This window comes from Protobothrops mucrosquamatus, unplaced genomic scaffold (genome assembly GCF_001527695.2).
Source record: "Protobothrops mucrosquamatus isolate PMUCROS unplaced genomic scaffold, P.Mucros_1.0 scaffold1151, whole genome shotgun sequence".
Taxonomy (NCBI): domain Eukaryota; kingdom Metazoa; phylum Chordata; class Lepidosauria; order Squamata; family Viperidae; genus Protobothrops; species Protobothrops mucrosquamatus.
Genome location: NW_015387366.1, coordinates 1 through 70,398, shown reverse-complemented (window position 1 = coordinate 70,398; position 70,398 = coordinate 1). Strand labels below are relative to the sequence as shown.

General features: G+C 38.4%; 2 protein-coding genes across 2 annotated transcripts; one reads left to right on the top strand and one right to left on the bottom strand.

The window, feature by feature from the left end:
• The first annotated feature begins 10,240 nt into the window (after positions 1-10,240).
• Positions 10,241-17,368, top strand: MLANA (melan-A). The gene is made up of 4 exons (XM_029284972.1): positions 10,241-10,314; positions 12,338-12,434; positions 14,307-14,411; positions 17,285-17,368. The coding sequence occupies exons 1-4, from the start codon at positions 10,241-10,243 to the stop codon at positions 17,351-17,353; spliced, it is 345 nt and encodes a 114-aa protein (XP_029140805.1). The 3' UTR covers positions 17,354-17,368.
• Positions 17,369-21,104: 3,736 nt separating this feature from the next.
• On the bottom strand, positions 21,105-70,358 carry KIAA2026 (KIAA2026 ortholog). Its single transcript, XM_015820625.2, has 8 exons — positions 69,880-70,358; positions 49,552-49,752; positions 42,147-43,537; positions 35,220-35,296; positions 32,895-32,984; positions 26,399-26,514; positions 26,100-26,278; positions 21,105-25,497 (listed from the first exon to the last, which is right to left on the bottom strand). The coding sequence occupies exons 1-8, from the start codon at positions 70,356-70,358 to the stop codon at positions 21,902-21,904; spliced, it is 6,129 nt and encodes a 2,042-aa protein (XP_015676111.2). The 3' UTR covers positions 21,105-21,901.
• Between the last annotated feature and the right edge of the window lie 40 nt (positions 70,359-70,398).

Genomic DNA, 70,398 nt, shown 5'->3' with positions numbered 1-70,398 from the left:
TAGTTTGGCTAATGAAATGTCTGCAAGAAAACAAAGAAGCTCAGAGAGCACCAAGTACCCCTCATGTCAACCCTGAGCTACAAATACTTTATTGGTATGAGATAAGCAGGGATGAACACCAACCAATCAACCCCAAACAAAGAGTAACCAACAATCTAATCAAGGAACTACCAAGGAGAAAACAATACCTTCACCAACTCTTGACAGGGCAAACTTCTGTCTATAAAAAGAGAGCAAACCCCAGTGCCTTCTAGCAGTGAAGATGGTATCCAGCCATGTAACCTGCAAGAAAACCACCCAGCTTACAGAGTACCAAGGACTCCACAGTCAAGAAACAATTTGGTTCACCAGCCTCCTGGACAGGTGTTTTCTTACTAGTTCCTCAAACTTGCAGAGGTTTAAAATCTTTACCAAATAGTAAATCCATCTATGATGATAGATTACAGGTAGTCCTCATTTTACAACCATTCGTTTAGCTACTGTTCAAAGGTACAATGGCACAAGAAAAAGTGACTTTACAACTGCTATTTGCACTTATAACTCTTACAGTATCCCCATGGTCACATGATCAAAATTCAAGCACTTGGTAATTGCCATATATTTAGGATGGTTGTCCTGTCCTTGGGTCATGTGATCGCCATTTGTGACCTTCCCAGGTACAATAGCTTCTGACAAACAAAGTCAATGGGGAAGCCAGATTTGCATAACAACTGTGTTATTAATAATGGCTTGTGATTCACTTAACCATCATGATAAAAAAGGTCGTAAAATTGGGTATAACTCACTTAATAATTGCTTTGCTTAACAACAGAAATTCTCAATTGTGGTCATAAGTGAAGGACTACCTGTACAGAAAGTTTCTTGACACCCAGAACACGAAAACCTCACTCAATACCCCAGTACACTAATGTAATACTGTAGGGCTACTTCATAAGCTGCGTTAGTTACCAGTGGGTTTCTAGGTGCAATTCAAAGTGTCGGGGGGGAATTTATAATATCCTTCATGGCACAGAGCTTGGATATCTGCAGGACTGCCCTTCCCCAATTAGCTTTGCCCATCTCATAAGATTTAACAAGCTTGGTCAGTATGGGTCAGGTCCCAATAAAGCAATGTCATCTGATGGCAGCTAGGAGGCACTTTTCTTCCATTGCCATGCCTGCTCAGTAGAGTACTGTACATTAATTCCCTCTTCCTAATCCTCTCAGTTCCTTAATGGCCCCAACCTTGTCGGCTTTTAGAAAGGCACTTCAGATCTGGGTTAGGATAGTAGGTATGGACCCTACTAATCACCTTGTCTGGTGAGTGAAACTGACATTTGCTGAATAAATAATATTTGATGTTGTTTTCCCCATCAGTGCAGCTGCCTTTTATTGTTATTGCTTTAATCATTTCAATGTCTGCAGGTCATCCAGACACAGGAAAGTGGGCATCTTAGAAAAAGGCTCTTGAGAATATCCCCTGGCTAGTGCCATGTCCCTATAGTCTTCCATTTTCAATATCTGAAAGCAGGGAATGAGGACAATGGAAAGACTTCTTTCCCACTGCCTATTGATTTTGTTTCTAGATCTAGTTGGCTGATGGCAAGAAACACATGGAGGTTATCTTGTATGGACCGTCTCAAATCACTTGGTTAACTGGTCATGCTAATTCAGAAGGAACATACTATATAAGAAGAACACTGCTGGATACATAATACGTCTTTTTCAGTTATGCTCCCTATTGGTATTTAGAGGGATAATCAAATACTGTCTCTAGCTGACTTTGGCTCATTGAGAAAGCAAATCAACGGGACCTAGGGATGGTCCTTGAGGTATGATCCTGGTGGAGCCTGCCCATTAGAGTCAGAAGTCATAAAATGCACCAGACTCATGTTTATAACATATTAACCTTGCTGATAAATGAATCATATGGGTTATTATGTGAACAAAGATTGGACTTGCTGCTTGCTTCACCTCTGGAGGAACCACTTCCGCCCCCTCATCACTGTTCTGGCAAGATGAGGCAGCCCTTCACCTCCGAACTGCAATGCCTCCAGGCAGGTGCCCAGACTTAAATTGGGGCGGTGTGTGTGTGTGTGTGTGTGTGTGTGTGTGTGAATTTGTAGAGCTCCCCAGTGTGGACCCTCTGGAGGGTACTGCTACCGCCTGCCCATCAGCTGTTCTACAAGCAGTCTACAGTAGTACACACTAATCCTGAAAAGCAAAAGCAAATAAACCTAGTATTGTAGAATGATAAAGAACTTTACAATACCTTTACTTTCTGTATGTTTGCTAGCATTTCTGCAGTAATCCCAAAGTACATGTAAACAAAGATAAACACAGTACTGTAGAATGCAAAGGGATTTTATGAAAACAATTTTGAAATACATGCAAACAAACAGTATAATCGAATGCAAAGGAACTTTACAGTACCAAATATACTTTCTGTAGACGCTGGCTAGTATTTATGCAAGCAAACACAAGCAGACACAGTAATGAAAAAAAGCTTTATCTTTGTAAAGTGCTTATAAACAAATACATACTTCAATGAAAAAGAAAAATGTTAAAGTACTTAATAAGGGCAACTATACCACTCCAGTCCTCAAGACAACAGCAAGGAAAGATGCAACAAGAGCAGCAAGGAGAGATTCACTCTGCCCCTCTCCAGGTGGCATCAATGAGGAGGGAAAAAAAGCATGCCAGCTGCAATATCTCCAGACCTTAATTGGTAACGTGACTAGGGCGGAAAAAACTGTGCATGACCACGTGGATCACGGAAAATGCTTGCCATAACCTCGGACGACTTCTGAGTCCAAAAGGGAAGTCACAGGACTAAAAATGGCTGCCGCTTCAGGAGTGACTAAATCCAGGTCACATGCAGAGCCTCTTGTTGGTTGCAATTTTGAACCCCTGTTGTAAGTCCACTTTTAGGGTGCATTTGTAACAACGAACAATCATCAAACGGCCTGTCATACTTCGAGGACTATCTGTATTTGTATGGGAAGTTATTGAGATATCCCGGGCGGTAGGCTAGACTTGGAATTAAAAATATCCTAGGAGACCTGGCAAATCAAGTAAACTAAATCAAATGAAACTTAAAAGCCTTTATATGTATTCTATTTGATGCTAGGGACAGGTAGTCCTTGTCTTACAACAGTTCATTTAGTGACCATTTGAAGTTATAATAGCACTGAAAAAAGTGACTTATGGCCATTTTTCACACTTATGAGTGTTGCGGCATCCCCATGGTCACATGATTTACATTCAAATGCTAGACAACTGGTTTATATTTACGACGGTCGCAGTGTCCCAGGGTCATGTGATCAGTTTTTGCGACCTTCTGACAAGCAAAGTCAATGGGGAATCCAGATTTACTTAAGAACCGTGTTATTAATTTAACAACTGCAGTGATTCATTTAACAAATGTAGCAAGAAAAGTCATAAAATGGGGCAAAACTCACGTAACAAATTTCTCACTTAGCAGCATAAATTCTGGGCTCAGTTGTCATAAGTCAAGGACTACTGTATTGAAGCCCTTATACAGCATGAAAAAAAGTTTTTTACAAACCCATTAATTTATTTCTCAGTAAATAAGTTATCAGTCTTTTTTTCTAACAGTTTCATGGATGCTGTACACACATCTCCAATACTAGATATAAGTTGGTTGATTCTTCCTGGTATGGTAAAAACTGCCAGACACTAACAGTGATGTATGTTAAATATCAAAAGCATTTCCATTTCCCTTTTTTAGAATTAAAGGGAATATAATTTTTTTAAAAATTAATGAGAGGCTGCAAGGAGATCTTTGCAGGAACACTGGTGCTCTTAGCCATCACAGGAGTATCTCCTTTTGATCTTAGTGTAGCTTACCTTAAAATAGGCATGGACAGAATTGCCTTGTTAAGCCTACCTAAGATCAGGTTCAATAATTCAATATTATGAAATGGTCAACTTGGTTGACTTTGCATTGATAGTGATTTCTCACTGCACACAAGAAAAGCAGACCACTGACATTTAGAATCTTAAATGCTCTGAATGTTAAATCAGCCCCTGGCAAGATATGAACGTATTAGTTATATTGTCACATGGGTTATTTGTGACTATGTGCTGTTAACATTGACAAAGAACTGTTTATGTATATGTAAACCAAATCTGGTCCACATTCTTTTATGAGAGTTATGAAAAAAGGATACAAAAAGCTTTCAACAGTACCACAAACACTCACCAATGAGGAAATTCATTTTTGAACATTAATGCCAACTCCCAGAGCTCGTACTAAAAATTCAGGAAATGAAAATGATACCAATTGGCCACTCAGTTGTTCAAATCTTTTGTGCTTCCATCTTACGTATGATCATCAGTGCAAAAAGACTATATAGCTTCCCAGAGTCACTTCTACAGGAAGTGGCAGCATATAAATTGCATTAATTAATAAAATATAGCTAATTATATATTACAGAGAAATGTCTGTAGTTCAGTTGAATTTATTCCCATGCAGAAATGGACAGAACCATTGTCTTACAAGTTAGATGTATTTGCTTATTTGTTTTATATCCCACCTTTAATTTAGGAGCTACTAGGGCAGAGGTCCCCAACCTTTTGGGCACCAGGGACCAGTTCCGTGGAAAGAGGTTTTTCCGCGGACCGTAGGGTGCATGTTTTGTGTGTTGCCTGCATCCCGTGGATGGGGACCTTGCTTGTTTGTGTGGACTGGTAGCTGGCATGCCGCGGCCCGGTAGTGGTCCACAGACTGAGGGTTGGGGACCCCTATACTAGGGCTCTCTTCATCTATTTTCCCTACAAGAACAGCTCTACAAGGTAGGTTGCTGTATCCACCTGGAATGAAGTCCAATACATTCAGGAAGCCTTAATACAAGATAATGCAAATGATCTATTATCTTCCAGCTTCCTTCTTCCTTGTTGGATGACTGTTGCTTACAACATCCCATATCCATTGTTTTTGTCCAAACTAGGAATCTTGATATTGCTGCTAACTCCTTTTTAGGTTAAAATAGGCTACTATCGGATCATAGTCACAAACACTAGAATTCAGAACAAAGCAAAAACTAGCTCAACAAGAAGAGCCAGACTTCCTTAATACTTACATGGAGGAATCCTAGGGAATGCTGGAGCTGGTGGTTGGAGTTGAACAGCCCCCAAAGAACGAACTTTTTCCTTGCTGTTGCCAAGAAAATGGCATGGCTCTTCCTCAACTCCAAGGTATCTTTATCTTTTTTTTACCTCCTGCAAATTGCCAATTAGGTTTATGATTTTGTTGTCTAAATTAGGAGCATATGATATTTCCAAGCATGAATGGAACTGTCCGCTTGCAGGGAGAAGTAATTTTGTTCTTCATCTTAGACCTAGATCCTCTTCTTTGTGGCTACTAATTATGATCTGCTCAAAAGCAACTGATACAGAGAGAACACTGTCAGATCACAGAACATAATTGTTTCTGTCTATCCATTGGTCAGACCCAGTTGGAGTATGGCATCCAGTTCTGAACACCACACTTCAAAACAGAGAGTGAGAAGCTGGAGCTAGTGGTTATAAAGATTATAAGGGGTCTGGAAATGAAGCCTTGTGAGGATTTAGGTAAGTTCAATTTATAGAAGAGACAACTGAGGGGAGATATAGTAGCAGTCTTCACATATCTGAAAGTTGGGCAAGTGAAAAACCGAGTTGATTCCTCTATACTCTAAAACAGGGGTTCCTATCCTTTTTTTGTTCATAGCCCCTTCATTTACCTCTATGACCATCCTTTTATAATTGCTGCTAGCCAGGAAAAGGTACTTTGCCATTTTCCCTGTTTATGAAGCTAAACTGTATCTCATAAAGACTGTGCCCCCCTAGAAGTATGGCCCACCTTGAGAACCACAATTAATAATTTAAAACAACAAGAATACAAGCTTAGGCTAAAGAGCAGAACTATTAGATTAAAACAAAAAAAACAAGCTTAGGTTACTTGCAGCCAGTAGCAATAGTGGCAACCATATTATAGGGCCAAAACCATCTTCTCCAGATTGTTTTCTCTAGATGTCCCCCAAAATGCCCCGACAGATCATCTGGAAAACATCAGGTTAAGGAAAATGACTTAACATTAAGTTGTTTAAACTAGTGGGGGAAGAAGTTAGACTGAAGAATAAAAGCCATTTTATAGCTAAATCATGCTTATTATAGTGATCAAAAGCTGCATTGCCAGGAATTCACTCGTGATAGTCATGAGAGTTAGCTAATCCTAAGGAAAAATGAGAAAAACTTTCATCGCTCAGCCAGACCCTGGATGTATAGGACCTGGTAAGATTGAGAATGTTTGTTTACTAGGTTTTATATTAAATTTCAGCTTTATAAGATTCCTTATTTGTGAAAAATAAATTTGATGGGTTTTTTTAAAAAAGAAAACTGCAATTGGTGGAGTCACTATTTTACTTCGGTGCATAATTTACTACTTTGCTATTAAACAATACCACACTTTTGTTTTTAGGCTATTTAGGTTTTAGTGTTTTAAAATTTAATATTAAAACTAACATGCTGAGAATACTATGTACCATAAATAGCACATAGCCAAACCATTTTTATGGTGCTTTTGTTTGTTTCTGCTTTTTAATTGTCTGATCTGTGTTTGTGTTTGAAATAAAGTTAAATGAATGAAAGCTGTTTTGTATTCTGATCTTGCAAAATGTTAGCCTCTTTACTGCCTTTAATTGGATTTACATAGCGTAACTGCGGCTAACCCAAGTGTGTATATATTTTTCTAAGGCTGAAGCCATATAAATTAAATTAAACCATTCAGCTTGATTTAGTATGGATGATTAATTTTCTTTGGGTATTCATACAAACAACAGCAAAACAAATCCAGTAAAAAGTTTGAGAGATGATGACATTAGAGAAAACATATCGTAATGAAGCTCATTACTACTCCTTGATTACAGGATATATACAAAATGAAATGAGTGTATTTCTGTTCAAGCTATGGGTTTTTTCTATGTTCCTTCACCACAGTTTCTCCTATGTCCCCATATCTGCTCAAGCCACTTTCTGGATCAGATTTAGAGAGTTACACAGAACATGCAAAAAGAGAGAAATTGGTTCTATTGTAGCATGGGCACTTAATCTTGTCTATATGTATTTTATTTCCCTGTACAGACACAATTGTTCCGTTCCACATTAAATACATTACGAGATATGGTTACAAAAACATCAGTCTGGTGCAGTTGTCCCAGATTTATCAGAAGCTTTATTCATAAGATCTGAAATCCTTTTATCTGTTATATCTGTTATCTATATTTCTTCAGTTTATCAATAAAAGGGGTTTTAAATTCAGATAGCATCAAAAACTGAATAATCTGCTCTTGACAGCAAAACTTAATTGCAAGATCTAATCCGGGGTAGTCAACCTTGGCTCTTTTATGACTCGTGGACTTCAACTCCCAGAATTCCTGAGCCAGCTTAGCTGGCTCAGGAATTCTGGGAGTTGAAGTCCACGAGTCATAAAAGAGCCAAGGTTGACTACCCCTGATCTAACCTATAGTCTTGTATTTGTCTTTCTGATACTGATTAGAAAGCCTTTGTCCACCAAGCTTGAATTGATTGGAAGCTTCTCTCCAGTTTTCTCGGTAAGTAAAGGCCTTTCACATTCTTCTGTGAATTGTTTCATTTTTAATTGAATTGTTGCATTCAGCGTGCAGATCATACGTTCTATGTGTCACCTCTCTGAAATACATGAACAAAATCAATCCTTGTTTGTATGATCAAGCTAATTATCACGTAGCTTTTTTTTTTCTTTTTAAAATGAAAACAGCCTTCTGGGCAGAATCAAATTAGCATTCTCTAAACAAGAGTGGGCAGTATAATACTTTTTCAAAAGCACAAAAGCTGTCTTTATGAGGCGTCTGCACAAGCTCTAACAAGCATTTCGGAAAGCCCCAGGCAGAGATGATGGGAGGAGATGTTTCTGTGGGAGCCGAGTGTCTCATTTCTCCTAAGATCCAAGGCAAAATTACCATGGACCATTCTCGAGCAACTGGAAATGAGGAGGAGCAAAAGCCTGAAGTAGCTGATAGAAATCATAGAATCATAGGGCTGGAAGGGACCTTGGAGGCCTTCTAGTCTAACCAAGGCAGGTGTCCTTATACCAGTGATGGCGAACCTTTTAGAGACCGAGTGCCCAAACTGCAACCCAAAACCCACTTATTTATCGCAAAGTGCCAGGCTGCATCAGCAGTGTGGTGCCCTCAGGGGGGGCGGGAGGCATTGCCCACTGGGTGGGTGTGGCTGCAGTGGTCATGGCAGACTGGGTGGGTGTGGCCACCTCAATGTTGCTCGTGGGGGGGACGCCTGTGGGACCAGGAAGATTTGGAGGAGATCCAGGGAGTCTCTGGCAGGTGGGGCAGTGGGCAGGAGGTTCATCCTGTGGGGTGAGGCGAGGCGAGGTGAGGCAGAGGGCAGGGAGGGGGTGCCATTGCCATGGGGCAAGGCAAGGCGAAGCATGGGCCAGGGTGGCTGCTGCTTGACACAATCGGCCCCCGCACACAGAGGCCAGTGAGCGCATGAGGGCCGATGGTGTCTGTCAGCAGCCACACCCTTTCGGCCCCTTGACTGGCACACTCTGGGGCTCTGCAGCCCACTGCCAGCCCTCCAGCAGCAGGTGGAGTAAGGGAAAGGGGAGCCACGTGATGCAGACTGCCAGACGCACGTAGTCCATCCCATCTGTTTTTGCTTGCAGTTGGAGAGCAGGTCACTGCTGGTCATCTCGGCCCCCTCGCAGATCTTCCCCTTGGCCTGCATGTGGAGCCTGTTCACCTCGAGCACCTGACACACCTTGGCCCCACCTCAGGCTGCCGCCAGCAGCTTGCACAGATCCATTAGGCCGCCGCCACCACCCAGAGCGGCAGCCTCACCCAGCACAAAGGAGTAGAGGTGGTAGAGCACACCCAGCAAGCTAAAGGCCTCCCCGAGTTGGGAAACCAGATCCCCATTGGCACCATGGCCCCCCAGTCCCAGCTAGGATTACATGCCTCCCCCCCATCTCTGCTGGGCCTGGGTGGCCATGACGCCAATGGGGATCTGGCTTTTACCGCTCGGAATGGCCTTTTGCCTGCTGACCCTGGGTGTGCTCTACCACCTCTATGCGGGGCTTCCTAGCCGATTGCTTTGCCTCCTTCGTGCTGGGCGGGCCTGCAGCTCTGGGTGGCAGCCTAATGGACCTGCGTGAGTGGCTGGCGACCGCAGTAGGTACCGAGGTGTGTGAGGGGAATGCACTCCACTGGTGGGCCAAGGGCAAGACTCATGAGGAGGCTGAGGAAATGAGACGGAGTAGGTGTGTTTGGCAGTCCACATCATGTGCTCCCCCAACTTCATGTGCTGCCGGTGCCACCACAGTGCTGCTGCTGGAGGGCTGACCCAGTATTCACAGCAGGCTATACAGCCCCTGTACCGGATGCTGTCGGCCCCCGTGCACTCACCACAGGTGGAACGCATTCCTCTCGTGCACCTCAGTACCTACCGCGGCTGCCAGCTGCTCGCACAGGTCCATTAGGTCACTGCTCAGAGCTGCAGGCCAGCCCAGCACAAAGGAGATGAAGCAGTCAGCTAGGAAGCCCTGCATAGAGGTGGTAGAGCACGCCCAGGGCCAGCAAACAAAAAGCCACTCTGAGCAGGGAAAGCCAGATCCCCATCAGCGTCATGGCCACCCAGACCCAGCAGAGATGGGGGAGAGGCACGCAATCCTAGCTGGGACTGGGGGGGGCATGGCACCAATAGGGATCCAGCTTTCCCTGCTCGGGGTGGCCTTTGGCTTGCATGGGGGTGCTCTACCATCTTTACTTGAGCTTGCTAGCCGGCCGCTTAACCTCCTTTGTGCTGGGCAGGGTTGCTGTTCTGGGCAGCGGCGTTGGCCTAATGGACCTGCTGCTGGTGTTGGTGTGCGTGACCACAGAGAGGGCTCTGAGTGCCATAGGTTCACTACTACTGCCTTATACCATTCCCACTCTTGACCACAGCACCAACCATAACATTGATAAAGCCTGCTAGGTCATAACCCTAATAAAAAGAAGTTGGTGAAAAGGAGGAAAACAATACTTTAAAACAGAAACATCTAAAGAGATTGCCTCAAAAGACTGAGGATGAGAACATGGCATGATGATGCTTGTGCTATAGTTACTGTATTTTTGCATTTCATTTCAAAAACCTTGTGGAAATATATTGTACAGACCAGGCATTGCTCTATCTGTTTTTTTAGGTGGGACCTGAACAAAGCAAGATGCCTAGGGGAGAACATTACCTAGATGGCAACTTTGGTAGAGGGAAGGGGTATACTTCTCTTTCTGCAGAAGAGTAAGCATTTGGGAACAATTTTTTTTAAAAAAAATTCAGTTTGAAATATGTGCTTTTCATTTGGGGAAAGGGCAACAGAAGTGAGTGCTTTTCTTCTTTTTGTCCTATTTTGACTCCCTGGTACTACATATGGTTCACTTGTGGAATTGCAGAGGCATTTAACAATGGCTACCCACTTTGTTGTGGGACTGAAAATATATAACAAAGTTCAGTGCTTTTTTTCTAAAAAAAAAAAAAGGTGCCGGAACTTACACACGTCATACAACCCGCCTTGCCTACCCTATAAGGTTCCATCCAAAAAAGATGCCGGAACTCCGGTCTGGGCGTTCTATGACAAAAAAAGCCCTGACAAAGTTTATGCTAGATCAGTGATGGTGAACCTTTTAGAGATCGAGTGCCCAAAAACTGGCCCTGCCCCCGCTCCACCCCCTGCCCCGCCCCACCCCACCTGCCTCCAGGGCCACTCACTGCCTCCAGGGCCTGCCACAGATCGCCCAGGCAGCCCAGCAGCACCATCGCGGCCATGCCCTCTGCCTGCGCCCTGCAGCATCAACTGTGTGTGATGAGGCATGAGGGCAGAGTCTTGTCTACGCTGCCTGGCTGCCATGTCCTTGGCTGTGCTGCTCCGCGTGGGCCACGCTTGGGGGCGACTCTCCTCCAGGGGGGCTGCTGGTGAGGGGGTCGTGGGGGGAGGCAAAGCTGGGGCAATGGCACGTGTGCCCACAGAGAGGGCTCTGAGTGCCGCCTCTGGCACCAGTGCCATAGGTTCGCCACCACTGTGCTAGATTATACTATGAACTAACTATGGATAAGCCACCTACCCAGCATTTCAGCACCAGGAAATACAACTGTTATCCACATTTGTGCAAGATTACAGGCTATTTTATAGTGGTTAGTTAGTTGTAGAGAATAAGAAAGAAGAGCCTGATAGAGATATGTGAGCTCTGTTATCAAAGCAATGAAGGGAAAAACATGTCTTAAGCCCACAATAGGCTGACAACATTTGTAAGTGGCTGAGACAGCCACTTCCCTAATTCACAAGAATATAAGAAAGGAGAAGGGGTACAGCACAATCAGATTTGCAAGCTTCTCAATTAAAATAGTTTCAGCCTTCCTGTAAGGTTGATTTCTTGGTCTGGCCTATCAAGGCACTGGCACACGTTTCCTGATTTTTTTAATAGTTGATAAATAATTCTATTTAATAAAATAAATAGGTATGTATGTAATTTATATACAGTATCACCTCACTGGCAATTAACAGCATGTACAACAAAAATACAATAACAGAATATACAATATTATAACAGATAATATAATACAGTGCAGTAAACCCACAGACACAGGCTGAGTTTCCCTCCACACCTTGTCACACACCTTTTCACACCTTCCTGTAGAGTTATAGACAGATTAATAGAGATATCACAGCTAGAGGAATTTCAGTCGGGTGTTGCTTCAGCTTCCAGTCTCTATCTTTGAAGGACAGAACATGGAATTAATCACAAATTAACACCCCCTGTGATTGATATATTGGACCAGGAAATAACATAAATAAATCTATGACAGATGATGGTTTGTAATTAAGATTAAATTTGTAATTCTTAACTACAATTTAACCCATGGCTGGTCTCTGAATGTTGCACTAGTCCTAACTACATCATGTCTTACTTAGCATTTTATATGAAACACCAAGAATTTCATATTTATAAAGATACTCGAGCTCCATGCACTAAACCAATTGCAGTAATCAAAACTCCACTTTATTCCTTTGCTCCTAACTGACCACAAGTTTCTGTGTATATTTTTTCCTAGATAAATGAAATTTTTGTGAATTCATTTGAATATTAATACGTTCCTTATAAAACTATGTTGTTATTAATAACAACTGTTATTTTATGTCCAATTAAATGATAAAACTATCTTTTGTAAAGTATGAAGTCACTTTTTCCCTGCATGTACCTTTGAAACGTAGAATAGTTATTCCAGATTCTTAGCAGTAATTAGATCTATTTGTCTTTTTCAACAGGGCTGCAGGTATTGCAATTCTAATAGTTCTTCTTGCAGTTTTGCTGATTGTTGGATGTTGGTGTTGCAAAAGGCACAGTGGTTACACAAGGCTTCTGGTAAGCATAAACTGCCTTCTTATTGTATTATTCATTAGACCCACCTGTTTGAACACTTTTTACTTTCTACAAAATATGCTAAACTCAAGCCTGCTTAGAATCCATACCATCTGATTCAGGTGATGTTTCTATTTTTCCTTGATACATAAAAATATTCTGTAACGGATCATTGCCAAAGGAAATACATTCTGGAGCTGTTTAAGAATCTTTTTGTAATTACATTCACACAATGTGCTTAACTGAGTCAGTCACAATCTTGTTCGCTACATCTGGACAAGATGGGTAGCTCAGTTAGCATGAAACTTGATTGATTTTGTGGAGAACATGTTCAAAGTTACACACACACACACGGTGAATGGTGCATTTGGGAATCCCTTTGTGTTATATATATTTGTGTGATGTATATATATATACACACACACACATGTAAAGGGATATTACCAGGTCTTCAAGGCTTTCTGAAAGAGGAATAGAGTTGGGGCCAGTCAAATCTCATGGCAGTATGATACTCTAGAGCCGTGGTGGCAAACCTATGGCACACGTGCCACAGGTGGCCCGCAGAGCCCTCTCTGTGGGCACGTGCACCGTTGCCCCAGTCCTAGGCCTTCAGCTGGGTTTTATAAAACCTTTTTGCTTTAGGCCTCCGCTGCTGTGTGCAAAAAAAAAAAGGTTCAATCAATCAATTTCAACTTCTCGTGGGGGGAAAAAAGATCTCGCAAAGTTGGAATTTATTGATTGAACTTTTTAGTCCCACCCAGTCTGCCGTTACCACCGCAGCCACGCTCACCCAATGGGTCATGCCCACCCAATTGGCCACACCCACCCAATGGGCCATGCCCACCTGGCACTCGATGATACATAAGTGGGTTTTGGGTTGCAGTTTGGGCACTCGGTCTCTAAAAGGTTCGCCATCACTGCTCTAGAGTGAGGTCCAGCTATTCTTTGGGTCCCATTTTATAACAATCCCAAAAAGATGGATCTGGAGCATGCTCCTCTAGTCAATCTGATGGAATTGATAGGAACTCTGGGAATAAGGCAGTCTCTTAAATGTGCTGGCCCCATCCCATGTAGGAATTTGCAAGTAACAACCAGTACTTTGAATTGTACCTGGAAGCAAATTGGAAGTGTCTGGGATGGTGTAACAAATTAGATTCAGTCACAAATCAAATTTGATTTAATTAAGAATATGTTGAAATAACAATTACTTCAATATATTCAATATTTTCTTGTTGCTGTAATATGAAAAATTATAGTTTGCTGGTAAATTTGGATGGCTGAGAGCTGCACACAAATTTTAAAGCGAATTGAACCACGGGCCTTCAGGTTGGAAACATTTGATCCACAGCCATGATGCTGAGCCTGAGCATAAATGCAGCTATGAGTCGAGTTACTCAATAGCCATGGAAAAGTTAACCATTTTGCATTAACATAATCAGGAATGTATTATCCCTTCTTGCTGAAAAGTGTTTCTAAAAAGTTAGTATATTTAAAGCCCATCTTTCTTCTTACACATGAAATTCCCAAGAATTCATCAGCCACAATTTAAAGTCATTTTAGCAGTTATAGTCTGACAACATTTGACTAGAGAAAGGAGAATCTGCTTTTGTATGTGGCACAAGGACTCTTTAGGTTAATGCAGAATAGACAGTAGAAGAGAAATTGAATGGATGTTCCAACTGGCATTGTAGACAATCTTATATTTGCCTCACATGTAAAACCAGACTTAGCCTAAACTGTTCTCCTTATGTTACAATATGTTTTCCTCCTTGCATTTCAAGAACCCTTTTGCCTCCTTTTCTATTCATTTGTTTTATTAATACCCTGCCTTTCTGTTCTGCTGAACTCTTTCTAATATTTGTCTTTGTGCCAAAGAGTAAGAATTTTGGATTGGCCCCTCTGTCCAACTCAAAAGGCAGAAGCTCCTTCAGTGACTCCAAATTGCCCTTGCGGGACTACACCAGCAGCGATAGTCACGTGGTAAGATATTGCTTATCATTACTTTTGATAAATGCTTCAGGAGGGTACAATTTAGACCAGACATGTCAAACTCGCGACATCATGTGACATCGCGCAACGTATCGGGCCAGTTTTGCCATTGCCGGCAATGGGGTGGGCGCGGCTTCTACGTGACGCATCCGGCCTGCGGGCCGGCAGTTTGACACCCCTGATTTAGACAGTCAGTTTAAAAAGAGAGTTAGGAGAGATACATGTCCTAAAATGAGAAGTTTGGGCTGGATATAGATTGATAAAAATAATAATAATAAAAAAATAAAAATTCTGTCTGTATCCATTGCTCCTAGCATGCAATACACATATATACCGTGTTTCCCTGAAAATAAGACCTATCCCGAAAATAAGCCCTAGCCTGATTTTTACGTATGTGCCTAATATAAGCCCTACCCCCAAAATAAGCCCTAATTAAGAGCCCGCCCATTCTGTCCCACCGTCTGGTTGCTTGCTGCTGCAAAGGGGCAGAAGAGTGCGTGTCACACCGGTGCCACCGCCATGAGTGAGGCCAGGCAGGTAGGAGGGGTGGAGCTGATCCACATGCCCCCACCCCCACACCTCAGGGCCCCTGCAGCCAGAGCCCCCTTGCCCCACTACCTGCCTCACCTCACCTTGTGGTGGGACGGAGTGAGCGGGCAGCCATGTGGGCTCCTGCCCTGCCTCACCTTGTGGCGGCGACAACAGCTCCCCTCTGCGCCACTTTGAAGTTTCCTCCCAGCCGCCCTGAGCAGACCCATCATCAGAAGAGCCCCAGAGATGAAGTGGCTCCACGGACACCTCCGGCTCCCCAATGTGGCATCCCGATTCCTGCAACTTGCATCTCCTGTGCCCCCGCGCCAGGCAGGCACTCACTTTCCTGCGAAGTCCCCAAGGGTCTCCTCTGTGCACCCTCTCCATGGTGCCAGCAGCAGCAATGGTGGCATCCCCTCTCCTCCACCCCCTCCTTTGCAGACTGCCCCCCCAAGCACCATCCATTCCTAGTATGGGCACTGAGGCAGGTTCTACCCAGCAGGCAAGCCAATGAGCTGCAGCCTTCTTGCAATTGCCCAATGCGTTGTCTGGCTGGGCAGCGGGTGAAGGTGGAGCTTGGGAGGCAGTGGCAGGGGGCGGCCCAGCAGCAACAGCAAGAGCAGAATCCCCCCAGAATGGCCCCACCAGCAACAGCTGCGCACTATTTAACCCTAAGCGCCCAGACTGGAGCCTCAATGGGCTTAAAGGAGACAGGCACTGCCTCGCACTTGCAGCTCCAAGGGGGAAGCGGTGGCGACACTGGCAGAGCGCTCCGCTCATCGCCTGGCCTGCCCGGTTGCGGCCGCGATGAGCTTTGTTCCCAAGCACCCCATTTGCAAGCATTCGAAGCTTCCAGTCTCCGTCAGTTCTTTGTTTGCGTGAAAAGTGTTTGGGTGCGTATGGGGCATGTGGAAATGGAGCGATTGTTTGGGGAAGCAGGACCCTCCATGGAGGGTTTTCTTTTCAGAATATTCACACATGGCGATCTTCTATATTCACAGAGGTTTGAGGACAAGAGAAAGAGAAGGGCAGGATGGGAAAAAGAAACAGATTTATCTAAGTAGCCAGAACTAAAAAGTAGTTAGTTAAGTCAGACATCCTTGTATTGTCAGTCAAAATGTATAGAGTTTGTTTAATCTATAAGAAATTGTGTTAAATCTTTGAATTCTAATTCAGCTAGACTGTTCTAATTCAGCTAAGTAGTTACTAAATTCATTTTTGAAATTCCTTTTCTTAAGCTGCCACCTTGAGGTCAGTGACAAGATAGTCTGGGCACTTGAAATATTCTGTTGATTTCTGGGCTTGTCCTTTTGTCGTCAATTGCATCCAATTAATTTATTATTTTCTCTAGTTTATCCAGTTTCTCCAATGGAAAGCTTAGTAGCTTAGGTCCTCTAAATGATAGAGATAGATTTGGACAGGGTCTCTATGATTGTACCACAGTGGCATTCTGTTGTTTGGTAGTTGGTTTAAGTTTATTTTACACAAGCAGAGGTCTATTATCCAAGGCCCATGAAAAGGAAAATCATTGACTGTTAGCTATACTGATGATAAATATGGTTCTATGTGGGACTTGTGGCAACTAGTGACTGTTGGTCTATTCTGTAGAACAGCAGTCCGCAACCTTTCTGGCTTGGCAGCCTGGCAGGTGGGAGGGGATGGTTCTGTGTGAGTGGCAGGTGTGCACGCTCATGCGTGGAGCTCCATTTGTTCAAGCAGCAGGTGCACCCGCCCACCACTCACACAAATGGAACTCATGCGTGAGCATGAGCACCCATCGCTTGTGCAAGTGGAACTGCGTGTGCATCAACATGCTCGTCTGCCGGTAGCACAGCCCAGTTGCAAACAGGCCACAATCTGGTAATGGGCCGTGGCCTGGGAGTTGGGGACTCCTTATGTAGAAGATTATTCCTGGGAATCGTAGGGGTTTTTTTATTTAAAGGTTGATTATTGAACAATGAAATCTTTAACTTAAACTCTTGGTTGTCTCTTAGATGAACAGAGAAGCATAATTTTATATTAGAAACCAACCAATGGTGCGCACATGTGCACACACACACACACACACACACACACACACTTCCAGCTACCAACCGGAACACAAACTATTTCTTACAAGGAATGCTTACAACAATTGATGAATATTAATCATGAAATATATGCAATAATATATAACTTGCATAACTCCTTGACATATTGACTGCTAAAAACTAGCTCAGTTGTGCCTCTGGAAATTGATAATGGTGGAGGATTATTAGCATTGGGAATTTTGAAGCTTTTATTTTCCTTTGCGTATTATTAACTTGTCCCTTACTCAATTTTCATTGACACAGGTGCCAGATGCCCCACCAGCCTATGATAAGAGCTCCAGCAGCCTGTTGCCACCACCATACGCACCGTAGGAGGAATTCATCAAGTGCTTGCTTACTTTAAGTAATTTCTAGGAGCATCTGGGAGAGAAAATGCAAGCCAATATGAATATTTTCAAAAATACTTGCTTAAGAAAATCTGTCCTCTTTTGCATGAAATGCCTAAGACGTTGAAGCTATAGCCTATGTATCTTCATTTTATATATCTTCATTCAATATAAGATTAACAGTAACATATGATTTCATTTTTATATAAGTAATAAAGTTTAAAAAAACAAAAACCAGTCTTCTTGAAATCCATGGCAATGCTAAAAAAAAGGGAATCCTAAAGGTGCTTTTTCAAGAGGCAACCGGACTTTCTTGTTTTTCTTTGAAGACGTTTTGTTTCTCATCTGAGAAGCTTCTTCAGAGCTGAAGAAGAAGCTTCTTGGATGAGAAGCAAAACGTTTTTTTTAAAAAAAACAAGAAAGTCCAGTTGCCTCTTGAAAAAGCACCTTTGGGACAATCATGACCCGGATGACTGAGAATCTCCATAAACAAAAAGGGAAGTTAGCTAACCTTGGCTGATCTAGAAAGTTCCTCAGGTTTGTGGAGACCACTTGGAAAATCCAGAGCTATGAGCTAAACTGGGAAAATGAATAAAAATTTCCTCGGAGAACACAATGAAAAGTCACTTCTGCATTATGCCAAGAAAACTGCAAGAATGTGTCTATATAAGTTACCAGGAGTTAAATTCAATCTGAGGCAATTTTATATTTTAGACATTATATTAAAGGGTGCAGTACAACTTTCTGTGTATTTAAAACTTGTCATCTGATAGTGCCTATATATACTCAATAGCTTTTAATTTTGCTAGTTGTCTGAAGAAAAATAAGATCTGAAATTATGGTCTATCTTCAGTCTTGTTCAGTCTGGTATAAAATGCGCACACCATCACTTTCAGGATATGGAAGTAATCCTTTAGGGTGCAAAAACTTTTAATGATCCTTACATTTTGTTCTCAGAATATGTCTTCCTACTTACCTTTTTCCTTTGGGGCAATATTGAGAGAAAGAATAGCTAGGATAAAAGCTTTGGTGAGGGAATTACGTAATTTACTATCAATAGTTTGCTCTGTTGAAACCCTATTCAGAATAATTCACAACAAAATATTGATATATTCCTAAAAATGAAATGGAAAACAAAGAAATGAAATATTAATATGAAAGAATTAGCACAATTAATCAAGTATTAAAAGTCTCCTGAAACAATCATTTGCATTTTGTTTGTTGAAAGGGTTTTGGAGAAGCTGCTAAAAATAATGCTCTTCATCTTCTAGATCAGGGGTCTTCAAACTTGACTCTTTTATGACTTGTGGACTTCCAACTCCCAGAATTCCTCAGCCAGGCACGCTGGCTGAGGAATTCTGGGAGTTGAAGTCCACAAGTCATAAAAGGGCCAAGTTTTGAAGACCCCTGTTTTAGATTGTTCAGGTTTTTCTGCAGTAAGATTTATTAAAAGGTCTGCTATTATTGTTTTGTTTGTCTTTAAGCAGATTCCCACTAACTCACGCCCTTATGTGAGAGTGGTAGGTGAGGGTATTGGTAGAAATAGTCAGGGACACTTTATGGGTCAGATGACAACATTCAGTCTTTCATATTTCTCAGCATTTTCAGATCAATGAACTTTGTATGCAGATGGCGTTTTCTTGTTCTGTATTCCATGTCATTTTGCACTGGTGTCATATTGCTGTTGCATGACATGTACACCAGTTAGGGGCTTTTTAAAAAGTGGTATATAAATTTAAAAATATCTTTATTAAATATGCATTTAACTTTGCATTAAATCTGGCAATTTTAATTCATATTTAGACACTTTAGTTGTTGTCTGTTATATATTTAGGGGTAACTGAACTGTTTGATGAAGACCTGTTTGATGAAAGATCTAACTGGTTATATTATAGGAGATTCATAACCTTTTCATTATTTTAAAATTACCATAGAGGATTTGAATTGGGAGCATAATACTCCACTGTATTAACTCTCTTCCTGTTATGCTCTCTTAAGTAATCTAAACTGGGTCACTTTCAGCAAATGAGCAACAGGTTACAATGTCCTCTGCAGTAGCAAAAATTTTAGGCAACAAATCTGGAAAATTGCATTAGGAAATAAAGGATTAGTTATTTCCTGGGCACCAGTTTGTTTTTAAGAAAAAGACGCCAGATTTGTCTCACCTGACTCCTAGTTATCTGTAAAGCAACTGTAAAGAAACAGTCACAAAGAATGTTATTATCAATTCAGAATTTATATTAAGTAACCACATCTGCCATACATGCCAAAGAAAAACAGTCTTGTCTTAATCTTTTTAGTGATATGATCATAGGATTACAATATAAATATCATTCCCTCTTTTGGGAGGGGGCATTACTATTTAATTTTCAGAAAGACAGCCTGGGGCATAAGGGGCTATCTCTTTCATACACCAGGATTATGAGAAAGATGATGACTGAAGTACCCCAGGAAACAGGTGGGGCAACTGGAACTCCCAAGATGCTATTCCAAATTAGGATGTAAACCAGGGTGAAGCTCCAAAAGGCTTCTGGAAAGGTTTGAGATCCATATACCCTTCTACCTTATGGAACCAGCCAGATCTACTATATATAAAATCACATATGAATCTGAGATATTATATTCTAAGGTTCACTTAGGAAAATTTAAGTTCCTTGTTTGTAAAAAGTACACTTTTAAGATTTTTTATATATTGTTATGGCACTATGAGAATAAATATATAATCTTAAAGGCAGCATTAAATAATCTTAATGAGTGTTTGACAATTATGTACTACGATAGTTCTGTGTTAACCACAGTGCTCCATTTCTGATCCAAGAGGAAACCCTAATTTTGAAATCTGAAAGTATATTTCAGATTAAGAGTGCTTTATGGCCACCATCCACAGGTGTTTAGCCATGAGTAGATCCAGTGATTCCATCCAAGAGGTACAGCCACTAACCACCAGTTATGAAGCTTGTTTTCAGAAGATACAATCAACAGACAAACCATCGGTTCCTCTCTGATTTGTTCCAGATATAAATACTTAGTATGTTGAATTTGCAATGATGTAATAGAAAACAGAGCAGAATGTGGCTTGAAGTGGCAAAAGCTATTGGTTGTGTTTGAAGAAAAGTGGTTGGTAGCTACTGCATGCTATACTTCTCTTATGAGAACTGTAACTAAACATACATTCACAAAAGGGAGGTGGGGTAGGGGAAAAAAACCTGTGATGCAAACTGTGCCCCTTAACTACTTGTTTGTGAAATCCTAATGAAAGTATGAATAGTGTGGAGCTCACTATGGTGAGGAACAGATGACTAATATTTTCAATTTTGGCAATTCAAAGAAAGTCAACTCTCTTCATTGTCTACCCGTAATGATTGCATTATTGTACATCATAGTGTATTAACTATTTAGGTTTCTTTGCCATTTTAATCCAGACAAACAGAAATGTTTATCTTTTAATAACCCATTTGAAATTGTGAACAAATGTTCATGTCCTATCTATGGTTACTATATTGCAACACTTTAGGAAGTCTATAAAAGATACACAGAAGAGCTGTAAAAGTTGAAGAATAAGAATCATAATTGTGAGCCATTTACTCAAGGGTAAATGCCATGTTATACTGGACCATGTCTGACCATGTGTGCTTATGAGGCAATATTTTGAAACCTTCATTGATTTCCTAATACAAGTACATAGATATCTTACTGGCAAATATCCTGTCTCCACGGAGTATTATGAAGCAGAAATACAGCAACTTTGTTTATTACATACAGATCCTTCTGCATTATTGCTAAACAGTACACTTATCCAAAATTACTAAAATACTTAAAAAACTATACATTATGTAAACAAAACATAAATAAGACAGAGTAATTCTTTTTACACATGGTTTAGTCCATACTGTTAAGGAATTGGGATTATGTACAATTTTACACCATAGATTGCATTTTTGCAACACATCAATATAGAACATGGGAACATTTGAAAACAAAATAGAAAATTTCTAAATTATAAGAACAGATCCCAGTAAATGTGCCAACCAAGAACCAAACATCGCTTTCTATATCTTTGAACAGTTTCCCCCCCCCTTTAATAAAAGCCTTTTAAAAGCTTTGCTCTGAAAGATATTTCAAGTGCTTTCTCACCATTTTTTGAAAAAAGAAAAACTGAAATGATCCTCAATGTAACATGAATTTTAAAAAAAAATCACTGATGGCTTTGTGCACACAAATCCTTGAGACGTGACAGGTGTTTTAACGTGTTAACAGGTAACATTTTGTTGTTAACAGCAAGCTGTGTAGCTGCTATCTATCTCGTCCTGGATCCTTTCCACTCATGAATTCTCAACGATATGCAAAAATATTTTTTTTGCTTCATTGTTCTGTCTGCTCAAAACATGCCATTACATGCCTTGGGTTCATGGACATAAGTCAGATGTTTCAAACAGTGTACTTTAAAAAACAATTATAAATTAATTTTATACACATACACACGCACGCACACATACAAATGCCCCAAAATTTCAACGGCTCATTTACTTGAAATTCAAGATGCAGCTGTGTCTGGGACACCTATGCTGGAGTTCAGAAAACTGGGGAAGACAACAGCAGAATTCTTAGTTGTAGAAATAAGGTCAGCAGAGAAGGATGAAGACAGAGATGAAGTTTCTGATGTTGGAGTCTTTATAGCATTCAAAATGGCTCCTTCAGGGCTGACCATCAGTTTTTTAATAGATGTATCTAGGTGCAATACAGACTTACTGTTTTGTAGCTGTGAGGTACTAGTGTGGGTTGCAGGAACTAAAGTTGTTTTAGCTTGAGTAGAAGATGAGGTGACCACTACCAAAGATGTAGACAGTGTTGTTGCAAAAGATGGAGTGCCTGACTTTGAAGTATTGGCAATTATTTGTGGAGTAGCATGAACAATAGGCACAGGATTTGTAATCCCAAGAGAGTTCACAATTTTGGTAGAGCTTTTTAAAGGCAGTTTTGATGGCTGCCAGCTTAAAGAATTACCCATCACTTGTGTAGTCTTCTGGGGAATGGGAGCAGCAAGGGATACGCCTTGAAATCCATGGCCATTACTAACAGTTAAGAGAGGACCAAGTTTTGGATTTGCAGAAATGAGAAGAACGTGACTACCAGCTCCGAGGCCCTGAGATGGAACAATAAAACGAGTACCACTGATCATTATTTGGGTTCCAGGTGCCAAAGGTGTACAGGTGTTAATTATGATTTTCTGCTGAATATGGGATTCATTTAATTGGCTGCCTACATTATTAACTATTGATGGTGAGGATGGAACAGTCTGAACTGTAGAGGTACCAGGAGCACAGGAGAAAGGTGGCTTTACATTAAGTGGCACTGATGGGCAAGGCAGAGGAACTAAATTAGAAAAATTAATCACTTTACTTGCATTGGGGGATGCTTTTTGAAGTTTCTGAGTACTTCCATTTGTTGGCACTCCAGCTGAAATTCCTGCAGGCTGAAACTGAGCTAGTGTGGATTGTTGACTTTTTGAATGGGGCACACATTGTGAAGCAGGTGGAATTGCTGGCAATTGAGGGACTGTATGCAACATTTTAGGGACACCATTCACCGGTCCGGGCAAGGAAACTGTTACTGGCAACTGAAAAGGAGACGATAAACTTGAATGAGAAATTGTTGGTTGAGCAGTAGAAATCAGTACAGATGAAGCTAGGTGTCCTGTTTTCACAGTCGATTTAGCCACAGTACTTCCAACATTAGAGGAGGACAGCCGTGTAGTCAAAACTGGTATTATTTTTGCTGGGGGTTCCATTCCATCTGCCAAAATAGTAGGCCGTGTTCCAGTAGTAGCTCCACTCAGTGCCACAGAAGTAGCATCTAAACATGAGCTGCTGGTTACTGTAGTGGTATTTACTGCTTTTGCTGCAATGCTTTGACATGTCAAACTCGAACATACAGGAACTAAACTACTACTGGATGATAATGGGAAAATTACATTATGGTTGTTTTTGTCTTCCAAATCTTTTGGTGCTGGAGACTGCATAATGTTAACTGTTGAAACATTCTGAGCATTACCTGTACTATTTATAAAGGCCTGACCAATATTAAGACCTATTTTAACATCTTTTACTTGAGAAACAGTTGGCGATGTATTTACTTTTAATGATGATCCCACAGTAGATGGAAGAAGGACAAGCTGAGGTTGCTCTGTGCTTTTCACATATGTCTTACCAATGGAAGGAGGGAAAGTCTGTTTAAGTGGTTCTGTTGTTACACTTGCATTTGACTGAATACCGGCAAGTGGAGTATTAATGAAAACCAGTTTCTGTGCACTAACACCAGTGGATGTTGGAGTAGGAATTAAGTTGACTCCTGTAGCTCCACACACAGGAAGAAGCGAAGGATTTGTGACTAACATAAGTTTTTGAACTTGAGTACTACCCAGACCTCTGCTGGTAATGGAAGTGACTTCAGGCTGTGCAACAGAATATTTTGCATTATTTACATTGACTTGTTGTTTAATAAAAGAAGCCTGGGTAGTGCATGTAGAATTCTGCCCAACATTTTCTGTAGATAAGCTCACCGCATTACCAGAACTGTTTGGTGGAGCTGTCATGACAATGTTTGACGATATGGAAGGTAAGAATGGAGAGGAGGATCCATGTAGAGTTTTTGATACTCCTTGATTCACCACACCACTATTATGAGAGTGCCCAAATGTAACTGTTGTGTTTTTCCCCTTTTTTGGATTTGCACAAGAAGAAATAGTTGGAATAGAAGTTGTTGCTGGAGACATTTGAGCAAGCGTTGGCAAGCTAGGTATCGCTTTTGTCACAGCTGAAACAGTAGAAGTTGACAACTGTGTGGATTTGGGCATTAAAAATGCTTGAAGCTGAGGTGCATATGTAAAAACAGATGGAGAGAAGTTACTAGCAGAAATTGGCTCTGAATTTGTTTGCACTTTCACGATTCCTGTGTTCCCACCACGTGTCCTAACAAGGATAGACTGTGAATCTCTTATGCAAATTGTTTTTAGCTCTTGTTTTGTTTCATTAATGTCAGCAGTATTTTGTGGGGACGAACTGATGTAAGAAGTCTGTGATACTGTTGTCAAAGTCTGAATGGCTGAAGAAACAATAGGTGAAGCAACAGGGCAGGAGGCAGCCGAAACAACAGTCTTGGTAATTTTTACAGTCTCGCTTTGGTTCATTTTCACTACTGATGGTAATGTGTTACTAGTGGAGGTGACAGAAGGCAGCAGCGAAATTCTATTCATCGAATCAGTCCCTTGTGGCAACTGGGTAATATTTTTTTTAACATTTGTATTAGGCAGAAGTGTAGTAGCAGCATTTATTGAAGAAGTTGGAATAGGAGGGGCTAAAGTAGTGTTGGTATCTGTTGATAGTGGAAGAGAAATGCAGTGTTGTTCAATCGTATTTTGCTGTAGGGGTTGGTTTTCTTTTGCTCCACTTTTACTTTCTCTGTGCTGGATAAGAAAATTTTTAGGCAAAATAAGGACTTGCTGCATGATTTTCTCTCCTGTGTTTTTTTCTCCTGACTTACCATCAATTAAAGGCTGCATCTGAATCTTCACTGAATTACTGTGCAGGTCTACTGGCATGCAATGGCCAGCTGGCATTTTGTATAACACTTGCAAAGAACTCTTTGAACTGGTCTGGCAGGGCAATTCTGGTTTAACTGGAGCAGAACTCACTGTTGATATAATCAGTTTTTCAGAGGTAAAAGTGCTTCTACCTACTGTAGATGGCAACTGACTTGTTAAGGCCACTTTGTTCCCAATATTCTTAGCAAGCAAGGCCTGGATAGGTTTGGTCCCTTTTATTAAATGTCGTATGTATGCTGTAGAGTCTGTCATGTCCAATGATTCTGAAGCTGAAGATTCTATCTGCTTATTCAAGCAACTCTCGGTTGACAGATCATTTTCAATACTATGGATGGTAGCATCATTTGTGCTTAATTTTAGCTTTTTCCTTGGTAAAAATTCATTTGTGCTATCATCTAGGTAATAGTTTTGCTTGGATTGGCGTTTAACAGATTTAGGCACTATCTTCTGCATTTCTCTACAAGTCAAATCTTTTTTAAATGGTCTGGATTTTCCTGAACCAAGGTCCATTTCTGGTGATTTCATGTCTTCTAGGAGAAAAAGAAGAACCAAAAAGGGAAGCATTTTTAGAAAAGCAAACAATCCTTCTTAATTGATCAGATTACACTATTGTTCCAATCAACAAAAGAAGTTTTGGCAGTACAATTTATGATGTGCTCAAAAACTTAATTATTTTAGTTTTGTAAACCTTCATTTATTTTATACTCAATTTAATATTTAAGCATTTTCTGAAATTATTTAACTCAACAGAGATAATATCCCATTGTTTATCCCACGGAATGAAAGAAAGAAAGAAAGAAAGAAAGGAAGGAAGGAAGGAAGGAAGGAAGGAAGGAAGGAAGGAAGGAAGGAAGGAAGGAAAGAAAGAAAGAAAGAAAGAAAGAAAGAAAGAAAGAAAGAAAGAAAGAAAGAAAGAAAGAAAGAAAGAACTGGGAAAACAACATAAGTTGATTTGTCAAAATTACCAGCAGGCTATGCTGTAGTTAATTTTGCTTCAATTTTCACAATACTCTAAAACAAAAGAAATGGTTATTAAAAAAGATAACTATTTTGTTATGAAACTTCATCTTGTTAAGACAGCTGAAGTCTATCATACTCCACCAATCAATCACAGGGTAACAAATGTACTTACCAGTATCCATATAGTCTCTTTTCAAAAATTCTGTGTGCTCCAAAGATTCACTGGTAAATGTACTGGAAACTTCTTTGACAATATTTATTTCACTATCCTCATTAGTCCACTGTTCTCTAGTAAATTTATCATGATCCGGCTGCCGTCTGAAGTCATCGTAGTCTTTTTTTAAGCGAGACCTTTGACAGAATATTGTAGATAGTTAAGAATTTTGTTCTTTTCATATTAATATTTAAAAACAAGTAAAGGATTGGTGAATTCTTACATTTTACATTTACCAAAAAGATTCAGTCAATTACCTGTTTCTATGAAATGCCTTCATTAATTTTGGTTCCCATGGTAACAACTCATTTAGCAGTCGTATCAAAGTACAGTGGAGTTCCTTTACAGCTTGCTTTCGATGATACCATCTTCCCTGTAAATATGAAAACGCTTATTACAGAGTAAATTTTAATCAATAAGGATAAAATGTGCAACTTCAGGAAGAACAACACTATGGATCTATTTTGCAGTAGTCAGTTGCTCATTAATTATTGCAGGAGATGTCTAGTGTTCTACCGAAAATTCAAGTAGAAAAAGAATACAGAACTAAATTACTACAACATGATTAATCTTTTCTTTTTCTCTCTCTTTTAACTGTAAGATGTCACTTTATTTACCATTGTATGTGCCAATTAATAATTACATAGAACACAGATCAGAATTAAAACTATATAGCATAATGAATGTCTATTTCAATAAAAATGCCCAAGTATCATAAATCATAAATCCAGCTGCTGCTACGGAATGCCAGATTGGTCTATAAAAAGACCTCCTCATCCATGATTTGATGATAGAGCCAACCTGAAATGTATTACTGAGACCTGCCTGGGTCCGGAAGGGGGTTTGCCCTTTCTGAAATTTGCCTGGCTGAGTTTCAAGTGTGACATCAGCTGAGATTCAGGGGCAGGGGTATGGTGATTGTTATAAGAGAACCTTGAGATGTGTTTGAATATTAGTAGCTCAGGTTGGTAGTTGGGCTGTTTGATCTCCGAGCGTGGCGATTTGGCTCCAAACGTTTCGGCTCCATTCGGGAGGGACACCTTCAGTGTCCTTTGAATCTCTTATAGTTTTCAGGGGGCATGCCCCAGAGATCTCCAGTTGTGAGATCTTGTTCATCCAGCTGGACTCTAGGGATCAGTTGGGATTGCTGCTTTTGTACCAACCTCCCTGCTACATAGCAATATCTGTGCCTAAGTTCCTTGACTCCTTTTCTGGGTTGGTGGTGGAGTTCCCCAGACCTATGCTTCTGGGGGACATACATCTGCCTTACCGAGGAATGGGGTCTGAGATGACTTGGGAGTTCCTGATTTCCATGGCAGCTATGGGCCTATTCCAATACCCAGAGACCGACCTGGGAGAATGGTCACATTCTGGATTTGGTGTTCCTGTCAGAGCAGTGACAATGTGATCTAAAATTGGGAGAGCTTTAGTGTCCCCTTTGATATGGTCAGATCATACCCCGATTTTGATGGGATTCTCTACTGCCACCACTCACTGCAGGAGGTTGGACTTATTGGTCTGCCCCTGGTGACTGATGGACCCAGAGTGGTTTCAGAATGAGCTGATGATTATTCTTATTGGTCTGCTGCACAATCCATTTGAAGCGTTGGTTTCTGCTCGAAATAAGAGGGCAGCTGAGGACTTGGATTGGGTCATGCCTACACAATCTCTCCTCTCACAGATCCCTTTACTCTCTATGGTTTACAGAGGAGTTGAGGGAGATGAAATGGGAGATGTCTAGTGCAGTGCTAGTGCTCAATAAGGAACTTAACTGGACAAGGTGAGTGCTGCCATTGAGACCTAACTAATAGAGGTGAAGATGTGAATTAGTACTTCCCTACCCTTTTTGCATTTGCAAATTGCTGCTCTGCAGTCCTGTTTCAGGTGACATAGGCCCTGTTGGATAAAGAGACCACGGAAAACCTCTTACAGAGGCATGCGCAGGAATTTGTGCAGCATTTTTTGAATAAAGGTGCTTGAATTTGTTCCCACTTGGATGCTGGCTATGTTGCAAATCCAGAGAAGAGGCCTAGGGCATAATCTTGTCCAGTTGATTGGGAATGGTTTGAACCTATTGGACCTGATGAAGTGGCCAGGTCCTTAGGACTATGAGCTTGGCCCCCTGCTCCTTAGATCCATGTCCCTTCTGGTTTATTAAAGCAGCTGGGGGATGTTGTGTGAGTGGGTTCTGGCAATGATTAATTCTTCTTTGTAGAAGAGGATTGTCCCTTTGTCTTTTTAAAGAGGCCTTGATTCACTCCCTCAAGAAACCATTGTTGTATCCCACTATACGGAACAACTTTAATTCAGTATCTAGCCTCCCTTTTTAGGGAAGGTGGCAGAAAAGGTGGTTGCACAGCAGGTTCAGATGACCTTGAATGAAGCAAATTATCTGAATCCCTTTCAGCCAGGATTCAGAGCCAGATATAGAATGGAAACATCATTGGTCTAGCTTTTGTATGACCTCTGGTTTGGGCAGGATGGGGGTAGTGAATCCATTCTTGCCCTACTTGACCTCTCAGCAGGTTTCAATACTATCAGCAATAGTATCCTTCTGGATTGGCTCAGAAGATTGCAGGTAGGCAGCATAGTGTTATGCTGGTCTGCTTCCTTCCTTCAGGGTTGATTCCAGTGATGACAGGGTTCGATGCTTTCTCCTCTCCTCTTCAACATGAGGCCACTGGATAAGCTCAACTGTCACCATAGGGTGAGGCATCATCAGTATGTGTATAACACTCAATTTTATATGTCCACCATTGAGGAATTAAGCAATGCCATGAAAGTCTTATCACGGTGTCTGAATGTTGTGAGGGTCTGGATGGGGAATTATAGGCTTCAGCTCAACCCTGGCAAGACTGAGTGGCTTTGGTTTTGGGGGTCCGTTGTTTCTACAACTATGCCATCTCTGGTGCTGGATGAGGCTGCATTACCACAGGTAAACACAGTGCACAACCTGGGGGTCTTCCTAGATTATGACTCTTGGTTGATGAGCAGGTAGTAGTGGCTAAGGGGGCTTTTGCACAGCTTCATCTTGTGCACCAGTTGGGCCAGTTCCTGGATCAGCAGGCCCTGCTCACAGTCACTCATGCCCTGGTCACCTCCAAATTAAATAAATGGAGTGTGCTTTCCATGGGGCTGCTCTTGAAGAATACTGTACCTGGCAGATTTAGCTGGTACAGAATTCAGCAGTGGAGGCTCCTAGAATACTGCATGTTCTGTGAGCTGCATTGGTTGCCAGTTTGCTTTCAATTCGAAGTGCTTGTTTTGATCTTTAAAGCCTTTCATGTATGAGACTGGGCTATCTGAGGGACTGCCTCTCCCTGGTTCCATCAGCCTACCCTATTAGATCTGCTAAAGGAGGTATGCTGCAGATACCATCAGCTAGGGATCTACATTTGGTGGGTCCCAGAAGGTGTGTCTTCCCTGTTGTGGTGCCTACCTTATGGAACATTTCTCTCTGAAATTAGATTAGCTTCGTCCCTTTTGATATTTTGGAAGGCCCTCAAAACCTGGCCATTTTATCAGGCCTAGGGAACTGGAAAAACACTTAAATCACTCGATTGCTGAAGTGACTATTTTTCCTCCTCTCTTCTCCTAAGATCTGAATTCAAAACTTATTCTATCCTTTTTGTACCTGCATATAATATCACAACACATGTACAAAAAGGTGGAGTTTGCATTACAATGACATGATGATTCTTTTGTCATTTGCCACTCTTTAGTCCTCCTCTGATTGTGGATTTCACTTTGTGTGGGCAGACAGGAACGTCTCCAGATAAAAAATGATTGTCCTCTAAAACTGCGTTCCCCAACCTTTCTGGCTCCATGGACCAACAGTGGTGTCGGGGAGGGATGGTTTTGTATGCGCGCCTGCCACTTGCACAAATAGAGCTTCATGTGCTTGCCTGCCACTTGCGTGGACCAGTTCCCAATAGGCCACAGACCAGGACCAGTCTGCGGACCCTGCTCTAAAAGTTTCTTACTGTAACAACAGCAATTATCATTGCTTAGCTTCTTTTGCTGTTGACATTCCAAAGGTGGTTTAAGGAAAAGAAGCAATAAAGTGCAGATTAACAAAGACTTTAAATATGCAAGATATAAATGTTTTTTTTTTGTAATATATATTTAAAAGGGGAAGAAAAATCAGATAAACCTGGAACTGGCCTATTTATTTCCCTCAGCTGCTCATCTACTTTCAGTCCTAACTTGCATATACCTAGTGACGTGACCAATCTTTTACCAGAATTTCTCCCATGATTGATTATTGAGGTTTTCTGCTGTGACTCATTTAAACCCATGTCCACTATTTATGGCTTGTATGCTTGTATTGCCAGTTTAAAAATAAGGCACCTAACTTTAAATTTAACATTCCTTATAGCTATACTTTACAAGTTATCTTTTCAGAATGCGTTTCCTTCTTATTCTATCTTACTTAGAAACAAGAGTTTAATAGGCAGCATATGTTAGCAGACACTATCCCAAAATTTATACTGTACAACATAATTTTAGCATACTAATGTTAAATGTTTACAATCTTGTGGGGCCGCATTAGTAGCTGTCCAGGCATGGGTTGGACACGTTTGCTGTACAACATGATCCTGAACAGTGTATTATCTATAGGACCAGTTATTACCAAACCCAATTATTGATCTGCAGTTATCAACACTTTAGAACAAAGAAATTATTGTAAGGTACAAGCAGGAATATGAGTTTGAAAAAATGAAGGCAAAATACGATGGCAAATGCAGCATGAATGTAATCTCTTACACTACTCATACAGCCAGATCCATTCCCAAACAATTTGTTTACCGAGGATTTGGAAGTGGTGCCTATTATTTACTCACATTTGCATGTTTTCGAACTGCTAGGTTGGCAGAAGCTGGAGTAAGAATGGGAGCTCACCCCATTGCATGGCTCTTGGGTCTTGAACCTGGGCTTCCGGCTTTCTAGCTGACATGCCCAGGGTCTTAACCACTGAGCGACTGCACCGCCCTGCTAAGAGGGAGTGCCTTGCTCAAAATCTCCCAGAGGATTTTCATGCTACAGGGAAAACTAGACCCAGAGTTTCCCTTGCTCCTAACCTAGCACCATAACACTTTACCATGCTGGATTTCCCAAATGAAGAAAAAGTATTTTTTTTAAAAAAATATCTCACCCCAGAATATATTTATAGGACTAGACAGGGCAATAGTCCACATGATAGGAATCTAAATTTAGGTTAAATAATCTGGTTGATATTTTAATAGCAAAATCTTACATCTATATTCAAAAGTAAAATCCACTAAGTTCAGGGCAGCTTAGAGACAGAAAAATGAGCCCTGCAATGTATCTAAATATATTCCTGATCACTTGGATTGCTATAGATATGGTAAAATGGCCATGCCTTTTTCATTTATTTTATTATTTACAAGAATACACTAAGCATGCATGAAAAACAAAATGTCTGCTATTTTGTTGCATGGACTATGAAATAAAAATGGAGGCCACTGACTGTCCGTTTCAACTTATTCCATAGCAAACTAGAATTCTTTGGGGCAAAGTGGAGTTCTGCAATATTTTTGGTCACATCTGTATAATATGGGTTGCCCTTCAAAACCATCTGGAAGCTACAAGTGGTGCAGAATGTGGCATCACAGACAATGAAGGAAGTGTCATTTTACGTTCATTGCTTTCCAAGCTGTATTAGTTGGCTCCCAGGTGCTATTCAAGAAGCTGGCTATCACTATCATTTAACAAAGCACTTTTGGGGTACAGCCTGGCTATCTGAGGAACCACGTATCTGTACTTGAATTTCAGTTGTATGTTTACTTGCACAGAAGTATTACTGAAAGAAAATGTTTACTTGTGAATAATCTTACAAGAATTAGCTTATAGTATTAACTCACATCCTAATACATGGCTGAGCAGAAGTCTTGTCTACTTGCTAAGTGAAACATTTGTTAACTGAATTTTGCCCCATTTATAATCTTTCCTTCCACAGTTGTTAAGTGAATCACTATAGTTGTTAAGTTAGTAACACAATTCTCAAGTGAATCTGGCTTCCCCATTGATTTTGCTTGTCAGGTTGCAAAAAGTTATCACATGACCCCGGGACAGTGCAACCGTCATAAATATGAGTCAGTTGCCAAGCATCCAAATTTTGTTCACATGACCCATGGGGATGCTGCAACAGTCGTAAGTGTGAAAAACAGTCATAAGTCACTTTTTTCAGTGCCATGGTAAATTTGAATGGTCGTTAAATGAAACATTGTAAGTCAAGCACTACCTGTAATTTCCCCCTAGTTTCATGAGATAAAACCCACAATGTAGTAAAGTGATACAGTTATGTTTCCTTTTCGGAAGTCTTTCAGGAGGCAGTTTTTGATAAATCTGTTAGGAGATTGGAAGGAAATAGACAATATAGAAATCTAAAGGTAAAGGTAACATTATAAGGTGTAATTAGAGATAATGCTCAAATATTGGTATTCAAATATTTTCCATTTAAATTAACTAGAAACCAACAATGTATCATAGTTAAAATCTTTTAGTTTTTCATGATTTAACTAATTAGAAATTAGAGAGTCAGTTGCCTTCAAGATGTTGCACTGTCCCAGTCAATATGTTCAATGTGGAAGACACTAGGAATTTTTGTTCAGTAACAGCTGAAAGACCAGATCTAAATACTGAGAAACCTTTGATTAGCTATCTAAAAGAAATGATCTTAACAAATAGCTTTAATATGATGCATTAAGAAAAAAAAATTAAAACACATACCGATTTCTTTTTAATATGTTCAATATCTTTGAGTTCATTCTCAATTTTTCTAATTAATTCCCTGAGTTCATCAAGATTAGTGCAAATAAGCTGGAATAAGAGAAAAAAGTTAAATTATTAAAAATCAGAGACATGCAGCACAATCTATTAAAAAATAAGTATCACTGCACTCAATTATTTACAAAATAATTGAATATATGTTGCAAATATAAAGCACCAGTTAGACTTTGATTCCACTGAGCATACTCAGCTCTCATTGGTCTGCTCATACGAGTTCTTCCCCTAAAGTATATCTGCCCTTTTGTTAAGTTTTGATGCCATTTGGTTCCATAAAAAGTGGTGGGCAGACTTTGTGCTACATATTGTCCCTAAGGATGCTAAAAGTCAGCAGTAAAATGAAAAAAAAAAAAGATGTAATTTTTCAGGTATGAAGTGATTTTAAGGATATGAGTGGTTGCTATTCTGTATCCCAGATGCCTTCCAACTCTACTGTAACTATAAAATGCTCTCAAATAGTCCAATTCTGAACCTTCTTCTGGAGGGAATAAAATGTGGGAATGGCAGAATCCTTCCATTCCTATTATACCACATACACACAAGGGGGAAAACGTTATTTATTTATTTAATTTAGCCTACTACCACAAACTCCGAGCAGCTATTTTAAAACCAGTTGTGTCACTGCTGGCTTGTGGCCCCCAAATTATTATATAAGGATTCATAGTTGGAAAACGACCAGTCCATCAATATATGTAATAAATATTAAATACATTAATATACTGTGGGGTCCTGGTGCTCTCTGGGCTTGGTTGTTTTCTTGTAGGTGTTTCACTATCCAAACAGGCAACATCATCAGTGCTAGAAAGGGAATGGGGGTTTGTTTTCTTTATATACAAGTGGCTTGCACTGTCAGTGTTGGTGGGAATGGTCTTGGTGGTTTCTTGATTGAGTTGTTGTTTACTGTTGGGTTGCTTGTCTGAGTTGGTAGTTTCTTGATTGGGATATTGTTTACTTTTTGATCAGTGGTCTAGTGTTAAACTTGGTGTTAATCTCTGCTCATCTGTGTGTTGATTGCTGGTGAGGAGCTGTTTTATCTTAGTGATTTATTTTTGGCTTTTTGACTGTCTCTTTGAATGCTATTTAAATGTTGTTTATCTCTGTTGGTGCCTGTTAATGGTTGATTTGTCTGAGTGCCAAGATTTCAGAAATTCTCTAGCAGTTTTGGACTTGGCTTGCTCTAGGATAGTCATGTCAAACACAAGGCCCGGGGGTCGGATGCGGCCCACAAAATGGTTAAATGTGGCCCGCGAAGCCATCCTGGAAACAGTGAGGGAACGGCCCTCGCTGCCTTGGCCTTGGCCCAGGCTGGCCGGGAGCCAATGTACAATTTTGTGGTGGCCATCTATGCTGAAACGCATTCAGTCTTAGCTCCACAAGGCCATCTGGAAACACTGAGGCACCAGCCCCTGCTGTGTCGCCCCCGCCCCCTGAGTGCATGGTGGGGAGGTGTCACCCTTTGTGAGGAATGAAGAAATGGACCATGCCTTGGCGCTTGCCCCACTTCTGCCAGAGACCCTCAGATTTGGCCCCTTCTGCCAGAGACCCTCAGATTTGTCCCACTCCTGCCCAGGCCCCCACAGGCACCCTTGATGCGAACAATGTAGAGCTGGCCATGCCCACCCAGTAGGCCACACCCACTCCATCCACGCCCACCCAGTAGGCTGCACCCACCCTGGCCACACACCCCCCGAGGGCAACCGCAATGCTGATGCAGCCATCAATGAAATTGAGTTTGACACCCCTGGTCTAGGATGTTCACAGCTCCCCAATTGAAGTTATGGTTAAGGAGCTTTAAGGAGTTAAGAGTTTTCATCATGTCCTCTGATTGGTAGTTGGTGTTCATGGATGTACCACTAGCATATAAAATGAGAACAAACTCCATTCCTTTGTAGCACTGATGATATTACCTAGTTTGGTAATGAAACATCTGCAAGTAAACAACCAAGCTTGGACAGCATCAAGGTTTCCACAGCTTAACCCTGAGTTACAAATATTCTCTTCCATATAATCTTCCTCTGAAACAAATTCTCAGATTATTGTTACATGCAGGGGTCACTGGATCCTAACCAATACAATTCAGAAAAATCTCTATAATTTAGAAAAAATATTCTATGATTATTTCAGGACAAATTCTGTTTACTGTTTATTATTAATTTGGTAATGTTATTTTAAGTATTATTTAGAGTGAGGGAGGTATTAACCAGTCACTGTAGAAGTTACAAATTTTCAAATCATTTATTGAACCAAATAAAACCCAAAAGGTATTACCTGGAATTCTGGGACAATAGGCTTTGTAATAGATTTCCTTTTCTTTGTAACTGCTTTTTTAGATATGGATTTCTTTCCTTTAAAGGGGGAAAAAAGATTTGCAACATAACTATATAAATTCATATGTGTAAAAATATGGATTTGAAAATTAATTTGCAACAGTTTGTAGGAATCAAGAATGTTTGTCATAGTAACTTTCCAGACAACTACTATTGTAAGGCTTTGTATAAGACTTTCATTCAAATTCAAGATTTGAATTTAAAAAATCACTCTTTTATTTTTCTCAGACTAGTAATATTCTGGTAATGTTGGATTTATATTGAAGGACCCTTAAAAATTATTTTTTTAAAAACCAATATTCTCAGTTTCATTCATATGTATATATGTCCTTTCTCTTCTTTCTCTAAACTTACATATACAATTCACATCTTATCTGACAGAATTCAAGCCTAAATTTTTAAAGAAAGCAACATATCCTGCATCCAGAATATTCAAAGTAGATAGGAGCAGAAAATCCTAATTACCCTTAAAAGTAATAACTGACTTTGACATTCAAAAAATACATTTAAGGTCACAAGCTGACCCATAAATACAGGTAGTCCTCGACTTCTGATAACTGAGTCCTAAATTTCTATTGCTAAGTGAGACAGTTAAGTGAGTTTTCTTGCCGCGATTGTGAACTACCGCAGTTGTTCAGTTAGGAATATGGTTGTTAAGTGATTCTGGCTTCCCCACTGACTTTCCTTGTCAGAAGGTCACAAAAAGTGATCACATGACCCGGGGACAATGCAAGCGTCATAAATATGAGTCACTTGCCACAGGTCTGAATTTTGATGACATAACCAATGCAATGGTTGTAAGTGTGAAAAACAGTCATAACTCACTTTTTTCAGTGCCGTTGTAACTTCAAACGGTCACTAAATGAATTATTGTAAATCGAGGATTACCTGTATTAGGCAAACTATTGTATTTGGATTCCGATTAGATAGCTGTTGAGTATAATAGGCTACACTTGATGAAGAAGGTTAGGTTGATGGTAATTCTATTTCTGAAAAAAGAAAGAGATGGAAGATAACTTCATGTCTTCCAGATACTTTACCCTATAAATTTCAAAATTCCTTGTCATTGGGGCTGCATCTGGAGGACATCGGCTGCTCCTTCTTGATCTGTTTAGTTGCTGTTCTAGTTGAATACCCTTTCTACCCATTCTTGATATATAAGTAAATAGTGAATACAGCTGCCTCTGTCTGTTCTAAACATCATGCAGTCAAATTGATGCAGAACAGAAAATTATCAGCAAGCATGGGAAAATCCCATGTTTGCAAAACCTCAGTGCACTTAGTACTCAAGGAATGTTGATTGTTAGACAACGGAAAAAATCAAACACAAAACGGGATTGGGCACAGGGTAGGTCATTTTTTTTAAAAAAAAAACTTTTCAAGACCATGGAATACTGAAAGAGATCTATTAATTTTCTTCAAACTGTACGGCTACTGAATCTGTGACTGGAAACATGGTTGGTGCAATCTGGCTTGGAGAGACAGGTATCTTGTCTTCTTGCTGTGCCTCTACTTCCAACTGCTTTGTGGTCAGAAAGGGGAGGAAACAGTTCCATTTACTTTATGAATTGAGATGGTCACCACTTTACTGATCAAAGTGATAAAACTTCCCCCACAGCAATTTGGCAGCAGTGTGGGACCATGTGTATAAGGATAAAGTATTTTTATGAACATTCAGTGCACACTTCCAATGTTTTTATGGAAAACAGCTGTTCCCCGAGTATACATTAAGAAACACTGGAATACCACTAACTAAAAACATTTCACATTGTTAACATTTTATTGCAAGGTCTTCTTACTGTTTGATTTTGGTAGTAAATAGTCAGTTTGGCTGGACTATTTTATACTTCCTCTTCTATTACCTATTTCATATATCTGATATCCCATAAACCTATGTCTTCAAAGATGAGACAGTAAATTCTTATAAGCAAATGAATGACCAAAAAAAGCATTTCTATTTTTTCCGATTAAGTGTCATAAGTCATATAGAAATGATACAGTATGATATTCTTACATTATATACATTACAGGTGTTCAAATTGCAATGAATATATTCCTTTTGTGACCTATTTGATGATAGAATAGAATGTATAAACTACCCTCTGATCTTGAATTTACTGAAGGTCAAGCTAACTAATGTTGTTCGATTAACTATTGTTTTAAAATAAACTTTCCATTTGAATGTTTTGAGAACATGGGTAATCAAAACTTAACACAGTTCTTTAAACTTTTCTTTCACATTGGACATTTTAAGCAAAACCAATCAGACAATCATATCTGTCCAAAAACAAATCCTAATACCAATATTTAGAGGCCAGACAGAGAAGTCAAAGATTTTAAGAGAATTTCTGCCTATTATGAAACTAGAAGTAAAGCTCATGAAGAGCAGAACTCAAAATAGTTGAATTCTGCTTAATTTTAGTCATTTGAGCTAAGTTTACTTAATATATCAATGGCTCAGAAACATGGACTCTGAGTATCTAATACATTATTTGAATAATGAATAGAAGCAATGCATTGATTTTACATTGTTGCAAAAAGACAGAGACCCTTTTTATGAGAGTAATAGGGAAGTTTTTAAAAAGAATGATCTTCAAATACTGAAGAAATTGTTTTGCTTTTAAAGGCAGTTCTTGAAAAGAGGGTCCAGAGAGACCCATAGGTTATTTATTTATTTATTTAATTTATATTTCCTGACAGAACACTTAATCAGTGGAATGACTTGCCTCCAGAAGTTGTGGGTGCTCCAACACTGAAAGTTTTTAAGAAGAGATTGGACAACCATTTGTCTGAAATGGTATAGGGCTTCCTGCCTGAGCAGGGGGTTGGGCTACAAGACCTCCAAAGTCCCTTCCAGCTCTGTTATTCTGTTATATGTCACCCATCTCACGATTCGAGGTGACTCTGAGTAGCTAGTAATAATGTTGGTTCTTTCGCCTGGAATTTCTGCTGTGCTACCTCAGCATAGTGGTGGATGAGTGAAGAACATTGAAAGTGTATAAACACTATAAAGTAATTGATGATATATTGCCATACGATGAGCTCTTAGGTCAGATGGCATTCAACATAGTATTGAGGAAAAGCTGAGGATCTTTCAGTGTGTTAATAGTGTTTATAATGTAGCTACATTAAAGCCTTCAGGAAGTCTAGTTGTTGATGTTGCCATGCAGGAAAAGAAAATCCAAAGCTGCAAAGAGAGAATTACAAAGGAAATATGGAATGTAAGAAGCATGAACAAGCTCAGAACAGAGAAATATGAAATGAAACAACTACACATTGCTAGTTTAGGTATTAGTAAACAGAACGAATTGGAATTGTACTCTGTAGGCATGTGGGAAAGACCCTGGGAGAAGGGAACACAGGTAAGAGACAGCTGGCTCGTGGGTAGGGCAAGAGGCCCAGAAGGGACCCTCCTTAGTTTTTCAGGTGATGCTTCCTATCTGGTCTACTAGTAAGGCTGACAGATATTTTCATTCCAAAGATCAGAGTTTACTACTCAAGACACAAAAAGAAGTTGGAATGATTTTGCTTTCACAGGAAACATATAGTAAGAACAATACTTGACTACAATGCAATCAATGACCAAATGATCTACTGGTTAAGGTACCAGGCTAGAAACTAGGAAATTATGAGCACTAGTCTGCCTTAGGCATGAAAGCAAGTGGGTGACTTGGGCCAGTCACTCTCTCAGCCCAACCCACCTCACAGGAGTGTTGTTATGAGGAAAATAGGAGGAAGAAAGTGTATTTCATATGTTTGCCAGGTTGAGTTATTCATAAAAATAATAAAGGTGGGATTATTTTTTTTTAAAAATATACCAAATAAACTTTGTGAATAACCATATAATATGATTACTATCCAAGTTTATTCTCCAACCACTGATGCAGAAGAACAAGAAATTGATGAATTTTATGATCAAATTCAATTTGAAACTGACAGAACTGCAAGCAAGATATGCTACCTATGTTTGGCGATTAGAATGCCAAACTTGGAAATATTAAGGAGGAAAATGTAGCTGGCTGTATGGCCTAGGAAATCAAAATAAGGCAGAACAACATTAGTTTCTGCCAATCTAGTGATTTATTCATTGCCAACATAGCCTTCAAGTAACCAAAATGAGATTTAAATCACCAGAGAGAGTACATAGTAATTGACTATATTATTGGTACAAGGAGGTGGAAGAGCTCCTTTATAAAAGTAAAGATATGGCCAAGGTCTGACTATGGAATACTTCATTAATTGCTCATGAGCAACTTCCAGGTTAAATTAAATTGGAAGAAAAAATCCAACCATTTTCCACCTCAAAGGTGCTTTTTTCAAGAGGCAACTGGATTTTGCTTTTCTTTGAAGACGTTTGCTTCTGATCCAAGAAGCTTCTTCAGCTCTGACTGGATGGTGGGGAATGGAAAGATTTACATTCCTTGCAGACAACTGGTCATTTGCATTCTTTTAGAGAGTCGTTGAGGCCACTTGGAGATTTATCTGTGACCTCAGAGTCACTTGAGTAGTGCAAATGAGTGTGGAGCCTTCTTGGAACTGTTGAAAGGACTGTGTAAATCCTTCCATTTCCCACCATCCAATCAGAGCTGAAGAAGCCTCTTGGATGAAAAGCGAAACGTCTTCAAAGAAAAACAAAAAAGCACTTTTAGGACAACCATGACCTGGATGACTGAGAATCTCCATAGACAACCCACTTTGTATGATAAGATCTTGATCATATACCCAATATTTTCAAAGAGAACATCCAGACTCATTTTGAAATCGTGAACCTTGTGGATAGCGATCCAGAAGAAATTTGGAATGAACTATAAGAAGCTGTTAAGGATTCGTGTGAAAAAGAGTGCATAAGAGTAAGGAAAAGAAGAAAGCAAATCTCAGATGGATAGTGGGAATTGCCAAGAAGAGAAGCTAAAGCCATGGAAGACAAAGATCTCAGGAAGAAATTTGACAAAGAATTTCAGAGAGCTGTTAGAAGAGACATAAAGCAGTATTATGAAGCTGTAAAGACACTGAAAATGGAAACAGACATAGAAAAGCAAGCAAAGTCTTAGAAAACATCACCTCATTGAGAAATAGGTTCCAACTTTGAACTGGTATGAGCTAAAGGATGCTGATAAAAGATAGTAATTGATTCAATTGGTAGTAACTGATTGAAAGAAGATCAAACAAATATGAAAGGAGTATATTGTAATTCTGTAAAGTACAGTTATCAATATCCAATATACCTTGGAAGATATTCCCAACTTAGCGCTGCACTAAGCTGAGCGATCTAGGTGAGCAACGGCCACGGTCTCAGAGAGCTTCTTTTTAAACCTAAAATCCCTGTTCGTTCTCAATCTGGCTGAGGTCGATTTAGGGACGTGAGGAAAGCTAGGGAAAAACCGCTGGGCGGTTTGTCGCAGTGCTGATCCCAGCGCTGCGATAACACAGACGGGGAATCCACGAATGGAAATTATACAACCTGTCAGAATAAGTTTGACAACTGGAGCCAACAACTATCGCGTCCTGCTGGGCATGAGACTAAGTCGTGACTGGGTGGTACTCTAGCCCAGCAAGAGGGATGGCAAGTTTGTCAGACTTAGTCTAATTGGGCAGGAAGACAGTCTAAACCCATTCATGGATTCTCCATCCTCATACTGGAGAAATCTCTAGTTTCAGAAGATCACTAGTGAGATCAGTATACTCTGGTCATTACCAAATCAGAAGGTTACAGGAATAGAAAGAATATCTTCAAAAATACGGCAAGCAACAGAAGAAGAATCAGAAAGGATTCTAACCAAATTATGCCAACAAATATATTGTGAGAATACACAGTGGCCAACAGATTGGAAAAGGTCAGTCTATATTTTAATAGCAAAGAAAGAAAATGTAATGGCCTCTGCAAACTATCATAAAATATCCTTAATTTGACATGCTAGCAAAATAAGGCTTAGGATCATCCAATGCAAATTAGAATCCTGTACGGAAAGGGAGGTGGCCAGATATGCAACCTGGTTTCAGAAAAGGCTGAGGAATATACGACATTGTTGTTGATGTGCTCTGGATAATTAAGACAGCCAAAGAATAGAAAAAAAGGAGTTAACATACATTTTATTGATTACAAAAAGCCCTTTGATTATTTTGATCATGTCAAGCTATGGAATGTTGTTTTAAAATGGGAATCCTAGAATATATCCTTTTCCTCATGCAAAACCTATACACAGGACAGGAAGCCAGTTTTGATAGAATGTAGCAAAAAAGACTGGCTCCAGATTGGCAAAAGAGTGAGAGAAAGTTGTATACTTTTCCCTTATTTTTTCAACCTATATGTAGTATATATATTGAGGGAAGCTGGATTGGAAGATGAATTCAACACTGGGAAGAAACATTAATAGCCTATGTAGTGCTGATGACACTATTTTTTGTAAAAATACAAATAATGTGCAAACTTAATATAGCTAAGTCCTCAAAGTATGACCACAACTGGGACCGGAATCTCAGTTGTTGAGAGAAAGTGATGACATTGAGTGAAATGCCCAGGTGGCTGCTTCATTCAACAACTGCAATTCTGCACTCCTGGTTGCAGTCATTAAGCAATCTCCTAGACAGATGGAGCGAAAGAGCTGCCTGCTGAGTTCAGTTCCCCTCTGTGCGCAGAAGGGAACTCCTCTGAATGGTTCCAGGAACATAGTTCAGATCTTCAGAATCTGAACTCCATTCCTGCAGCCCTTTGGAGGAGTTCCCCTCTCATCTGTGTGTGGAGGGATGCTACCTGTACAGTATAGGTTGGAAAGAAAGTCAAATTCATAATTTTTAGTGCCAGCATTAAAAGTTTACATAGAAAAACAATCAGCAAAATTATTTCCCCCTGTTGCTTTGTTCATCTTACCAGATTTGTGCTTCTTATGTTTGGCTTTCTTTTTTATCATGAGTAACTTATTCTGGATCTCAGGTTTATAAGATTTTAATGAGTGGAGATGAATCTCGCGTTTTCTCTGAAGGCTTTCATTCAAAATATCTTTCAATTTCTTTTTCTTCTTTTTCTTCTTCTTTGCTCTTATTTTACTAAACATTAGTGTTTTCTGTTCTACCAAATTCTTTGAAGTCACTTCTTTAGCAACTTTGTGACAATTAAAGTCTGGATTGTCAGTCTGATTACCGTTCACATGCATTTGGCATGTTTTAAGTGTGTTTTCTTTTAATGGGATTCCATCAATTTTGACAACTGAAGATTCACCACATTTTTCTTTGTTTTCTAGAATCCTGATTTCTCCTGGGCTAAGAGGTTCCCCCAAACCATCTTCTGAAACAATGCTTTTATCTTGATTTTCTTTACAGCAATCTTTTGTAAAGTCACAATCCTTATGTGTTTTCTCTTCACAATTGTATTTGACTTCATGTTCTGGTATAACATTCAAGAGATTCAAGTGAACCTTTGCCAAGCAAAATTTGTTTTCAGGTTCTTGTTTTGCATGAGGCAACTGCTCTTTAGCACCAAATCTAATTTCCCCATTGCTTTTGGTGCCATACTCACATTTCATCTTCTCCAGTTTAATGCGTGGTACTCTTTTAACTTTAATTGCAGGAATGGGAAATTCAGGAGCATGAAAAGGCTTTTGCTTATAAATCCGTACGTCTGCACCACAGAACTGTGGGAAGTGAACATAGGCATGTTCTAAGTAATCATAACCCAGAATCACTTCCCTGCACTCATGAATAGGTTGAGCAAGTACTGCATCCTGTACATCCTTTTGAGTCTCATATATAAAGTCGCAGAGGCCTTTAAGCAACCATACCTTCTGACAAAATGGAAGTTCATGAAATGGTTTTTCCTCCAAAGGACTAACTTCTCCAAGAACTTTGAAAAACTGAGGACAGAGGCCAAGTTTTTCTGCACAACTATCTGGACTGTCAGTTTGCCCAACTGCTGTATACCACTGTTGTACTTTTTGTTTAAGTGCTGCTTCCCAAGTCCTGTAAGGAAAACTTGGTCTTCGATGCAAAGTAGATCTTCGATGGGGAGGACTTAACAAAGAAGTCATTATTTTAGACAAAAATGGACTACACTGAGGCATCAAAAGACAGCGTTCCAATTCATAAAATACTATTTCAGGCAAATTTAAAATATGTTGTGCTAAACAAAGAAAATGGCCAATAGCTGGAATTTCCCACATGTTTTCCATTCGAGTAGGAGCTGCTTGAGACAGAAGAGACTTCTCCCATTCTTCTATTTCTTTTTGACTAGCTTCTTCTGCCTCTTTTCTTTCTTGTTCTCGAAGTCTAAAAAAAATCAGGTTTAATATTAAAAGAAGGAAGACAAATGGAAAATAGCTTGTACAAAAAAAGCAAAAGAAACTGTATAGTAGTATAATTAAGATTTTGACCGAGTCTTGGATAACTCATTACTTCTGTAATACAAAATCCACTAAACAGCAACCTGTTTAGTTTGGTCATTTTATTATCTTATTGCCACTGGATATTGAGTTATCCTTCAACTAGAACAAGTTTGGTAACGCAGCACCAAGGGGTGCTGATGCAGCATATGATACTGTATTTCTTTTGAAGCCCAATATACAGTACATGATCCCTGACATCCTAATTTGCTATTTACGCTTATAGCATTATGTAGTATAAAGATAAAATATTATAACAGCAGATATTTGCTCTCAGTGCATTCACCAAAACAAAACAAATAGTTTGTTATTGGTGCCTGTATTTAATAAACAGCTGATGGACTAAATACTAACACATCCTTGTTATTTATAATATATAATATTGCATAATATTATAAACATACTATAATATAATAATTACTAATGTATCAAATTAACTGTACTGAAATCTTATCACACTCATGCACAGAATAGGTCTCTACTTCTAGTTGTTTATCATTACCAAGACTAAATACTGAGATCCCACAGTATTCTATGTAAAGGAAATACACTTTCTCAGAATACTTGCCCATACAGTATAGTTTCACCTGCTGCAGTCCACATAATCCCACCTGCTACAGCTTCCTGGCCTTTATCCAAGCCAAAGAGCTTTTTCTTTTAAGGAAATTAACTGTAAGAAGACAAAGGGTGGGAAAGCCCTGCCATTTCTGCCCTTGTATTTTTGGGACCCAAGTTCTAAAGAAATACACTTTAAATACTACCAAAGGTTTCTTCATTTATAAAGATCACCATATTGATAAATATGTCGAAATACATTTTAAATCACAATATTTAACTTTGTCACAATCCATATTCCCAATATATTATCAAATAACTTTTCTATTTCAGACTACCGAATACTAAATCTTATGTTCTCTGCAACTGACTCTAATTGCATACTTTCAGTTTATTTTATATTTTATCTATTGTACCAGCCTATTTGGTATCTGTTTCAATTACATTAGAGTCTTAATAATAAGGCACTTGGTCAATATCTCAATTCTTTGTCCTCTTTCTGCAACAGGTCAATTTCAATATAAGAAAAAAGATCCTCAACTCATAAGCATTGCAGCAGCTAACTATTGATACAAGCACTGTCCCTTACATTCTGTGCTTCAGTGAATCTCAGAGCTGATTGGGTATAAGCCACGTCACGTGACGTGTTGCAATGTATCGCAACTTTTTTTCCATTGCTGGCAATGGGGTGGGCGCAGTTTCAGCATGATGCAACCTGCCCGTGGGCTGGCAGTTTGACACCCCGGTATAAGCTGTAACATTAATTGTATGTATGCTACCTCTAGATCACAGTTTTTGCTAAACAAATTCAAGGAAAAAAACCAGTACGTCCTGTACAATGTGAATCATTGAAACTATACTTCCGCATATAATAAAGCCAAAGAATATATGTTCTATACCTTATACCTGAACATGCCCTTTTCTCAATAGTTCTCTGTCCAATTTAGAAGTTTATTTCATGGATGTGGTTTCCTTTTTCATCATAATACTGATTTCTTCTAAACCAAATTAGTATAATTAATTAATTAATATAATTTAGAATATGCTCAACTCCAGTGACTCTGGACAGCTTACACTAAAAAGATAAGAACAATTTAAAAAGAAACAAATCACAAGCATTCAGTGACTGTCTGAATGTCATCAGGGTGGGAGCAGGGTTCTCTGGAGAGGATGCTGTTCCTGAAGATGGGCATTACAAAAGAGAAGACATGCTTCCTAGGTTCAAACAACGTTCACCTTTCAGGAGATGGTCAAGTTACATATAAATAGCATATCTGTTGACACGTAAATTAGAAATTCTGAAATTGCTTCAAGAATAAAAATTGCAAAGGACCGAATCTCTTTGGATACATTGGTATATACAAATCAGGAATGCTCTCTGACTGTGCTATATGAAAAATTGCTTCCAAGAATTTGAAAGTAGTCCATTGGGGTATGGATGGCTGCAATTACAAAAAATATGAGAGGAATTAAAGGGAAGTTCAGAAGCAGAACTTTTCTCAGCCTACATTTCATTCTAAATTTGTAGTCCCGTAACCCATTTATAGGTGCAGGGCATTGATTCTCAAACTGCAGCCCAAAAGTCTGTAGAGGTTCCTTGAGTGGTCTATTTTTTTAAATTGCCAGATAGCTAGACAACTCCTGCCCCCCCTTCAGTGTCTGTCTTCCCAAAACACTGTTAGTCAGTTGTCTTAGTACTTGCCTCCCCAAACAACCTTGATCAGCAAGTTTGTGGTAAAAGTTGTCATGTTATATAGCATAGCCTGCATAAAATAATGCAAATGACAATTGAATATTTAATATAGATTGTTTTGATAAAAAAATAATTTTAAAAATGGAGAAGGAGGGAAGTCATACACAAATACAATTATAATTGTAATTTTATTCTGTAAAGAATGAGAGCTCCCCTGCTCTTGAAGAAAATTTAGGGAGACTGTTAATTGAGCAGTTGTCTCTTTTTTTTGTGAATTCTAGAAAGTTTGAGACACAAACAGAGCTTCCATGCTTTCATCCTTGGAATAATTATATGGACTGGTTCAAGATTGTATATGCAGTATCAAACAAGAAAAGGATATTTTGTATATTTAAAACTACCTTAGCTTGGTTCATATATCAATACTTGATTATATTGATATGCTTTTGTCTTTACAATGACTGGATTTACAAATCAAAGTGCTTTTTTTAAACGTAGGTATTGATAAACTGTATGCAATAACAATACATAGCCAAGCACTTCTAATACTGCAGCCAATTTTAGTCACCATATCACAAAAAAGATGTTGAGAGTTTGGAAAAAATTCAGAGATGATCAAAGGCCTGGAGACTAAAACATACAAGGAATGGCTGTGGGACTTCGGTTTGGCTAGTCTAAAGAAAAGAAGAAATAGGGGAGACATGATAGCAGTGTTCCAGTATTCGAGGGGCTGCCACAAAGAAGAGGGAGTCACGTTATTCACCAAAGCACCAGAGGGCAGGACGAGAAACAATGGTTGGAAACTGATCAAAGAGAGAAGCAACCTGGAATTAAGGAGAAACTTCCTGACAGTGAGGACAATTAACCAGTGGAACAGCTTGCCTTCAGAAATCATGGGCGCTCCATCACTGGAGAGTTTTAAGAAGAGACTGGACAGTCACTTATCTGAGATGGTATAGGTTCTACTGCTTGAAGGGGGGGCTGGACTAGAAGACTCCCAAAGTCCCTTCCAGCTCTATTCTATTCTAATTATTCTGTCCCCAGATATATTTGACTCATATATAATTAATATGCTCCTCAATCACATAGAGGATGATGGAGATTAGACTCACATATATAGTGACTAATTCAGGGAAAGTTACTAATAATTAAATGATGAAGAGAAATACAAATATAAAAGGGTTAACATTAACTGGATGCAGACATTATCCTAAGCCATGGTTCATTTAGTAAGCCACAATAGCTGGCTCATACAATACTTCAAAAATCATGGCTTGAAAAGCACAATGAGGGAGCTCATATATAAAAAAAACATATTATAGTTTAGTGTGCTGTGTGGATGAGGCAATCTCAGAAAGGTCCTTTAACAGCAAAAGTTGAAACTAGCTTAATAACATGACTTTAGAATTACATGTAAATGTTCAGAAATAGACACATACTTGTGAAATTAATTCTAAATGTCAAATTCATCCAGTATTAACGTTTGAGTACTTGACATGATTAACAAATTACTTTTTGCAGATTAGGTGAATGATTTTCTGGATCCATATTGCAAAGGTAGTTGTAGCTCCTCAAACACTTGGCATAGCTGTCCAAAGCCCTGCCAAGATCTTCTGCCTGAAAACAGCTGCTCTAACCATGTGAGCAACTGTTGTCTGCCATCACAACATGGTTTCAGAGAAATTTGCTTGTGAATGAAGTCCCTCTCTAAAGGTATACACAAGTCTGCTTCCTTTAGAGACAGGGACCAATGCACCAAATATTGAACATCTCCTAACAAATACTTTAGGCCGTCAAGGCACTTAATGTGTATCTATGGGACTGGGAATGTAAAGTGATTATTAATAATTGGTTAGGTAGATTTAATAAATGAATTGTATTCCTGATAGAATTTTGTCCAAAAATTGTAATAGTTTCCATCTGTGAACAAGCTGAGAAACAAAACATACCTGCAGATTTCCTATTTCAATATAAGAGAACGTCTGAACTCCAGAAATTCAGAAATAAAGAAGTGGCCAAAATGAAGGAATGGTGTAATATGATGGATTTCTTTAAGAGGAATGGTACAGGCTAAAGACAAGAATTGTTGTTTTGTCTCCTCTTGTTGCAGAGGAAGATTTACAAAAATAATATATTCTTTACAAAAATAAAAATGTATTTATCAATACAACTGAAGATCTATCCCCTTGCTTAGACTTATACACCTCTTACTAGCTACTTTTTCACAAACTATTTCTTATTTCTATGCATATGTTTTTCCCTAAACGTTATATATGTCTCAAATTTGTTATGCAATTTATTTTACAGGTTTACTATGTTTTACTATGTTTGCTATATTTTTACACATTCCAATGGATTTATTATAAGTATAGTTTTAGTTTCTATGAGTCTCTATATATTTATTTCCTTCCCTCTGTTTCTTTTATAAATAGGTCCAACCTGCCTACACAAGTGTTAGTTACTGGGGCTTAGTGAGCTGTCCTTTATTCTCTCTCCTAGCTATGGAATGTGAATATATCTCTCTTTTCCTCAACCCAGGTATTCTAGGACTGTTGTGTTATGGCTTAATCATAACACGAAACATGTTACACACAAGTCCTGGACATTTTTTCATTACCATTTTATATAAAGAAAAGCTTGCAAAAGCTATGCCTAATTATTTTTAGCAAAAAAAAAAGGTACATTCAGTTTATTAAACTTGGCTAAGAAAAAACCCACACATTTCAGAGTTTCTAATATCTGTATTTATTATTGTTACCACACTAAAACAAATAGAAACTTTTGCCATCAACTAAGATAACCCTACATGCCAAAATTAATTTTCATAATTCAACAGAGAATCTTTCATGACAGTTCATTCTGATTAATAGTGAAATCTTTCCAAGCCAAGCTGCTCTACCAAATTATCAGTTTCCTTCTTCTTCAGGCTGCTTTTCCATCTTCCTCCTGATTTTATATAACCCCATATATTAATACTATATTAAACTTAACTGTAAACTATTAATAATGTAAAAGAAATGGAAGAAATGTTAACTATGTTGACATTTGAACTAAGGTCTAAATTTTTTTAAAAAAAGAATAAAATTCTTTGAGATGCTTTGCTATCAAATGGCTTTCAAATTAAAAAAAAAGACATGTTTTTTGTTCCAAAGCAGGGTACTAATGAAATGAACAGTCAAAGCTACCACCACTATTATGTGAGTAGACAACTTGATACCTTCCTTTCCCTGCATCCTCCCATGAGCTTCTGAAAGCTGATTGGGAAACATGCAGTGAAGAGAGACTGGGTAGGTGTTTTCTCAACCAGTACCATTCTTCCAGTATCTAGGCAAAATTGGATGCTACCCACAAGAAAATAACGATTCAATTTTTAAAATTCTGTACTCTTAGAGCAGTTTCTAATTCTTAAGACATTATATAAAAGTGTATTTCATATGTTTTGGTGCTACAAAAAATGTCTTATTTTTCTAAATACAGATACAACGGCATAATTATCAGATTACCTAAAACTGTTAACTATTTAGATTTCTTTTGGAAATCCATTTTGAGCCAGAAATGAGGGGCAAGTGAAATGTTTAATTTTTTAAGGGGCAAAGCTTGGAGGGACAAAATAAATAAAGAATAGCTAAACACATTCCACTTTTGCCTTTTACCTCTTTTCTTCTTTTGCTTTCAGTTGTTCTTCCTGTCTCAGAACCTGAACCATTACGGATTCAAACACGCCTGTAGTCAAGCCTGCTAAACTGCGGGGTGTAGAACGACGCCTTGTTGAAGTATAAGCTGTTCCCTTCTCATCTTCCAGCCCATAGAACCCTTTAGATGTTACTGCTATTGCTGTCTTCTCTCTTAAATGCCTTGAAAGAAAAATCAAATAAATGCACAAGAATGTTTTTCCTGAGCAGCAGTAATCCAGCAACTACACTTTTTCACATTTACAAAAGCAGCTCAATTAGACTACTCTCTAAGTGTTACTCTGACATGTATTCTGATAGCAAAATATCCTCCTCACTATGCGCAGATGTGTCATCATATGCTTTGAATGAAGATACTTTATTTAAAATGAAACAATTTCTCTCTAAAACAGCAACCTGGATTTTATGTAATGCCAGCTTCCATTAACACATTTGAATTAATTAATTAATTAATCAAGAAAAAATAAGAGACTCTGGAATGGGATAAATATTGCAACTCTATGTAGAACCACTTGATCAGGTATCTTCAGTATTTCTTTTGTGAGCAAATGCTCAAACTGCCCCTTACACTTAAAATACTATCGTGTGTGTGTGTGTGTGTGTTTGTGTGCGCGCGTGCGCACACACAGATATATGATTATCTGGATTAGGTCCTACTGAATATGAATCTTAATTACACTTGCTTATATTTTCATATTCTCATTTGCACTTTTTCCCTCCAATTTAGAATCTCCCCTGCTTAAATTATTAAGTTATAGAAAGAAAACATCATCACCAGCACAATGTATTTTGTGGGTACTTAGTAAGAATGCAGCATTTGAAATTGTGACTGCTTCCTCTTCACTGTAGTGTTTTTGTAAAAATCAGAAACATTAAAAGCAAGCATTTCTATTCTGAACCAGTAAACATCTGATTTTTGATGAGAAATATAATTTTATTTCCTCATAAGAACATGCTTTATAAAAATTATTGCTCATATAGCCCACATCATTTGTGGCTTTCGGTTCCGCTTTTGTGGCAACTATGGTTGTTTTATATGCCCCGATAACTCACAGTTGTGTAAAGCACAATGGGAAACTGAAAAGAGCAAGAAGAGGAGGACATAAATAAATTCATATTGTTCAATCTGCCAAGTTTTTTTTATCCCCAGTTGCCTTTTATTTGTAACCTTTGAGTTCCACTAGTTTATTATAATTACTGCTAGAACAATTATTAGTCTGAATTGGCTATTAGATTTTTTTGCATTAATTATAGTTTATTAACTACCCATAATCCCATAAGCATTTCACTCATACACAAGTGATTATGGTTTGCCTTATGGATTAACATAATAACTGACAGATGCAGAACTTAGTAGACTTCTGATTTGTCTGCATTTCCTGGATATGCAGATTTTGCTTGACTCCTCCTGCCAGAAGCAGAACATATGGAAGCTCCTCCTTATCCCTGATTTAATAAGCCAGAATCTACGCCAAGAAATAAACATGGTTTCCAGCTTCAGAAGAGCAAACTAGAGGTACTGGTTCTGGCCACATTCTAACAAACAAGGCAATGTGTTTCTTTGATCTTTTCTCGCTGCGCCCACTGAATGGAAGAGCCATGTGAAAATGGCTGAGCAGGTGTGTGCAACAAGCTTCGAATTAAATTAACTGTAATTCAAAACATTTTTGATTTGGTGTGACATTTAAATACAGCCAATGCTTCTTTGTCCCATTTCACATGTGCACTGAAGCATTCTCTGTTTTTGAATATTAAAATTCAGATTTTAAAATGCCCTTTTATTCATGCCATTCTTTTGACCTGAGCATAAGTTTAGTAGTTTTTAGCTGTACACAGATTTATTAAATCTTGATCGAGATGAGGGACCATTTACTTTTCAAAGTCATTATGCTCATAAGGAATATGCTCTAGTTCACTGAGACCTGCTATTAAATAAATATCCAAATATCTGCAGCCTTTAAAATGCTACTAGCTATGGGACTTCTAGGGAAGAAATGGTGAACTGAAGATGGCTCCACCAAGAGTGGAGCTGATAACTTGGGGTTGCCCAAAAGTGTTCTAGACAATTGGTCCTTGCAAGAACTGGTGGGTTTAGAGCTCTGGGAGACGAGGAAACTCCACTTTTGCCCAAACCACTATTGGTGTCTTTATGGACACATCCTCTAATCATTTTTGGAAATTGCTCATTAATTATTTTTCAGCTCTTAAGAACCTTTGGGATGACAAGTTTCTATAGCATAAAGGGAGAAGTCATGCATTCATTTCTTTTCTCTTCTTTTACTATATTCTTATTTTTTCTTTCTTTTTTTCTTTTTCTACTTTTTGCTTTACATCCTTTTTCTTTTCTTTTCTTTTCCTTAGTTTGCATTCATTTTTATCTTTTTAACTGCAATGTTTAATAAAAACATTATGTTATTAGAGCAATGTAGCACATCAAATTCAAAGGGAAAAAATTATTCCACAACATGAGCATGCATACAGTTTAAACCTTTAATTAAGGGTATTTTTTTTTCCTGGGATCTTGCTACAATTCAAGACAGCAGCCAAGCAATCCTAGGAAAAGACACAGGAGGAACTACTGTGATCCTATAAAAGAAACAGTTTATATAATGTATATAAAATTTAATGTATATGTAGAGATAATGAATTGATTGTAAAATATGGTATAATCTGATAAGAATGTATATACTGGAATGTCACGTCAAATCCAATGTTTCTTTTTAATTGTTTTATAAATAAAATTTAAAAAAAAAAAAAAGAAACAGTTGCTTCAATGAACTACTGATAAGTGCTCTTTTTCCCCCTTTCCCCTTCAATTTGTACCACTGCAATCTTTAGTAATTAATGACAAAAGAGAAGACAGAATAGGAGCAATTGTGCCAAAAATTAAAATGCATTTCATGTAACATTTCCTTTATTCATAAATCTTCTATCTACGGCTACATCTATTCTCAGGGGCTTAAAATATGAGGAAAAATAGGCAGATTGAGAAAATAGGTAGACTGATGTTTTCATTAAAACTATGCAAATATGGTATAATGGAAATTAGATGTCTGGAAAAATTGGTAAGCATTTGAAAGATGTGCATAGTTGCACTTAAGTATAATATGCTTAATACTGAGGAAACACTGCAAGGTGTTTGGGGATGGAAACTTCCTTTTAAGCAGATACCGACTGAATGGGCCCTATTTTCTAATTTGTTTATAATTCCTGGGAGATACGTATGGATACGATCAAAGATATGGTTTAATTTCTAAATTTCTTTTAGGTTTCTTGCTGTGCTTATTCTTTATTGTGGATTTGAATTACAAGAAAATAAATAAAATATCTTTGTGTCTTGCAAGAGTCAATCTGGAAGATAAATCATCCAATTAATCTCTTTTATTTCAACATACTAGGTTCTCTAAGAAAGTCCAAAAATAATCATAAAATAGTTCTAGGCTGAAAAAAAAGACAAATTACCCTGTAATGAGTTTTTGGTCCATGACTTTTTCCAACAAATTCCATTATATTTCATATAACCCAAGTTTTTCTTCTTTGAGAATTTTTCTCCATTAAGAATTTTGCCATATTTTATATACAAATATATACATTCATAAACACATACTAAAAACTACAAAAATACAGAGGTCCTCCTGAAGATGGCTGGTGGTATCATTTTGGTTATAAATGGTACTTAAGATCTTAACGTTATTTAATAGTACAATTGTCTGTCTCCTAAAAGCAGAGGGAGCAAAGTGGAATACAGGGAGTCCTCAAGTTACGAATGTAATGGAGCCTGCCCATTCCATTCGTAACTTGAGAATTTGTGGGAGTGAATCTTGTACCTTGAATGAGATCACTCCCTGCTCGTTAAGATGCTTGTGGTTCGTTAAGTGAACATGAGGTATCTCAGGGTGGGGAAGGCCATGAGGGGCCTAGTGATGGAACAGGCCCCCAAGGCCTTCCTGACCCACTAAGATTTCTCATGCTTTCCCCTCCCTTCCTGCTGCACCAGATTCACCTTGAAAAGATCCTTCTCCTCTCTGCCGCAGTTTCTGCCTTTGAGGGAGAGGAGAATCGATGGAAGCTCCTGGTGCCCGTAATATTGTGCGAGTTCAGGCACCCATCCTCTTTTGCAGAGAATGGGAGCTTGAACTCTTGCTGTGTTTGTGCTGCCTATCTCCTGTTCCCACTGCCAACTCCTTTCCACCACTGCCAGAACAATTATCACCAGGACGGAGACCTTGGGGAGACTGGAAGCTCCATCTGCATGCAAATGCACGCTTAGAAATGGAGCAAAGCACTCCATTTCTCAAACGCCCCACTGGCAGCCATGTGGAGCTTCCAGTCTCTGTCAGGTCTCCATCAAGGTAAAAAGAGTTTGAGCACCTATGGAGTGTCTGGAAACGAAGTATTTGCTTTGTTTTCAAAGGCCCCATAGGTGCTGAAACCGTTTTTATCAGAACGGAGACCTGACAGAGACTGCAAGCTTGCAGTCTCTGTCAGGTCTCCGTTCGGATAAAAAGTGTTTCAGCGCCTATGGAGCATTTCAAAACCTAAGCCACTGGCAGCGGCAGCTACTTAATTAGCCATGACCCCCCCCTCCCTGCCTGACCTACTCCTTGCCTGACCGTCTGGCTGGCACAAATCCTGACCATTCTTCTCCTTTTCAACCTGTCTACTTAAGAGGTGGCAGCAGCCTGAGTTTCTCAGCTCCGTCCGAGTGGAAGAAAACGGAGGCACAGCAGCGGGATTACTCTCAATAAGGCTGGCGCACCTGAGTGAGCAGCACATGCAGGTCTTCTTGAGAGCAATCCTCCTGCTGCATCTCTACTTTCTTCATTTCAGACAGAGCTGAGAAACTCAAGCTGCTGCCACCCCTTGAGTGGGGAGGACAAGGAAAAGATCGGTAAGGATTTGTGTCAGCCAGCCAGTCAGGCAAGGAGTAGGTCGGGCAAGGTGGGTGGCTGGCTATGGAGGGAGGGAGGGATCATGGCCGCTCAGGTGGCTGCCACTGCTGGTGGCAGCAGCTTGGATGCAGGTACAAGGGGCCTGGCTCCACGATGCTTCCCCATTCAGTTGAAGGCTTTGTTTCTACCCTCAAACTAAGGCCAGTGAGCGTGCAGCAGCAAGCGAGAAGCACACTGGCAACGGATGGCATTGGTTCCTGCGCCTGGCCGACTCTGATTCCACGCTTTGCCCCATAAGCATGCAAACAAAGCAAACAATTCCCTCCCCCCCGAGAATGGAAGATTCTGGGGGCCATGTTGTCTTTTGCAGAGTATTTGAGTTTGAACTTGTGTGATGTTACAGTTCCCAGGAGCTTCCATTGTCAGCGCGCAAAGCATTTCCAAGCCGCAGCAGAGAGGAGACATATTTTGCAAGGTGAGTATATCCGGCGTGGCAGGAAGGAAGGGGGAAGCAGTTGTGGGGAGTGGGGGGGGGATAGGGTAAAAGTTGCAGAGACTCTGCAGTCGTTTGTAAGGGTGAACAACTGCCATGGTGCTGCAATATTTGTGATTTTGAGACTTGCTTGTAAACCCTAGGGGGCGCTTGTCGGGTAACTTCGAACGAGTGTTAAGTGAATGCTCGTAACTTGGGGATTACCTGTATTGGAATGGGAAAAACTCTGAGCAGTAAACAAGTGTTAAGTCCTCTCCTAGTGAAACAGGTAAATTTTATATATCAGTTTATTACAGGAAGAATTGAATGTCATAGTGATTGATTGTTCAAATGCTTCAGTGCAAATCTCCACATTCCAAATTGGGATTTGTTTAGTACATTTTAGAGAGAGAAGAAAAGGTCTGGAAGAAGTCTCATTTTTTCTTGAAAGGTCTTATACAATTAGCAACTTTACTACTGTATATTGATTTTTCCATTTACATTTCACTATTAAACACACATAAAATGCTTTTATCTTGATTCTATATCCAGGACCAAATTATGGGAGAAGCTGGAAGCTGCATCAATCAATCATAGGCTTCTCCATTTAATTCTTGCCCTACACACACTACGACTCTTAATGTCAGGTGCAACATGTAAACATTTCTCTCTAACCTTGTTATAACTCAAAAAGATCTAAAACAGAGATGTATTTTGGGCCTCCTGGTATGGTGAGATATCTAAGCAATGATCTGGATTATATAACAATGTTTTAAGAATGTACCATTTTAGAATTATTGACAAAGCATTTTAAAAGTTAAGAGGAGAAACTGACAAAGTATGTAAAAAGCTTCAGCCCAATAGAACATCTTGTGACGTTCAAAAAATTTGTTATGCTTAGTGAGATAAACTAAGGGACTGCATAACTTGTTTTGAAGTCTTAAGAAACTTTCTTAATTGTTTTACAATTCCTACAACCTTTAAAAACTGCATTCTGGAGGAATCTATTCAGCCATTTGAGCAACAGTTAGTATCCAGGGTACATTCTGAAAATTAATAACATCTAGTTTTCCACTGAATTGTAAGCTAATGTATCGGGGAAGTAACTTTTTGTTTCTACCACATCTAAACATTGCATGATAAATAGATTTATATGCTAAATTGAGAAAGTGTGACCATAACCAATTTAAATCAATTTCATATGCAACGTACTATATATAGTTCTGGATGATACATAGTTTAACTAAGACAGATGAAGAACTACAAACTCAGCAGCTATAATTCAGCCAAATTGCATTAATATGTAATACATTTGCATAATGTTTGCTTAGTCTGTTTATAAGACCTATAAAAATCTTAGTAGCTGTAAGCATTAACATTTAATATATATAATATTTGTCAGAAAAAGAAATTTAGATTTAAATGTTTCGCAGTTGCGACTTGAGCCTGCTTAACGCCCCTAGTTGGGGGGCTGCAAGGCAAAAGATATTGTAAAAAGTAAAACTGCAGTATAGCAGTTAAAATGTCAAGGTGTAATCAATCAGACCGGTCTGTCTGAAAAACTTCCTGTATATAATATTGTATATACAGTAAGAGATAAGCATCTTACTTAGCACATTACTCATTTATTGGGATATCACTCTAAATTAATTAATTTACCTTTGCATAAATATAGATTTGAGAAAAATAATAATTTAATATAGCCTCTCAAGGTATATACAGTTACATTTGAATAAACTGTCTGTATGCATTTAACATTTAAAGACGTGGTGCAATAATGCAACAAAGCTATTAAACAGGCCAAAACTAGTAGAACATTGAAAATTCAATAGGAATTTGATTAAATTCACCTCTACTCAAAAGATCTGCAAAAACCTGGAATATATTGCCCTTTTTATGAAAATTAAAATATTGCCTTTGAATTCAATGGATTAGATTATTACTAAGATAAATCTTCAAATAGACTTAAAGCAGTATTAAATGTTCTTATTTTTAGGAAAGTTTTGTGAAAGACTTTCCAACTAAAGTAAGCAATGCTATTACCGCAGAAAAATATTGATCATGAATTCCAGAAGTTTCATGGTAAAGCAAAGGAACAGAACATAGGTTTCTTAGATGCTTCATTGATACTAGCTCCACAAAATTTCTTGATCAAGCAAGTGTAACTCAGATGCTTTCTATCACATTTCACTCCAGAAATATTACCAACTAATATGTTAAAACCTCCACAACTAATATTAAAATGCAGATGTTATCAACTCTTTCAGTAAAGCAACATGGAAAAGTTTCAAAAGCAAGACTGTAAAATGGTAATTAGCTTTTCAGATGCAAGGCATTCTACCCTAGTGATGCTGAATGTTACAATACTGTAATTCTAAAACTTCCAGGTCTCATGTTACAAAATGAACAGCAGATGAATGAATAACTTTATGGTACCCTCAAATACTTTTGGTTAATAGTATTGATAGTATTATAAAGGAAGAAAGACTCTTTAAAAATCCACTTATCCAAAAATGGCAGTGATTCCATTATACTGAAAAACAAAATCTTATACATTGACCTCTAATATGTTAATGGGTAACTTTAGTCCATATTTTAAATATAGATTGCAGGAGGTCTTTGATCCTTATTTTTTTTCCTTTTGAAATAGAATTCTTTTGTGTAGGTATTTTATTCAAAAATAAAAATGGTTGAAATCTTGCAAATTTTCTATTTCTTTAAGAGATTTGACTATTTTTTCTTTTTCGGGAGAGGTTATGATAATTTTGGTTACCTACAAATTAGAAGACAACTGTATATATTCTTTATATAATTTAAAATACAGTAGTAAGCCACTATAATTCAGGATCCTAATAAATGACTCCATCTAGATAGAATGTCATTTAAAAAAAAAATCAGGCATGTAGACATTTAAAGATAGGAAGAAATTATTCAAGGTAGTCCTTTTCCTCTTTCTTCTGTCTCCCATGCGCCAAATGTTAGATTATACATTTTATAGAATATACATTTCTTATTTTATTTTAATGTATTATCTTGGCAACATTTTCATTATGGAAACAACTATAATAGTAACTCCAGTACTATTTGGAATGCTATAGGATTTGATTAGCTATTATCACTTGATAACTATCACATTTTTGGGGGAAAGGAATTTATATTTTGTGACATTGTCAGGTAAAGGAATTATCTACAAATTATTAGACTAAAAGCAGAGGACGTAATAAATGTGATAATGAATTTTGTAATTATACCTAATAGGAGAATGTTTCTTCAGCAGTTAAGAACACTAATCTGATGCTGAAATCTGAAAATAGTGTACCTCTATAAAACAGTAAAAAAACAGGACAAATGTTTATTGTTCTATTTTGGTTATTTTCTTAATCTGTCCTATTTGACAGTGTACATTCTGAAATAGTTATCTTTCCAATTAAGCAGGATGTTCATGCATATATTTACTAATATTAGAAGAAAATTTAACTATAGAGAATAGCAAATTCTAATAAGGTCTTCAACTGACCAAGGCACATCAGTAAATAATACAAGGTGTACATTATCCGGCTAACCATTTTTTCAATCTTATTTTTGATTTTTTTATCCTGCCTTTATTACTTTATAAGTAATTCAAGGCAGCGAACATACACAATATGTTTTCCTCTTCCTATTTTTCCCCACAACAAACCCTGTGAGACGGGTTGGGCAGAGAGAGAGGGACTGGCCCAAGGTCACCAAGTTGGTTTTCAGTCTAAGGCATGACTAGAACTCACAATATCCTAATTTTTAGGCTAGCACCTTAACCACTATACACAGTTGCCTTTTATCACTTTTGGAATCCCAAGGGCATAGGATTGTACCCTGAATTTCTCAGAGATAGGTTTATTATATGGGGTTATTACTTTATTACTTGATTGCTGAAATGCTTATATGTGATTTAGACAACTTTGCTGATTTTAATTAATAGATCCAGCTTTTTTTAAAATACAAAAAGAAATGGTTACTATGGAGGCCTGTAATTAAAAAAAGAAGTACCAGAAGATAGTAAGATATTACCAAGAAATCAATCTTTTATTTTAGTAAATTTTTGCATAAAGATGTCCTAGATATCACTTTAAGAAATACTTTGTCTAAAAAAATGTTAGGGTAAAGTTCTTTCAGTCTCCTATCTGCAACATAGATGCAATATATTGTACATTTAGTTTACAAGGCTAGTCTAAGAATTTCTAAATAGGACGGATACAACATCCATTTCTCTGTTCTCCCTAGTAAACCTAAGATCTTGCTAAAAGAAAATTACAGATTTTACTGTAATATTGGCTGGGGGGAGTGGGGAAGGAAATAGGGAGAGAAAAATGTAACATTATGGAAAAACAGGAAACTGAAAACTCTTCTACTGTATTTTGAACTCCAGCAATATAATTAACTAAAGTATTATATACAGATCTTCCAAAAGGACCCAGGAAACATAATTTATACTAAGTGAAGATCTCCAAAATTTGGTACTAGCTACAAGACTTGCACAGAGATGCAGTTCAAGATTTGGAAAACTGAATCCTCAATCTTTAATTGACAATAGAATTTTTTTCAAGAAACACTTTCAGAGCAGAAGAATCCCATAAAAAATATGAAAGAAGATTGAGCTTCTCAAAATAATTTCCAAATATATATGTATGAATTCTACATAAAATATAAAGTAACCTGGGAATTACATTCATTTTAAGAATGTTTGAGATTTAACAACTGGCATTAATATTGTGAAAACTCTTTATATAATTCACTCATATTCAGAACAATTATTTGAGAAATATTATTTAAAATGTCTAATTAATAAATTCTGTGTGTGTGTGCGTGTGTGTGTGTGAGAGAGAGAGAGAGATAAGAACTAAAAGTGAAAATAAATATAGGCATCAACTAGATCAGAATTCCCCAACCTTTTCAGCTTTGCGGACGGGCAAGCATGCTGCACAGCTCCATTTATGCAAGTGGTGGACACGCTTTCCCGCCACTCATGTAAATGGAGCATGCTTGCCCGTACTTGCCCACTGCTTGTGCAAATGGAGCATACTTGCTCACGCTTGCCTGCTGCTCGCACAAGTGGGGATGTGTGCGCGCACACGCTTGCCCACCACTTTCACGGCTCGGTTCTGAAGAGCTCAAGGCCCAGTAGTGGGCCGGGGATTGGGGACCCCTGATCTGGACGACCCACTTGGGCACTGGTTCAGAGATATTTCCTTACCTAAATAGAATAATAGAAGGACCATGGGCAGCAAAAAAAACCCATTGGAAGTAGGAGAGACTTCTGATTCCCTGCTGGCTTCCCCTTTGATTTTCCTTGTAGGAAACACAGGAAATTACCATCATGTGACCACAACTGCCTGCAGTGATGCAGCAGCATAGCAGCACTGAAGTGGTCACAACTTTGCCAAATTTCAATCCCATGGGAGACACGAGTCCCAGATTTTGGATGCATTCTTTAAGTTAGTTCATTTGAGGTATCTTGATTCAAAAATATTTTTGCTCTGTGATGCACTGTTCCACCCAATTAAAGATTACAATCAATCAAACACAAGAGTTTTAGTAGTATATTGATTCTGATTTAGACTACTTGCCAAAATATTCTGTAGTTTGAGCATAATCATATGCATCACCAGCATATATTGCAAATTTATATTCTAATGATTTATACAAAAATCCACTGATACTACAATCTCATCTAATAGCACATGGTTTTGGATAAGTATCCAAAAAAATAAAGTGAACATCATTATCTGGTACCTTTATAAAATGAAAAGGTAGATGAAAACCATTAACCTTCAGTTGGATTTGGAAGGCTCATAGAAATCTGAGCCCATTTTATAAAATTCTTTAGTAAATCCATAATTTGCTAAGTTAACATACATATTGCCTGTGAATTTTAGTACAGGCTTTTTCCACATCTAGCAACAGAACTGTGACTTTATTTTTATTCAAATCAACTAAATCAACTATCAGCTGAATATCATTTGATCTATATTTAATTTTCATACAGCTCTGAAGAGATTACTTGTTGAATTTTATTAGCTAAACAGCAGTTAAAATTATAATTGAAAATATCAATATCAAGGAAATAAGTCAATAGCACATGACGTATGCTCTATATTAAGATTTATTATAACTACAATATATTTTTCATTAAATCAAGAAGATCACATCCTATTCTTAAAAATCTCATCATATAGCAGATAGACCCTGGGAACAAGATAACAATAAATGTTTTATATCATTCCACAGGAAAGCCATCAAATGGTTTACCATTATTTAAATTTACCTGTACCTTTTTATCTCATCCGTGAACAAAAGAGCAAGTAATAATTGTTAAGAAAAATCCAACTACAGATGATACATTTTAACCAAGGAAACATATATATCTTTATCAGTTAAAGTTTATTATATAAATCTGAGTAAAATTTCAAAAAGTGAAAATTTATGTTCTCCAGTGAGCTATATATCTTATCGTTCCTATTTTGTTTAATATTGTAGTTGTGATAATTTTCCTATATTTCTTTTGCTTCAGACAATTTGATAAGATCCTAACAGATTTTCACAATTTGCATATATTTTTGGAAATAAAGTTGTTAACATAAAATCAGTTTGCTCTAATACGTTATTATTTAACTCTTAGTTTCTTGTATGTCGCTGTATACTCAAGACTGGTAATGGGTCAACTGACCATCTGTGTCCACAAAGTTTTCAATTTGTCTTTCAATCAATCAATTAGAATAGAACTGGAAGGGATCTTGGAAGTCTTCTAGTCCTGCTCAAGCAGGAGACCCTACATCTTTTCAGACAGTTGGCTGTCCAGTCGTTTCTTAAAAACCTTCAGTGAGGAAGCACCCACAATTTCTGAAGGTGAGCTGTTCCGCCGGTTAATTGTCCTCACTGTTAGGAAGTTTCTCCTTAATCCCATGTTGCTTCTCTCCTTCATTAGTTTCCATCCATTGTTTCTTGTCTTGCCTTCTGGTATTTTGGAAAATAAGTTGTCCCCCTCTTCTTTGTGGTAGCCCCTGGAATACTGGAATGCTGCTATCCTGTGACTGCTAGTCCTTCTTTTCTCTAGACTGGTCATACCCAGTCTAGAGAAACCGTTCTTCATATGTTTTTGTCTCCAAGCCTTAATCATCTTAGTTGCTCTTCTTTGCACTTTTTCCAAAGTCTCAACTACTTTTTTGTAATGTGGTGACCAAAACTAGATGCAGTACTCCAAGTGTGGTCTTACTAAGGCTTTATAAAGTGGTACTAATACTTCACGTGATTTTGATTTTATGCCTCTGTTTATACAATCAAGGTTGTATTAGCTTTTTCGGCTGCTGCCACACACTGCTGACTCATGTTTAAGTGATTGTCCACTAGGACTCCAAGGTCCCTCTCACAGTTACTGTTTTTGAACCTGGTTTTGCCTAATCTGTATTTGTTCCCTTGGTTTTTTCTTGCCTAGGTACAAAACCTTGCTTTTCTCCACATTAAATTTCATTTTGTTGGATCGGGCCCATTGTTCAAGTCTGTTAAGATCTTTTTGGATCATGAGCTTGTCTTCTGGGGTGTTGGCTATTCCTGCCAGCTTAGTTTTCATCTGCAAATTTGATGAGTTCCCCTATTCCCTCATCTAAGTCATTTATAAAGATATTGAAGAATAGTAGGCCTAAGACAGAACCTTGTGGTACCCCACTGCTTACTTCCCTCCATGTAGATTAAGGACTACTCACTGAGTACTGTTTGTCAGCCAGCTACAAATCCATCTGGTGATGCTGCTGTCTATCCCACATCTTTCTAGATTACCAATAAGTAGATTGTGGTCTACTTTGTCAAATGCCTTGCTGAAGTCTAAATATACAATATTCACAGCATTTTGCTAGTCTACTAATTTAGTCACTTTGTCAAAGAATGAAATAAAATTGGTTTTGGCATGATCTGTTTTGAACAAACCTGGGCTGGCTACTAGTTATAACTTTATTTGTTTCTAGATGTTCACAGATCTGTTTTTTAATTATTTTTTCCAGTATCTTTCCAGGTGTTAATGTTAGGCTGATTGGTCTGTAGTTTCCTGGGTCTGTTTTTTTCCCCTTTTTTGAAGATGGGAACCACATCAGCTCTTGTTTATATTTTGAAACATTTTTTTCATTATCTTTAACTCTTGTTGCAAGTCTTTGTTCATTCTGAGCCTTAGATTTCCTGACTTCAACTTTGCAGATTTGGTCTATATATGCTGGTATTCTGCCTTAGTTATATGTCCCTCTTTTCATTTTTTGTACTTATCCTTTTTGTCTTTCAGTTTATCAGAGAGATCTTTGTGCAACCATGCTGATTTCTTCTTGGATTTCTTTTTCAGTGGTATTGTGTTGGACTGGGCCTTTATGCTCATATTTTTCAGAGTTTCCCACACTTGAATTGTTTTTCCCTTTAGGATTTTCAACCACGATTTTTTTCTTAGGGACTCTCTGAGTTTGTTAAAATCAGCTCTTTTAAAGTTTAAGACACTGGTTGGATTATATTCTATTGTTTGTGCTTGCATTATATTGAATTACAATATGACATGGTCACTCTCGTCCAAGGTTTCAGTATCTTCAACTCCCTCTATCACTTCTTCTCTATTAGTAAGAATTAGTAGTAAGAATTCATATTAGTCTTATGTTTATTTTTGGGCTTTTTGCTTACATGTGTAATAGTACAACCATGTCAGTCTTATAAGTCTCCTTTTCCAAACTTAAGGAACTAGCTCTTCCCGCATTAAATTCAAAATATTACAATGTTTCAGAAATCTACTTTGGAAATGTGCTGCCATTCAATGAGATATTAAAATACCAACTTCCATCACATCACACACACACCATGGTCATGTGATCGCAATTCAGGTACTTGGCATCTGCCTCACATTTACGACTGGTTGCAGCATTCATGTGATCACAGTTTGTGACCTTCCCAGCCAGTTCCCAAAATATTATTGGGAAAGTTGGATTTGTTTGAAAACCATATGATTTGCTTAATGACAGCAAAAAAGGGACATAAAATTGGGTTGGTCGTGTGCTGACTCTTTGATTATCATCAAAGATATTCATGCCATGCAGCATGTATGCAGCCATCTGTACCTCTAGTCTATTTATTTTTTCCCTAACAGCTTTTTCTTATCTCTGAATGTAAGAATTAAGAATGGCCACTCCTTCCTCTGGGACAAACTATTCTACAGGACAAGAGCACTTACACAGAGTACTCACTTTCATGCGCTTTCCACAGATGTTCTAATAGAAGGGGGCTTTCAACAGTTTCTCTCTAATGATTTGGCGTTATAATTACTAAAATAAATATGTAATGAAGGGATTCTTCCATTTATACACCAGAGGGAAGGGGGCAATTAAAGGCAGAAGTTGGGAGTTAGCTCAGAATCATAGCCTTAGACAACCTCAATCTGTCAATGACAGATTTATGAATACATATTTAGTGCCAAGAAAGGCAAGTACCGAGAACCTTCTGATATGTTGAAATATTAAGGGAACCATTTATAATCATTTCCAGTTATTTAATCAAAATTAAATTGATTCCTTGTTTAAACATTAACAAAATGACTGCTATCTTCCTCATGATTGAAAAAACAATAAATCCTTTAGACATCTCCCTAGGTTAAAAAGATACTATAATTTTGAAAAGGAAAAATACGAAAAGTTCTCCACACACTGAGAATATGCAACATATTCTCTGCATGCATTAAATAGGAAGATTCTATCTGGAACAGGTAGTTTCAAAGATACACAAACACCAAGCAGAGAGATCTTTATAGATCAAAAAAACATTTTGAACTGCACACAGAAATATACTGATAGCCACTGATAGCCATTATACCATGGTATAATGGGGTGTGGTCATTTATTAGGCAGTTCCATTGAGCCTCAGCTGAAACTTCCATGTGGTCTTCAATCAACTATGAGTTAGTATAGTCCAATCAAGAAATGAAAAGGACATGAGAAACTGGCTGGCTGGGGAATTATAGGAATTGATGACCATATCTCTTCAGCCTGCCAAGTCTGAGAAACACTGATGCAGTAATCTATTAGATCACTAATTTGAGTCAATTTTACTTTCATAAAAATGGGAAATAACCAGCAACTCAAAAACTCGATCCATAACTGATTACAGTTGATGGCTCAGTAGTTAAAGATGTTGAGGTCATCTGGAAGGCTGACAGGCCAGGTTTGAGATCTGAGCTCTGTGTGACCGGGTGAGTCCCTGTTACTTGCTCCAGCTCCTGCCCATCTAGCAGTTCAAAAGCATGCAAATGCAAGTAGATAAATAAATACCACTTCGATGGGACGGTAACAACGTTCTGTGACCCTCGGCGTATAGTCATGCTGGCCACATGACCGTGAAAATGTCTTCAGATAACACTGTCTCTCTTGGCTAAGAAATGGAAATGAGCACAGCCCCCTAGAGTCAGATTCAAATGGACAGTGGAAAACTTTACCTTTTTATACAGTCTACTGGCAAACCCAGTAAAAATTAGAACTACAATAGGTTGCATTTATCGGTCTGCCCAACTGGGGAGTTTTGGACTTGTCTGCTAAGGAGCTGTTCTGTTTTGTTCCAAGTCTAGGGAAAAAAGTTGTTTGGATTTCCTGCCCAAAGTTCAGGAAAACAAAAATGATTTGTGAATATCTTGTGCATACAACATAACTATGCAACTATGCATCCTTGCATGTGAAGAAGCTTTTAATATGAGAAATTCTCTTTTAAAACAATATTGTCCTTGTTTTTCTTTAGATATAAAAAAGAATTTATTTTAGAAAAGCAGAAAGCAACAAACATCTAAATAAACAATTTACATATTGTCTTCTAGATTTTTGGATCATATAGAGAGGAAAATTTGAGAAAAAGTGTTTTATTATCTTAAATGTTGCTAACTAGTCTGCTTCTTCAGAATAATATTCTCATAAATTTACAGTAAAAGTGATTATTTTGACAAATTACGTGATACATTTAATGTCTGATGTCACTGATTGAGATAACAAATTATATTATCTGGTGGTTGCAACTAGGTTCTTAATAACCTGAAACCAACAACCTGTTGTAACTGGATAAAGTTTTATCTAAAAAGGATAAATGTTGAACAAAATTAGGAAAGAAAGTATTTTTTCTGGTCTGTTTATGCTTTTCTACACAGTATCTGCTTACGGTAAATTCTTTCCTCCCCCTCCACTCTCCCCCCACCCGCCCCTTCTGTTCAATTGTGTGTCCAATTCTTGGAGACTGCCTGGATAAGTCCCTATAGTTATCTTGGCAAGGTTTTTCAGAAGTGGTTTGTCATAACCTTGTTCTAGGACTGAAACTGATTAGCCTAGGTCACTTAGCTGGCTTTGTGTCTAAGGCAAGTCTAGCACTCATAGTCTCCCAGTTTCTAGCCTGATGCCTTAACCATTGTATCAGGCTGTTGTAAAAAGGTATTCTTAGGGTCTCTATTAAGCTTTATAAAAATGCAGGAGTTTTTTCACAATAGTAATTTATGTCTAGTAGCCATCAATAGTTTTGTCTCTTTTTTCTTTTAAAACATTTTAAATTAATTGCAGCAAATTCCATTGTTTAATAATGCACTTATGAAGAAATACTTCCTTTTAGCTGTCTTGAATCTTCCATTTACTGCATTCCTAGAGAAAATTGAGATGTAAATATAGTAATAAATAAGAAATTTGATTACCTTGGCATTTGGAATTCTGAGAGAAAGCTATTTTTTCAGCAGTATGTAAAGACTTAGAAAATAATATAGATTTGTTTTTAAAATGGAGATATATGACAGAATAGAATCCTAAAAATAGGTTGGCTATCAATATTAGTGTAAAGTAAGAATTGCTAACTATCATATGAAAGCCATTTAAGATGTTTTGTACAAAGTTTCTGTAATTCAAGAATTAGCTATGAACAATTGTACTTGCTGAAAGTACAGTGACAAAGAGGAACATAAGAACAATTTAGAAATAGCCTCACTGTGTAAAATTAAAAGCTTATCTAGTCCATCCTTCTATTCCCACCAACCAGATGGCTTATAGCAGTGATGGCGAACCTTTTAGAGACTGAGTGCCCAAACTGCAACCCAAAACCCACTTATGCATCGTCGAGTGCCGGGTGGGTGTGGCCCATTGGGTGGGCGTGCCCCATTGGGTGGGTGTGGCTGCAGTGGTAACGGCAGACTGGGTGTAACTAAAAAGTTCAATCAATCAATCAATTCCAACTTTGCGAGATCTTTTTCTTTCCCGTGAGAAGTTGAAATTGACTGATTGAACTCTTTTTTTTTTTGTGCACGGCGGCGGAGGCTTAAAGTGAAAAGGTTTTATAAAACCCAGCTGAAGGCCTAGGACTGGGGCGACGGCACGCGTGCCCACAGAGAGAGCTCTGAGTGCCGCCTCTAGTACCCGTGCCATAGGTTCGCCACCACTGGCTTATAGGAAGTTTACCAAAAGAACACAAATATAATAGCCTCCTGTTCATGTTCCCTAACAATTGGTAATAAGAAACTCCATCTTCTGATGGTATTTCTGGTGTTAGAAATAGTATGTGCATGTCACAGATTGAAGTTCAATATAAACATCCCTTACTTTAAATGCTGGTAAACAAACCAAATCCGCTTTCTGAAATAAATGGGATAAGGCAGGGAAACATAAATTGCTTAATTTTCATCCCATCAATGGAAATTCTCTATTGATCAAAACTTTGAATAGCAGGAGCTCCTTCATTTGAAGTATGCAATACTAGATTCAAGTCCTATTTTCATAGATAAAATTTACATAGTTAATTCTTCATTGTTTCATTAATTTAAACATCTATATTCCATCTTTCAGTTCTAACTGAACACTCTTTGATGGCAATAATTTCCCTGGTCTAAAACAATGAGACAAATCTCAATTTCATCCTCATTTTCTCATTTACTAATATTAAACAGAATCCTCTTATTAATTGCTTCATCAGCAGTTACATTGATGTATCAGAGTGTTCAGCTATGGAGATAATGTCCATTTATCCTTGCAAATTCAAAATTATAAGAATAGCTATTGTCACACTTGCCAGATTTAAAAGTCAACATCTGCTTATAAACAAAGTTAGGGAATTCATATATAGATATATTTTGTGTTTGTGAACTTTAATATATCCAAACTACTCAAGCTTATCTTTTAGCATTTTAGGAGATATTTTAAACAGTATTGTTTGTCAGATATATTCCTAAAGATATCTGTTTTCATACTGTAGCACAAAATCCAATATCTTTGGTTTCTGGTCAGAGGAAATAATAAAGTGTTGCATTATAAAAGCAAAAGATAACATAATATTTGCTAAAAAATTATGACCAAATTAATTAGATATCAGCAGTGACTGAAATTTCAAGCACTTCTGGGAAAAAAGGCTATTAATGAGCTAATGTAGCATGCTAAATGCTGACTTTATATACTTTGGTATCTGCATCCAACTAGCTCATCCAGTAATTAAACACCATCTTTTCAATGCATAGTTATTTGCAGTAAATGAAAAGCAAGCATCCATAGAAGTTATATTCATGTTCTTCAATCTGAGTTTTCACTGAGCAGGAACATCCCTCTTTCATCTTTCATCCCTCTTTCATCTTCTTTGCGTCATTCAGACCATTACCAGCATCAGTCAGCAACTCAGAACCTGAACTATTTCAGATTCAGAGTTAAGGCAGAGTAAAAATGTACCATCTAGCCCATATTTGTCCACTGAGAAGAAAGGGATTGATCTGACAAACCAATTTTGCAAACTTAGGTCTATTTTTGTGACTTAATGCTAATGAATCAGAACAATTAGAAATATAGATTTCTTCTGATGCTGTCTTTATTTAAATAGGTAACTGTGCAAAAAAGCTGTAGTTCAGAAAAAAGCATCTAGTTTTAAGAGTATTTATGCAGCTCAAAATTCAAATACTGCAAAACAGTATGTGAGCTGCTGAAAAAATGATCAAAGATGCTGATGAACAAATACAAAGAAAATTCTAGATTTTCTTTATATTTCATTTCGGTTAATCTCCACCAAGAGTCTTTAGTAAGGTTTTTAAATGAAGAAATGAAGTACTGTATAGCTCATTAGCAATATACAGTATCTACTTCATATATAGAAAGTCTTGGATTAATCTCTGGTTTCACTCAATCTGGCACCTGTGTAGCTGACACCAGCATAGGCAAAATAAGACTAAATGGGTCAATTGTATAAGGGAGATTCCTTTTCTAGTCCATGGGAAGCTGTTCCCTCATCTATCTTATGATGTTATAAAAGATGTATTATACAATACATTTTCTGACCAAAACATTTTATATCTATTTCTCTCACTATATAATCTATTTCACTTATAATCTATTTCTCTCACTATAACATTAAGAAGATAGAATGCACCAAAAGAAAATACACAAGACATTTTGTGGTGACCCTCACTATAAATTATAATTATACTTTTTATGGAAGTTTAGCCACTCTCAGCAAAAAAAAAAACAAAACCTTGCAGACATTCAGAACAATGCATTCATTAAGTATAAGGCCAGATTCTGGTGGCACAGTTTGCATTTCACACTAAATTCAAAACAAGTCACTTTATGGCTCAGTATTATATAAAACCAGGCCATAACTACATCACTTTACCCCACTTCTAAACTTTGTCGTAAATGATCATCAGCTGTCCAGTACAACAAACTCTATATTCATGATTAAGATCTTATTAGTTCAGTGGGGCTTATTGCTTAACATAACTGTAGCCTCAAGAAAAAAAATAGATGGTATGTATCCAGTTGTTGTTTTTAAAAAAATCTAGGTCTTACACTCTCACAGCCTATATTTCACAAAAGTAGAACTCTTTCCACTCTGTGTAAACTTTTTCTCCTTAGTATTCTGATACAGCAGATATATTACACCTACCGAGATAGCAGAGCCAGTTTCTGTTCAAGCATCATCTCCACCTTCTGGGCTTGTTTGGAGAGCCAGTGATCTACCCCATGAAGCCGATAACAGGTCTCCAACATCAATCGGAAATCGGCCACAAAATCAGTAATTCCTCTGTACTGGCCAGAAGCAAATTTCTCTTCCATTTTCAACAGCCACATGCCGGATAATTGCTGAGATTTGGGACAAGGCAGATAGCCACTATTGTCTTCTGCGGGAAAGTCGGAGGCACCCGCTTGCCCGGGCTCACTTGTTTGGCTTTCCCAAGATCTTAAGAAAGGCGCAGTCAGAGGCCGGTGCTTTTCTAAGAGAAACTCGCTCAGGATCCGATAACCCTGTTGCAATTCCGGGCTCAGGGTTTGCTCCCAATCGGGGCGGCCGCGAGCGCTCCCTCCCTCTAGCTTGTCTCCTGTCAGGAGGCAGCCAGTGAGCGCCGGGTCCGTTAATGCCTCCATTCCGCGCTCCCCAGCTACGGCCGTCGTGGCAGCCACCGCC

What these genes read in the sequence shown, in the direction of transcription:
- MLANA (XM_029284972.1), top strand. Translation starts at nt 10,241, where the DNA reads ATGCCTAGGGGAGAACATTACCTAGATGGCAACTTTGGTAGAGGGAAG. An exon ending in ACTTCTCTTTCTGCAGAAGA is followed by an intron (nt 10,315 to 12,337) that starts GTAAGCATTTGG and finishes CTTTTTCAACAG; the next exon opens with GGCTGCAGGTATTGCAATTC. An exon ending in CCAGCAGCGATAGTCACGTG is followed by an intron (nt 14,412 to 17,284) that starts GTAAGATATTGC and finishes TCATTGACACAG; the next exon opens with GTGCCAGATGCCCCACCAGC.
- KIAA2026 (XM_015820625.2), bottom strand. Translation starts at nt 70,358, where the DNA reads ATGGAGGCATTAACGGACCCGGCGCTCACTGGCTGCCTCCTGACAGGA. An exon ending in AACATATTAAAAAGAAATCG is followed by an intron (nt 26,515 to 32,894) that starts GTATGTGTTTTA and finishes TCATATTTACAG; the next exon opens with GGAAGATGGTATCATCGAAA. An exon ending in AAGGCATTTCATAGAAACAG is followed by an intron (nt 26,279 to 26,398) that starts GTAATTGACTGA and finishes ATTCTGTCAAAG; the next exon opens with GTCTCGCTTAAAAAAAGACT.